The sequence below is a fragment of the Oreochromis aureus genome, linkage group 16, assembly GCF_013358895.1.
Source record: "Oreochromis aureus strain Israel breed Guangdong linkage group 16, ZZ_aureus, whole genome shotgun sequence".
NCBI lineage: Eukaryota > Metazoa > Chordata > Actinopteri > Cichliformes > Cichlidae > Oreochromis > Oreochromis aureus.
In genome coordinates this window covers 718,106-790,194 of record NC_052957.1, presented here as the reverse complement: position 1 = coordinate 790,194, position 72,089 = coordinate 718,106, and the positions used below count along the sequence as shown (strand labels likewise).

At 44.1% G+C, this 72,089-nt stretch overlaps 1 protein-coding gene and 1 long non-coding RNA gene across 2 annotated transcripts; one reads left to right on the top strand and one right to left on the bottom strand.

Annotated features, from left to right (window-relative positions):
- Window positions 1-17,512: 17,512 nt before the first annotated feature.
- mylka (myosin, light chain kinase a) lies at window positions 17,513-70,361 on the bottom strand. The gene is made up of 35 exons (XM_031748972.2): window positions 70,223-70,361; window positions 65,723-65,882; window positions 60,356-60,563; window positions 60,100-60,145; window positions 59,136-59,301; window positions 58,832-58,997; window positions 58,562-58,583; window positions 57,883-58,054; window positions 57,697-57,770; window positions 57,511-57,611; window positions 57,133-57,345; window positions 46,374-46,505; window positions 44,699-44,896; window positions 43,960-44,167; window positions 43,840-43,884; window positions 41,928-42,014; window positions 40,363-41,243; window positions 37,167-37,283; window positions 34,950-35,009; window positions 29,452-29,499; window positions 28,732-28,859; window positions 28,458-28,614; window positions 28,115-28,305; window positions 27,920-28,034; window positions 25,399-25,437; window positions 25,188-25,278; window positions 24,907-25,110; window positions 23,447-23,664; window positions 23,208-23,331; window positions 22,965-23,117; window positions 22,659-22,782; window positions 22,241-22,331; window positions 21,661-21,789; window positions 21,417-21,529; window positions 17,513-20,653 (listed from the first exon to the last, which is right to left on the bottom strand). The coding sequence occupies exons 2-35, from the start codon at window positions 65,876-65,878 to the stop codon at window positions 20,522-20,524; spliced, it is 5,109 nt and encodes a 1,702-aa protein (XP_031604832.1). The 5' UTR covers window positions 65,879-65,882; window positions 70,223-70,361; the 3' UTR covers window positions 17,513-20,521.
- On the top strand, window positions 47,667-51,478 carry LOC120433736. Its single transcript, XR_005608727.1, has 3 exons — window positions 47,667-47,783; window positions 50,293-50,364; window positions 50,811-51,478. It is a non-coding gene; the product is annotated as an uncharacterized LOC120433736 (long non-coding RNA).
- Window positions 70,362-72,089: the final 1,728 nt, after the last annotated feature.

The following is a 72,089-nucleotide window of genomic DNA, read 5'->3' as shown; positions in this document are numbered from 1 at the left end:
AGGGTGAGAAGTTCGGCCATCCGGGAGGGGCTCAGAGTAGAGCCGCTGCTCCTCCACATCGAAAGGAGCCAGTTGAGGTGGTTCGGGCATCTGACAAGGATGCCCCTGGGCGCCTCCTGGGTGAGGTGTTCGGGCATGTCCCACCGGGAGGAGGCCCTGGGCAGACCCAGGACGCGCTGGAGAGATTATATCTCTCGGCTGGCCTGGGAACGCCTTTGGTGTTCCCCGGATGAGCTGGAGGAGGTGGCTGGGGAGAGGGAGGTCTGGGCTTCTCTGCTTAGGCTGCTGCCCCCGCGACCCGACTTCGGATAAAGCGGATGAGGATGGATGCACTTTAAGCATGGATTTGCACAGTAAAACATTTGCACACAAGAAGTTTAATTATTTATTGAATATTTATTGGGGATTTTAAAATCAGTTGGTAGCCTTGATTCAGATCCTGCACAGCTGCTCCTCATCAAGGAGTGTGGTGGTTGTCTGTCAGGAAAGAAGAATGGTGATTGAGATTGTGATTAAGGTTTACCAGTAAGGAAAACTAATGCAAATGTGTGTGTGAAATCTAGGAATAAAAGTGGTGCAAATAAGTGTTTGTAAGATAATGATTACTCACCTTTCTTGCCTGTGTGTCACGGCTGCTGAGGCGAGCCGTGTGGTGTTGGAGGAAGGAGGACCCAAGATGCAAGCAGTGGATGAAAATGCTGGTGAAGTTTATTTACAGGGTGGAGTAGTGGCCAACAAGCAGTGGAGTATGACAAATAACTGATGACACCTAAACTGGGAGAACTAACATAACAGACCTGGGAACATACGAAAAAGGGATGAGAGGCAGAGAGACGCAGGCGACGAACAGGAACCATGGAACACGGAGCAACGCAGACTGACGCAGAGTAACACAGACGAACCGGCAACAGGCAGGAGAACACACAGGGCTTAAATACACACACCAGTAATCAGGGAATGGGCAACAGGAGGGAGACACAGCTGGGAGAAATGAGGCTAACGAGACAGGGAGAGGTAAACTGAACACACTGACATGAGACATGAACTTTCAGAATAAAACAGGAAACACAGACACAGAACCAGACAGGACACTGAACTAGACAGGCAGACTCACGAGCGGACACAGTGACACCATGGACAGACGGAGGGAACACAGAAGTGGGAGCAGACAGGCACAGAACAAAACCTTAACAAATGGCAAACCTCAACCAAAGATAACAGGATAAACAAGCACAGGAAATAATATAAAGAAGCACAAAACACTGAGTAGACAGACTCAGGACCATGACACTGTGTCCTCTTCAAGGTGTTTGGGCAAATGTTTCCCCGGGGGTCCAGACACCATTTAAAGGTTCCGGGAGAGACCATTGGTAAAGAGAGTGTGGTGAATCTTTTTGTGCTTGGGTTTCTGGGTTTTTATAATATTGGGTTTGGTGTAACATTAAAGTGTGAACTATTTATTAATATGAAAATGTGAAATGTATTTATGTATTTATTTATTCTAATTGATATATTGTATACTGTGGTGGAAGGTTGGGATTTGAGAAATTACCTGAGAGTGGAATAATGGTTTGGTCTGTGACAGCTGAACATATTTAAGGCTGCCGGTTGTCATTAGAAGAGGGATTTTGTGCTGTGAAGAAGCTCGACAAGTGAATTGTTGTGAGGAGAGCTGTATAGCAAATAAATACTTTGTTCCACTGCACTTGCCTTCGTCCAACTCACTGTGTTTCCAGCCGCTAAGGGCCGCCCTGTTACAGGTATCTAAGCAGATTCTTACTCTGGATGGCATTACCTTGGCCTCCAGTAATGCTGTGAGGAACCTTGGAGTCATTTTTGACCAGGACATGTCCTTTAACGCACATATTAAACAAATATGTAAGACTGCTTTCTTCCATTTGCGCAACATCTCTAAAATTAGAAATATCCTGTCTCAGAGTGATGCTGAAAAACTAGTTCATGCATTTATTACTTCCAGGCTGGACTACTGTAATTCTTTATTATCAGGATGTCCTAAAAACTCACTGAAAAGCCTTCAGCTGATCCAAAATGCTGCAGCAAGGGTACTGACAGGGACTAGAAAGAGAGAGCATATTTCTCCTGTTTTGGCTTCCCTTCATTGGCTTCCTGTTAAATCCAGAATTGAATTCAAAATCCTGCTCCTCACATACAAGGTCTTAAATAATCAGGCCCCATCTTATCTTAATGACCTTGTAGTACCATATCACCCTATTAGAGCACTTCGCTCTTGCACTGCAGGCCTACTTGTTGTTCCTAGAGTATTTAAAAATAGAATGGGAGGCAGAGCCTTCAGTTTTCAGGCCCCTCTTCTGTGGAACCAACTTCCAGTTTGGATTCGGGAGACAGACACTATCTCTACTTTCAAGATTAGGCTTAAAACTTTCCTTTTTGCTAAAGCGTATAGTTAGGGCTGGACCAGGTGACCCTGAATCCTCCCTTAGTGATGCTGCAATAGACGTAGGCTGCCGGGGATTCCCATGATGCATTGAGTTTTTCCTTTCCAGTCACCTTTCTCACTCACTATGTGTTAATAGACCTCTCTGCATCGAATCATATCTGTTATTAATCTCTGTCTCTCTTCCACAGCATGTCTTTCATCCTGTTTTCCTTCTTTCACCCCAACCGGTCGCAGCAGATGGCCGCCCCTCCCTGAGCCTGGTTCTGCCGGAGGTTTCTTCCTGTTAAAGGGAGTTTTTCCTTCCCACTGTCGCCAAAGTGCTTGCTCATAGGGGTCATATGATTGTTGGGTTTTTCTCTGTATTTATTATTGTGCTATCTACTGTACAATATAAAGCGCCTTGAGGCGACTTTTGTTGTGATTTGGCGCTATATAAATAAAATTGAATTGAAAAATTTAATTGAATGACGGCGAAACAACTAGTAGCTCAGTGTTCCAACATTCGAAAGAAGGGACTGCTCTCACAGCTAGAGATTGACGAGGTACAACATAAATGCTACGGCAAGGAGGAGTCAGGACGCCAGGTCAGGGGGGAGATATCAGCTCGTTCAAACACACATTGAAGTCCGTTTGGCTCGACACCACCGAACAGAGGCAGCAATATAACATAGCTACCATTAACAGTTGTCACGAGTTCAAAATATTGGGGATGGATACAGGAGGAAAACCAAAATAACAACACTGGTCTGGCCGGGTCAAGTCAAACGATGATTTTAATGAACACACGTGTGGGAGATGGGACACTGTACGCAGACAGCATAAGATCTCTCTCCGAAAACCACACAACAATAGTTTTTATGAAAATCAGGGTATTGGAACGCCCCCTCATGCGTAAAGTAGGTACAATACAATCAATGTTGACAACTTTTAACACATTAAAAGAACATCTTCTTCTTCCCGAGGCCAGATCCTTCCCGGTAATCTTCTAACTCTGCTTATCCCCTGGAACAAACAGTCTCTCCTGCAAGCATAATCAAACAGCTACAAGGCTTTGCAGATTGTTATTTAAATATTTGAACTCTCCCCTACACATGAGTTTAACTACTGCTTGTGTGTGTGCGTGTGTGCCTCGACCTCAGCATTCACTCTGTCTATAAGGACAGAGGCCAACTCTGCATGTGTGCAATAACCTGACTGAAACCATACATGTAGTCTGTTGAATAAATGTTCTAATCAAATGCCACTACTCAAAGCTTAATAAAAGAATATAAATGAATAAAGGATAATGATAAATAACATGGTATATGTGTTTTGTAAGCATGTTCTTTCTATAGCTCAAGATCCTTAACACAATGGATTGTTCAGTCCTCGCGCCGAACAAAGTTTCCGACCCTCCACTAGTTGACCGAGCCCCCCTCATTGGCAAGCACAAAAAATACAATGCATGTATATACAAAAGAATTATCACTGCACCTGTAATAGAAAAATGTTAATATGGAATCATGACAATACCTGTAATACAAGTTGTAACATAAGGCTGACAGCCTAAAGAAATTCTCTAATGAAGTAACAATTAATGATGATACATAAATGAACTAATGAGTAATTATTGCCAATACACACTACTTAAAGGTTAACAAAAGATATATCTAAATAAAGGATCATAAAATAACATGATGTAAGTGTCTTGTAAGCATGTGCGGCCTTCTACGCTCTACGTCACTTCCCTCAATAGATCAGCCAGACATCCCGCTGACTGTAGCTTTTAACCCTTACTGACGTGAGCACAACTCCATAATAAGCACCAAGCGGCAATATGTATAAAGATGATCCTGGTTACACCTGCAATGAAAGATTATATGATTATACCAACACCTGTAAATAGAAGATTAACATGAGGTCATAACAATCACTGTAATACAAACGTTAATGTAATGTCAATAGCTTCAATAAATGCTTTAATGCAATGCTTATTATATGATTCTGATGTAATGATAAAATAACAGTAAAATATCTCTTCTCACAGTGCAGTGAATCCTGCTTGTGCCGTCATATTCAGGACTGCAAACCGAGCAGCATCACTGACTTTCAGCTTGTTGTGTTTGTGGATATATGACTGACTTTAATTATCCATAAAATCATCACATTCTCTGTAAGATTAAGGTCGACTATATATATATTTAGAAATAGAGGCTTTAAAACCAAGTTACCGCTGAAAGTACAAACATCACTAATGTCACATAACTTTGCCAACATGTGGCCAACAGTAATGTTTTAATGTTCTTAAACATTCGCACATAAATAAGTGACATCATATTCAGTACTTACTTTTGACAGTTCACTCTTCGGCCGCTCCCTTCTGCCGTATTTTGCGGCAAAATTATCCACACCCACCGCCGCGCTATGGATTGTGGGATATATGGGACCACGAAGCGTGCACCGGACCACGCTTGATATTTGGGGAAATCGACAGCGCATTTGGAGTACACTTTGAATTGGGACAGCTGTCGTCGCGTGGCGGTGACGTAATCGCACTTGAAATGCGTACTTCAAGCGTGCAGACCCTGAATTGGGACACAGCCACACTTTAACCTGTCCACACTACACCTGTAGCACAGTGCTTGTTGCAGGCCTGATTTGAAGTTCGGGTGGGGTGAGGCCTAAAACTGATGGCCGCTTCACTCAAAACTGAGCAATAAACAAAATATGTGCACTTTAGTTCCAGTTAGTACTCATGAGTCCAATGAGTTTGTTAGTGGGGCAATCAGAAACGGGCAGTTAGCAGTTAGTTAAGATAAGTATCGCTGACAGTGTAGATGTATTATATATAAGAGACAAACATTGTCCATTTAATATGTTGGCATTACTAAATTTGGCTCAATGCTTACATATATGTGTAAAAAGAAAATATACGAGCTGTGATAACTGTTTCTGATAGAATGAAGATCAGACTGATATATGAAATATTCCTTTATTGGGTGAGAAAATCAGACCATGTCATAACTGCTTTAAGTCATACAGAATAGATATCAGAGCCTTAAACAGGCCGACTTCTGCTAAATGGGTCAAACTGGGCAGAAAGTCTACAAACACATAACATCCTTATAGAATATGATGTAACACTATAGATCAACTTAGCTCAGAATATATAAAGCATATAAACAATTACAGCAATATGATGCAACAAACACAGCAGTGCTACTAATCCAAAATACTCAAAGCTTCATAGAACTGAAACAAACATTTATTTTTAGCTCCATTCTGCTGCTGATACATACTTTAGGTTTCTGAATATTAAACTTGTTGCTGCCTTTCATAGTGTGTAACTTGAAGGCCCTGAGTACTTTCTCCCACACTGAAAACACTGGGATGATAACATTATTTGAACATTACCTAATAAGACTGATTCAGGACAGACAATTAGTTATGTTAAACTTTCCTAGCAGTCCTTCACAAACAGGGAACAGTCTGTCTATTCTCTCCATCTGTCAGCTGCTGCTGGCTCTTCCTCCTCCTCTTCCTCACACACTGCTGAGTTTGTCCTGGTGGATCATCAGGGTGCAAAGCCTCACAGATGATGTGCAGCAGTGGGTCCCTCAGTCTGTCCTCACTCTGGACACTTGCAGTTGTCACACATGGAAATCAAATGTGTGGTAAGCTGCAGGATTCAAACACAAGTGTAACTTATAAATACATGTTCATACTTTTATTCCACAATCAGAGAGAAAGAAACAGAGAGAGAGTGCAGGACAGACAGACAGGTGACAGTCTCAGGTGTATACACTGCTACAAAACAGCACAAGAGAAGGAGGATTTAGTGTTTGTGTTATTACGAGTGCTAAACAAGAAGAGTTCCCAGATGGTCCAGTGGACACATGTGTGACTCCTGTGATTAAAGCATCTTTCTTTCAGCTTAACGAGTGAACCGTCAGCTCGTTCAAACACACGTTAAAGTCCGTTTGGCTCGACACCACCGAACAGAGGCAGCAATATAACATAGCTAACATTAACAGTGCAGTGAATCCTGCTTGTGCCGTCATATTCAGGACTGCAAACCGAGCAGCATCACTGACTTTCAGCTTGTTGTGTTTGTGGATATATGACTGACTTTAATTATCCATAAAATCATCACATTCTCTGTAAGACTAAGGTCAACTATTGTATTATTATATTTTAAAGGCTTTAAAACCAAGTAAACGCTGAAAGTACAAACATCGCTAATGGCAAATAACTTTGCCGACATGTGGCCAACAGTAATGTTTTAATGTTCCTCATTATTAAACATTTGCACGTAAATAAGTGACATCATATTCAGTACTTACGTTTAACAGTTTACCCTTCAGCCGCTCCGCTTCTGCCGTCTGCGGCAAAATTATCCACGGTGACTGCCGCGCTATGAATTGTGGGATATGTTGGGCCACGAAAGCTGTGTCCCAAAACGTCGGCTGCATCCTCCGGAGGTCGCATTTGAAGGCCGATTACGTCACAGCCAGGCGACGAAGGCTGTCCCAATTCGTCGACTTCTTCAAATGCGGCCGACAAATGCGTCCTTCATTTCCCCGAATTTGAAGGGTGGGTCAGGTGTGTCCTTCGTGGCCCACCACATCCCAGAATTCATAGCGCGGCCCAGCCAAATTTCAGCTTCCAACAATGGCGGCCGCTACTAAGTTTTAAAATTAGTCTTATTAATCTTTCTGGGTCACAAAATAAACTTTTAACATATTTTCAGGCGAGAAAGTAGCTGTGTAAACTTCAAATATCTGCTTGGTTTGTCAAGACATCACATATTTGCAAAAGTGCGCGGACGTTTTCGGAGACGTCTGTTACCCACCAGCTCGATAGCTAGCCGGGGGTTCAATGGTCACTCCAGCCGGCGAGAGCAGCGGTCTCCCGGCCTCATCGTTTTCAGACCCCCGCTCTTTCGCTCCTCAGGTTAAACATGATATATAAGTCACTCGGATAACTTCAAAATGTAATTGTTTGCCTATTTTCGGTGTTTTATTTGTTCTGGAGTAAATCAGTTTTGCTGAGATCAAAGTTATTAGATTATTAGATTAAATAAAACTTTATTAATCCATCGGGTGGGTTCCTCCGGGATTTTCACACAGCTGAATAAACGTTAAACAGAAAACTGATTAAACAGAAGTGTGAGACGGTCGATAATTTACGCCAGTGTCCTGTTATATTTTAGATAGCAAGGAGCAGACGGCCGAGTTTATTAAACTCCACCGACACAGCGGTGACGCAAATCTGAAGGCTAGACCGTCCCACTTCACAGCCTCGCACTTCCAGCCTTCTTGGTCTTTGAAGGACCCGGCCCACGTAGACCGCGAAGGCCGGGTCCTCCGAAGGATGCAGCCGACGTTTTGGGACACAGCTGAAGTCTACATCGCCACAGCCTTAAAATTCAGGGAAATGAAGGCCGCATTTCGAGCAGCCTTTGAATTGGGACAGCCTTCGGCGCGCCGCTGTGACGTAATCGGCCTTAAAATGCAGCCTTTAAGGCTGCAGACCCTGAATTGGGATACAGCCTGTGTCCGCTCCCACAGATTCACATAAACCTTTACACTCGTCCCGCCCCCATAACAGAGAAGAGTGACATTGACTGGCTCGTCAGCACAACAACCAATGACAATACGACATTAAGGTAACTGACATTAGATGGATAAACAAACTTAGGTTACACCCCAACATATTGCTTCTGCACAGTAAATGAACTCTAAAGCATGAAACCCTTTTATTTATTGAACTCTTAACTGTAAATGAAATACATTTGTACCCAAGCGTATGATTTTAAACCCTTTTATCAACTATTTATATTTTAACCATTTTTCATAACCGTAAACTTTTTCTTTATACTGTAAGCCCGAATAATTGCAGTCAGGGCTACATGTGCAATAGACTACTTGCACAATCACTTCCATGTTCTACTTAGTCCTGCTGCCTACAAGAGTTCCAAAAAATTGAACATCACTTATCTTCATTAGATTAACAGAGTGACGACAACCCCCGCCAGCAAATTAGATAAAGCATTTAAATGATGTGCTGCATCACACTGTATATACACAACTATGAAGGTAAGAATATGGAAATTACCTGACAAAGTAACGTTATGTTACTCCTCTATGTACTTATATTACATGTTTTCTTGAACAGTGTTTTATGTTGTCCTGAACTATAGCTGGACTTTTCTTAACAAATGTCACTCTTGTTGTTAGACACCTTTAAAGTAGCATTAGTTAGTTTGCTAACTAGGTAGGTAGTTAAACTACCTAGCGCTACCCTTGCTACCTGTAAAGTGTACGTTTGAGATGGGTTGACATGATAATACAATAATGTATGCGGCTCACTGTGGACTGGTGTATGTTGAATCAATGTGCCAGATCCTGCTCCTGCAAACCAACTGACAGGAAAACCAGGAGAAGAAAGAACTTGTTGATTGGCTGTAGCAGCTGCCTCTGGGAGGTTAAAACAAGAGGGAAAATGTTACTCTTAATCTATGAACTAGTAACATTATGCTACTTTCCCTAAATGTTTTGTAATGGTTATGCATACCATACTGTACCATGGGGTAAACAATGAGCTGCTGTAGTACACAGGTGTATGTATGTAAAGGATGCTGAGTCCTTTAGCATGTACACCTACACAAATATGATAACATTGCACCTCGAGCTCTAACTACCAACAAACCTCATAGCCTACCGCTGATGTGTGTGCAGGTGTCAACACTTCTTCGTTCCTATTGGCAGCTGACTTGGTTCTTGAACCCTGGACCATTTTATAGATGCAAGGCTCAATCAAATGATCATAGCTTGAAAATCAACATACATCATGCCAGTCATTAATTAACATCACACATTGACATCAAAATAATGTCAGCTGTGACAAATGCTAATGGTATACTACCTAACATTAAGATAGTCTGATTAAGAGGATATTTGGTGCTGTATTTTACCTGTAGCATTAGGATATCATTTAAATACTAATGAATCTACATGAAACATACGTTGTTTTCATTAAGACTGGAAACACTTCAAATTTAACCTTGGTATATTTGAAACAGTTTGCTTGAATAGAACTTAGCTGTACCTGGTGTAGAATCGGATGTCAGTGTTACCGCTGTAACCCAAACTTTCGCTGGACACGTTACTCCTGTATTTCCTTCCTCAGAGTCTCCACGTCTTTGGACAGGTCTTCTGCAGCTGATGCAGATATGTCCAATGCAGACAGCTCAGGGACTGAGCAGTAGTCATGATCTCCTGTAAGACTGCTTAGTTCAGGGGGTCGCTTCGTTCTCTCCCCACCACGAAGTCGTGGCGTTTTCAGGTCTCTACAGGGATTTTCAGTTTGGTTCAAATCTGGGCGCATGAAGGTGAAGCTTTGGTCCACACTGAGGTGTAGAAGAGGAAGTTTTCATTGAGAACCTCTCTGTATTTTACCCTGAGCTGTGCACCTCCAAAGCTTCACAGGTAGTGAACAGGTGAGAAGCAGTCCTCGGTTTCCTCCTGCCTTGATACCAGTGTTGGGACTAACGCGTTATTAAGTAACGCGTTACAGTAACTACGTTATTATTGTGGTAACGAGCACGGTAACTAGTTATTACGCCAAAATCAGGAACGCGTTACTCATTACTGGGATTTAGATAGGCTCGTTACTTCGTGTGGTGGATATCGCGGAGCTTCCACAGATTCAGTAACATTAGCAAGTGGTGGAGGCCAGCAGGTGGATGAAGGAAAAGGGAGGCAAGAGGAGAGACCCGAAGCGGCCGCCCGTCCGAGTGTCAGGTGAACTGAACTTCAGGTAAGAAGTTATGACCTGCAGTCTATCTGAGTCAGATATAAACCAAGTTTAGGTGGAGTTTATTTTCGGTATGCTGACTTTTTCGTACTGCGTGCTAGCTAGCATGACGGAGTTTCTATACAGCTGTGTGGGTGCTATGTTACTGATGTTGAACTTTATTTTGTTCATAAGGTTAATTATTAGAGTTTCCAACCGTGCCCTAAAAAACGGAATCGTCTCGTATTCAGAGAAAATATTATGCATTTCGTACTGAGCTGAAAAGGAACACAGTTTGTCCCGGACTTCAGCTACAATGAAAAAGACACAAAGCTGGAGTTATTCTGTGTCTCTGCTGCACAGCTGCCTCTTCTTCTCTCATTCTCCCCCTCCCTCTCCTGTTTCTACTTCAATCATGAAACTGATCAATGATCAGCTGATCGGCTTTTCTCTCTTGTTTGTTTATCGCCCACTTTGCGCCAGAAAGAGGAAACCGGATGTCGCGCTAAATAACAGCAGCACGTTTAAGCTTGATCAGCTGTTGTTAGAATTTATTTAATATTAATTTATAGTATCAGCTGATGTTTGCTGGAGCCACAGCTGTAAAGCTGCTGGTCATGATATCGGTTTGGTTATCTGGTGAGAGGGAAACATGCAGATGAAACCAGGAGATGTCCTTACTGAATCATCAGAGCTGAACAGGTGATGGAGAAACAGGTTTACCTGTTAGGTGATAGGAATGAGTTGAAGTTATGAACTGTTTCTGAGAGACAAATAACACCAGGATCCTTTTCTACGTAGCTGACAGCTGGTAACTGTGCAGGGGCGGGTCTAGCAAAGTGATGCCAGGGGGCCAGGTAGGGCATTAACAGGGAAAGGGGGGCACAAAGAAATACTTTTCATTCTTATTCTCATTTAAAATGTCTCGCTTTTAACAAATAATTATCTGAGTCTTACAACAAACGATTGATAGATTGATACATATATACCATCAGAACAGTGTACATCACTGTCACAACAGTGTTTATTTTCATTCACAGGCTTTATGATTTTTCCTATAATGGTGGGCCGGTCTCTAGTCAAAATGCCCGGGTCGATTGTTTTGTCCCAGTCCAGCCCTGTATGCAGCTCATCTGCAGTCTGCTGTTACCTACATCTTCCTATTCGGAAGGCAGAATTTCTGAGTTCTGAGTACAATCAAAAGCACCACGACTGCAGTTTTTGTGTTGGATGTAAAAAGCGCACATGACGCTGTGACGTAGGCTAGAATCATGGCGGCAGTCGACGATGGTCCAGGCGTGGGATTTCTCTCGTGGAAGTATGCACATTAATTTTTTCCTTTCTATTGGTAGGTGGCACAGTGCACTTGTGGCAAGTAAGCAAGCTAGAAGACTGGCAGTCTGGCTGGGTATCCAGTTACGGAAGCAACACATTAACAAGAGAATTCTGAGTAAAACCAAAGTTACTTTCCCTAGTAACTAGTTACTTTTAAAGTAACGAGTAACTTGAAGTAACTGAGTTACTTTTGATGGAAGTAACTAGTAATGTAACTAAGTTACTAATTTAAAGTAACTTACCCAACACTGCTTGATAGTGAGAAGTGAGGCGAAGCAGTTTAATCTGAGAAGTGCAGGAGGGGCAGGTGAAGAGGCCATACTGCTAGCTAGCTGGCTACGAGCTAAGCTAAGCTAGCGAAACCCTAAAGACACAGTGAGTGAATACTGTGAATATAATTAGCGAGTGACTCAACAGAGAGTGTGCTTTGTATGAAGCATGTGATGATTACACTATGACATAAGAAGTTTTTTATAAGTTATAAATTAAATTGGCTACAAACATGAACTTCACAAAAACACCACTCTGTGTTTGAACAGTGATACTCTACCACACAGTGAGATGTTTAGTTACTCCTCAGCCTCCTTTAGGCTGTGGCACTGGAGGCCAGGATCACTGAATTCGAGACCTGGTTCCACACCCTTGAAAAACCCGTAACTCGTCAGGCCCCTGTGGTCAGTGTGGCCAAAGGTGTCATAGCCAACATTACCTATAGGTGAACAAAAATACGGAGATGGCTTAACAGAGCTCCGACTGTTTGTCAGCCTGGCTACAGTGCTGAAGAGAAACCTGGGGTAGCTGCTCTGCTCTATGTTGGTACAGGGCATTGAAGATGATAACAGTGGGTGGATTATATTCTTAAACTTAGTTACAGCGTTTTCAGAAAGACATCTACTGTGATAAAGTCGACTCTCCACTGCTGTGTAATCAATTATTGTAAATGTAAATGTTATCAGGAAATGATCAGACAGCAGAGGGTTTTCAGGAAACACTGTTAAATGTTCAGTTTCTATGCCATATGTTAAAACAAGATCTAGAGTGTGATTAAAGTGGTGGGTGGGTTCTTTTACATTTTGAGAGAAGCCAATTGAGTCTAATAACAGATTAAATGCGATGTTGAGGCTGTCATTTTTAGCATCTACTGTCTCCCTAGAGTATTTAAAAGTAGAATGGGAGGCAGAGTCTTATCCTAATCCTAATCCTCCCTTAGTTATGCTGTGATAGGTGTAGGCTGCTAATTCCCATGATGCACTGGGTGTTTCTTCTTCACTCACTATGTGTTAATAGACCTCTCTGCATTGAATCATACTTGTTATTAATCTCTGTCTCTCTTCCACAGCATGTCTTTATCCTGTTTTCCTTCTCTCACCCCAACCAATCACAGCACATGGCCCCGCCCCTCCCTGAGCCTGGTTCTGCCGGAGGTTTCTTCCTGTTAAAAGGGAGTAAATCCTTCTCCCTGTCGCCAAAGTGCTTGCTCATAGGGGGTCATATGATTGTTGGGTTTTTCCTCTGTTTTCTTTCTATTTTTGTAGGGTTACAAGACCTTACAATGATTTGGTGCTATATAAAAAAAATTAAATGTAACTGAATGTTTTGAAGGCCCATGGTCCTTCAATCGTGCCTCTAATAATGTCAGGCTCAGGAGAGACTCGGAGGCAGACCGTCACTAGAGTTCACAATTTATTTACACACACACACTCCAGGTGCGAATATATACAGGTGAGGGGAGAACAAGGAGAGGGTCTCCAGGGGACACAGGAACGAGAAGGGAAGGGGCTATGTACACAATCCTACAGAGGCTCAGGTTGGCTCGGGCTCCGGTTATTAGCTCACCCACTGGTGGTCCTCTGGCTGGCGAGAATCTGGCACGGAGGGAAAGAACAGGTAAGCTGCAGCACAAAGAAACTTGAGAAGAAAGCTCAACTAGTAGTGACACTAACGAGTGTTACACAATAATCCAGCGAAGAAGCTCTCTCAGCCGCCGCCTTAAGAAGTGAGCGTGGTGATGAGATGATTATTCGCAGGTGTCCGAGCCAGGGGCTGGATTCAATTCAATTCAATTCAATTTTATTTATATAGCGCCAAATCACAACAAAAGTCGCCTCAAGGTGCTTTATATTGTACAGTAGATCCTACAATAATAAATACAGAGAAAAACCCAACAATCATATGACCCCCTATGAGCAAGCACTTTGGCGACAGTGGGAAGGAAAAACTCCCTTTTAACAGGAAGAAACCTCCGGCAGAACCAGGCTCAGGGAGGGGCGGGGCCATCTGCTGCGACCGGTTGGGGTGAAAGAAGGAAAACAGGATGAAAGACATGCTGTGGAAGAGAGAGAGAGATTAATAACAGATATGATTCGATGCAGAGAGGTCTATTAGCACATAGTGAGTGAGAAGTCGTGGAGTGGAGTCGTCATGACTCCGCCCCGGTAGAGCGCAGTGTGCAGGAGGAGAGAAAGAGAGACGCAACATACTTGTAGCCATACAGAGACAGCCGAGAAGGCACAGGGTCATGACAAATAAATATAAATAATAAAAAATTCTAACTCTGAAACTGACTTGAGCTAAACTGATGGTGAAAATTTTTAAACTAAAACTATGTTGAAATAAGGAATAAAACTGTCACGGTCCTGAGCCTGCCGACTCAGTGTTTTGTGTTTCCTTATGCTTTTGTTCATTCCGAGTATGTATTCTGTTGTGATTTGCCATTTTTTAGGTTTCTGTTCTTTGCCTGCCTGCCCCCGCTTCTCTGTGTTCCCTCTGTCTGTCTATGGTGTCACACTGTCTGTTTGTGAATCTGTCTGTTTAGTTCAGTGTCTTGTCTGGTTCTGTGTCTGAGTTTCCTGTTTTATTGTGAAGGTCTCCATCTGATGTGAGTGTGTTCAGTTTACGTTTCCCCTGTCCCGTCAGCTCTGATTTCTCCCAGCTGTGTTGCCCTCCTGTTTCTCATCCCCTGATTACTGGTGTGTGTATTTAAGCCCTGTGTGTTCTCCTGCCTGTTGCCGGTTCGTCTGTGTTCCACGGTGTCCTGCTCCTCATCTGCGGCTCTCTGCCTCTCACCCCGTTCGTATGTTCTCTGGTTTGTTATTTAGTTTTCCCAGTTTAGGTTGTTCTGTTAACTCTCTTCCCTCACTGCCTGTTTTTTGCCACTCCACCATTTGTAAATAAACGTCACTCGAATCATCAGTCACTGCCTGCATTTTGGGTCCTCCTTTTCCTCCAACACCACACGGCTCGCCTCGGCAGCCGTGACAAAAACACTTTGGGAACTAAGCAAACTCAAAGTTAACCTAAGTTTAACATTAAAAATGTGCCAAATGCAAATGTGTCTGAAAAAGTTCAGATTTATTCTGTGGCTTCATCAGCGTAAGGGAACAGCTGGAGTCATCGTCAGCTCAGAACACTGAGCACAAAACAAATTCAACAAACATCTGCTGAACTTTATCAGTTTGATTTGAAACTACAATAGACGGACTCGACTATCAAGTTTTGTCAACTTAAGAAGTCCAATCGTCTCTCGTGTGTGTGCATGTGTGTGTGCGTTTTGGCTGCTGGTCAGTGTTTGTCACAGTTAATGAGCTCACCTGAGAGCACCTGGTTAATGGCCTCTCATTAGGAGCAGCAGCTTGTTAGTCCGTCTCTCAGGACAAACTGCAACACAAACACTGTTACATCATCACCTCATGTTTATACCTCTTTGACCTCTGACCTTCCCTCTCCTGGGCTCACAGGCACACATAGCAAGTGGATCCATTCAATACAAAAACAAACAGCAGTATTTTTCCATCTAATGCTTTACTGTTTCGTGATCATGTTTGATAGTAATAAATGATAAAAATGGATTTTGTGTCTGACATGTTGTCCACGTGTCCACAGCTCCCCTGTCCCTCAGAATCCTTTCTGCACTCACCGGTCAGACCATTTACTGTTCTGTTATTATTAGAAAAGGAAAAGTGCAAGTATTTACATAATTATTAAAACTCTTTGCTGATATCTGAAGTTGTGCACATGAGATTTCAATTTCATAATCTTTGAAATGTTTCTTCACCTTAAGTGCAGCCCTAAAGACTCCCAGAAGCACTCTGAGCTCCATCAGACAGGACCATGGTGAGATGGTGGCTGGGCACTTTATGGTCATTCTGGAAAGTTTGAAGCCTAATCTTGAAAGTAGAGATAGTGTCTGTCTCCTGAATCCAAACTGGAAGCTGGTTCCACAGAAGAGGGGCCTGAAAACTGAAGGCTCTGCCTCCCATTCTACTTTTAAATACTCTAGGAACAACAAGTAAGTAAGATTTTTAGGGCTGAGTAAAACAATTTTAGTTTTATCAGAAATGAGAAGCAAATAAGCCATTCCTCTGCAGATGATCTGTTAGCTGTTTGACAACTACTCTTTCAAGGATGTTTGATATGAAAGGAAGGTTGGAGATTGGCCTATAATTAGCTAAGACAGCTGGGTCTAGAGATGCTTTTTAAGTAAAGGTTTAACTACAGCCAGCTTGAAGGCCTGTGGTACATAGCCGATTATTAGAGATAGGTTGATCATATTTAAGATTGAAGCATTAATTAATGGCAGGACTTCTTTGAGCAGTTTTGTAGGAATGGGGTCTAAAAGACACGTTGATGGTTTGGAGGAAGTAATTATTGAAGTTAACTCAGAAAGATCAATTGGAGAAAAAGAGTCTAACTTAACATCAATGGTACTAAAAGTAGCTGTAGATAATATTACATCTGTGGGATGATTATTGGTAATTTTTTCTCTAATGATTAAAATTTTATTTGTGAAGAAGTTCATGAAGTCATTACTAGTTAACGTTAAAGGGATGGTTGGCTCAGTAGAGCTCTGACTGTTTGTCAGCCTGGCTACAGTGCTGAAGAGAAACCTGGGGTTGTTCTTATTTTCTTCCATCAGTGACGAATAGTAAGATGTTATGGCTTTGCGGAGGGCTTTCTTATAAAGCAGCAAACTATTTCTCCAGGCTAAATGATGATCCTCTAAATTTGTGACACGCCATTTCCTCTCCAGCTTACGAGTTATCTGCTTTAGGCTACGTGTTTGAGAATTATACCACGGAGTCAGGGACTTTGGATTTGAGGCCTTAGTTTTCACAGGAGCTACAGTATCCAGAGTCGTACGTAGTGAGGAGGTAAAATTATTAACAAGATAATCGACCTCTGTTGGAGTAGCGTTCAGATAGCTGCTCTGCTCTATGTTGGTACAGGGCATTGAAGATGATAACAGTGGGTGGATTATATTCTTAAACTTAGTTACAGTTATAAACTTGGCTGATGGACTCATTTTGTTAGGCCGGTCACTGCAGTGAAGATTCAGCACTGTTGTGGTTAACGGCTCTCGCTGTGGTTCTCTGGAGTCCCACAGCCTCAGAAATGTCTCTGTAACTTTTTCCAGACTGATCGATGTCACTGACTTTGTTCCTCGTCACATGATGTGCTGAGATCTTTGTCAGACACGTCTTGCAGTAATCAGGCTTTGATGTAACACTGATCTCAAGATTTTCCCAAAAAACTTGAGATCATTCATGAGGGGTAGCGATAGCTCAGTAGGTAGAGTGGTTGCTAGAATAGGAAGGTCGGTGGTTCCACCGAACGGCTACCCTGAGGTAACCTTGAGCAAGGTACCGCCTCTACATACTGCCCCCCGGTTGCTGGATTGGTGGCTGCCCACTGCTTCACTGAGTGAATGGGTTAAATGCAGAGGACAAAATATCCCACGTGTGGGACTCTAAGGGGTTTGGAAATAAAAATGAGTTAATTCAGAGTCTCTAAATATCTTTAAACCTTCTATGTAATGTGTTCTGTTAAAAGGTTTAGAAAGTGTTCATGCTTTAAACAGTTTTATTTCTGTCTATATACGCAGATATTTTAAAATGTCTTACAGACTCTTGTCTGTATCCATGGAAAGAAACAGTTTTTATTGCAACAACAAAAGTCTTCAACCCTGAACAAACCACAACAATCTGGTTTTGTGATAAAAATTTATTTGGTATCTGTGAGTAACTACAGTCGTAGTGTTCTCATACATGTCATCTGCAGTTCATCAAACTGATATATATTTATAAAAATTAGAGAAATATAATCTACATACATCTAATACAAAAACAATCAGCCTAAGAGTGAAGTCACTGCTGGTCTGAGGTGAGGAGGGTTTAATAACCGTGAACAACATTAAGTGCAGGCGACACCTTTAAGAAGACAGATGCTCAAAAGATAATAATAATAAATCTGTGCATTAAATAATCTAAAAATAAAACATTCTGGAAACAAACCACCAAACACACAAACAGGTCAAAACATCATCGAGACAAAATCACACACAAACACACCGGTGACTTTTCAAAACACGTCTTTGGTTTCAGACTGAAACTTAACGAGGCCGTAAAGCTTAAAGAAGTGGATTCACCAACAAGCAAACAGCTGGAATGTGCAACAAAAGTCACGACTTTGACGAAGAGGCACGAAAATCAGCCGGAGACGCCGCCGCATGCTCACACGCGTTTATCTGCTGGCTGCTGTCAGGACTGTGCTGCACAATCAAACATGAAGCCTCGGCAGGTCGGAAAGATATTTACATCTTTAAGGCGTCTCTGATGTAGACTCTTTCGTTATGTTATTAATCAGAATACTTTATGATAAGTGTAGAGATCTTTAACTTTTGCAGATGGAAACAACAAATTTGCAGAAATATTTATATAATCTGATTTTGGCTGAGCTCATAATACGTGGAGATGTATCTGGTCAAAAATCCTGCATTCAGGCAAAAATATGAATCATTTACAGGATAAAATGACATAGTGAGATAAGTACGATTATATCTGCAGCTCATGAAAAAAGGTTCAAATCTTAAATTGTAAAAAATCAGATTACTGTTGAATTTATGGTTAGATCTTCTCTTATCTGTGGGACTAAATGTTCCTTTCATTGGTTGACACCGAGGCAAAATCCTCTCAGCTCGTTGTCGGAGCTCGCAGCAGGTTTTGTCCCTCGGTATGACAGACGTCAGCAGATAAAAAAATCACTCGGGCTGCTGTTCAGAGTGACGACGCTTTAAGGCTCACAGCATAAGGCCGAGTGGATTTTAGCCCCCTGATGTCTTTTGTTGAAGCCTGCTGTCAAAGTCACAAATAGAAAGAAAAGAAAGAAAAGTGCTCAAACAGAAGAAAAGAGCCGAGCTGACAGATTCAGCGTTTCTCAGCCGAACGCATCGGCATCCTCAGCCTCTTACTCACAGAGCTGCTCACGTCAGTGTCGAGGCATCTGGTGACACAACTGAAGGACTTCATTACCCAGAAATCCTCTGGGGCAAAGTGTTTACTGAGCTCCGACTAAGAATCAAAAAGTGGACCTTTTCTACTCCTTTCCAGCTCTGTATGATCTGCAAGATTCACAGTTCATAATAATCCTTCTTCAGCTTACACTGGGCCGCGGCGCAGCTCTGTCACCTCCTGTTTCTTTAAGGCCTCCCTCCCTAAAAGCACTTCTGACAGGCTAACTTCTGGAAGCCTGCAGAGGGGCAGCTGTGTATAGAAATGAGTGATGAGATGAGATCAGCTCAGTGTGGCGGCAGTAAAAAAGAACATTGGTTTGTGAACCAGAGCACGCTGATGTGTTTTTACACGCCTGCTGGTCACAAACTTGAAACCCTGATAGCGCGTCAGTGGAAGGAAAAATCGAAGAGGTCCTCTTTAACACGGATGATTGGATGATTGATCAGTATCATTTTGGCTGGCCTAGCTTCAGCACTAACACGATAAATGACTTCTTGCCTTCAGCGGTCGTGCACCAGCAGCTTTTATTCACAGTTCGCCCTCCACTGTGACGCAGCTCTGTGAGTATTCGGCTCATCTCCGCCTTCCTGCTCTCCACCAACTGCCTCATCTTCTCCCTCCCTTGGACTCCCACAGGGAGTGGGTCTCACATGCACGACCTCATGGTTGACTTCAGCTGCAGGAACTAGAGCTGCCACGAGTCTTTAAAATATAAGCGTGTTTATAAGGACTGGGATTAGAACGCACTCTCGGTCGACGTTTGTGTCAAACAGAACTGAAACACAGTCCAGGCTTTCTGCCCGTATTCTCACATATTATTTAGGAATCTGTGAATAATTGTATCAAACATCACTGGCAGAGTGTTGCAGTAACACAGCTGCTGTGTGACAGCGAGCATCATGTTTCTGCCTGTGGAACAGCAAGAAACCATCACTGTGTGTGTGTGTGTGTGTGTGTGTGTGTGTGTGTGTGTGTGTGTGTGTGTGTGCGTCGATCATCAAACATCAAATCATTTCTCAGAAAAGACAGAAAATCACAGGCATGAGTCCATGGACGCTGAGAGGGCGGAGCTTGTGTTCTGCCTGTCTGAAGGAGGTGTGGTTTAGCACAGTATGGTGCGAGGCTGAAGCGGGCAGTTTAAAAAAGTATCAACATTCAGTGAGTGTTTACCACAAAGTTCTTATATTGTTCCCCACACGGATCAATAAGCCACACCCACACAGATTTAACATCCTGAGCCTGAGAAAAATATATAATCTGACATCAGAAACACACGCAGTGTAAGAACCACGCTGATTATTTATCGTTAAATATTTTTAACGCTCAGGACATTAAATCACTTCATCCATTTACTCCAATGATCCTGGGAGGCTAAAACTTTAAGATCACGACTCATTATTAAAAAAACAGAAACACAACAAAGCCTCATTAAAAAAAAAGAATCTAACCTGGCTGCAGCTCTGCACATGCTCAGTACTTCAAACGTAAGTGCTGCCCTGCTCACTAAAAACCAAACGCAGTTTAATCAGAATGGAAACCTTCTGCATGTGAGGACAGGTGTGGCAAATATTCCCCACCTGTCCTCCAATCAGAACCTTATCTGTGGGTAAGTTTCCTGCTCAGGTCCAACAGGTTGAGTAGGAGAGATTGTTGCTCATTGTTGCCTCCTCCTCTCCCTGTGGGAGTCCAGACAGTCGCTCCTTTACTCCTCCTCTTCTTCCTCCTCTTCCTCCTCTCCAGCCATCACCTCCACCAGCAGCTCGGCAGTGCAGGTCGCCTCCCCCAGACTGTTAACGGCCTTCACTGTGTACTTGGCATCATCGTCTCCTGAGACCTGCAGATTTATACAACAGATATGAATCACTTGTTACCTTAATTATAACCTATCACATTAATTCTGCTTCATGTTTCATGTTAGATGATTTCACTTAACAAAGACAAAACAGAAGAAAAGTAAGATTTTCATTATCATCAATATGATGATGCAGATGACACGATTGTTTGAATTCACTGAATTTAATATTGATGTCAGCATGTTTCTGTGTTATGTTGTATTCTAAGAGACACCTAAAGGTTTTAATTGCTTTAAATTACATCAGATTTAAGTGAAATAACATTAAATTTCAATAAGACTGTGCTGATAATTAAAAAATATAAAAGGTTGGGCCAGCAAAACAAAGAGGCACTGCCTGGGGCTGTTAGGCTAGACACTGAATTATTACTGATGTTAATGAATGTCTTTCCATAATGATGTCTTGTTTTCATCACAGCACAGGACAAACTCCACAGTCCTCATCTGCTCGCTGTCCTTCGTTGCAGCCGCCACAAACTCACTCACTCACATGCAAACTTAAACATGAAGGTATGCACACGTGCAGAAAAACACAAACACGCGAACTCTACCTCATCCAGAAGATACAGTACAACAGTTACATGGTGGACGGTATAATCAGCAGAATACTCGATAACTAATCTAATCGATAGTTACAGCCCAACACCAGGCTCAGTCCATACTTAGGCTGAAGTCAGTATATCAGTATATCACCAATCTAATGCATTTCAGTACGAGGCTGCTTAAGATTTAGATGACCTCTGACCTCTGAAATGACTAGACTGCAGTTTCCTTCCTCATCGTAGTCGATCTGGAAGTGTCGGGTCTCTTTGATGGGCTGGTCGTCTTTGTACCACACCACCTCTGGATCAGGATAACCTGCAACAGCAACCGTTTCTTTCTTCATTAAAAACCACGTTTGCTATTCAGTTGTTAGTAGAAGGAAGAATCATTAAGATGAATGCTTAATCAGACCCTTCATCAGGTTTGGGCTGTAAAAATCGTCGTACCTTCTATCTTGCAGTCAAAGCGAGCAGCGCTGCCCTCCACCACCTCCACATCTTTGATGACAGTGCTGAACGTCGGCTTACACTCGGTTTTCTGCTCGTACTCTAAACACTCCAGGAACTGGTTATCCTCTGAAAACACACACATGCTAGTTTTCACATCTTAGTGAGGACATTAAATTGACATAATGCTTTCCCAGCCCCTTACCTTAAAAATGAAAGCCTGACCTTTAGCCTAAACATAAACATAACCTAACTGTAACTTTAAAACAACATTCTGAGTCTCAAAAATGCCTCAAGGTTTGTGGGGACCAGCATTTGGTCCCCAAAAGTGACTGTTGGTCCCCAACCCATGCCAATTTTTGGTACTCACAATCACATTTAAACACACACCCCTTCATCGAGGACATAATTACTGTGTCTGTGGACAGACTGTGACACAGACACGTGAAGAGACTGTAGAGAGGAGCAGGAATCTCAGACCGAAGGTCTTTCCAACAATAGACGTGGGCCTTTGTAACTGTTGGCAGTCTGTCAGAGACTGGCACAGAACTGATGCTGCTTTCTGTTCTGGTCTTTCTACCTTCAGTGGGGGAGCCTTTCTTAGCGCTGACTCCAGCCATCATGGCCATGGATGACAATCTGCCGATGGCTCGAACAGCATGACCCGTTTTCTACAAAGAAGAAGAAAGATTCACAACACAAATACAAAGACAGATGCAGGGACTGAGGCTGGGTGATATCGGTCCAACTACCAGTGAAAAAACATAAAAACATCTATTTGAAAATATTTTGGCTTGAAAACGGGCAACAAATGGGAAAATAAAGGGCTTTCATGAACATCACCCCAAACAAAAATTAGTTGTACATGTGAACGGAGACCTCTGCACTTCCACACTACGACACTTTGACCACACAACGTCAAATCTCATTTATTCACAAATCAGTATATCTTTATTATCCTGTGAGACTCTTGGGTCTCTGTCTGTCCTCATGTTTACCTGCCACTTCCTCCTCAGGATGTACTTCTTCATCCTCTCCTTGGAGAGCTTCTTGGCCTTCATGGTGTTCGTGTCCTGTTTCAGCCAGGGGTGTTCGAAACACTGCGCGCAGGACAGCCGAGCCCTGGAGATGGATCGGGAACACTTTACATGAGCTGGATACACTGACTTCAGGATTATTTATACTGGCACACTTACTCTTACATAAGACTTTCAGCTCCTGATTCTCAGTTTTTCCAGCACAGTTTACCTACTAATATGGTTTCATATAACACACTAAAGACAGGATGATACACTAGGTCTTACTTCATGTCTTTTTTCAGCAGTTTGGTAATGAAGTCTTTGGCATTGTCAGAAATTTCATCGAAGGCTTCGTCCTCAAAGTCCCAGGTGGCTGAGGTCACATTGGACAGAGTCTCGTTGTCATTGTCGCCCATAAAGGGAGACAGACCACTCAGCCTGAGAGGACAAACCCAGGACAACATCAGCCAAACTAAATCAAGCCAAAACAAACCATGCACAGATTGTAGCAGGCAGCTCTGCACTAACAGTATATAACAGATGACTCCTATGCTCCACATGTCGGTGGGATAGCTGATGGGTTCGTAGTTGATGACCTCTGGAGCCACAAACTCTGGAGTCCCGAACAAAACCTTCAGAGTTCCTGCGTTTTCTGTGGGAGGAAGAATCGGCCATGTGATGACAGATGAACTGTTTATCTGCCGGACTGTCATTCCACACCCGTCTAACAGAACTCAATGAAAACCAGAGATTAAGTTTAAGGTTACCTAGCCGTCTGGCGAGGCCGAAGTCAATGAGTTTGATTTTGCTGCCAGTCTTGTTGATGCACATGATGTTCTCTGGTTTGAGGTCGAGGTGCACGATGCCCTGTTTGTGGATGAAGTTGACCCCATCAATGATCTGCAGCATGTATTTGATCACCTCTCTCTCCGTCAGCTCAAAGTCTTCATCAATGATCCGCTCAAACAGCTCCCCGCCTGAGATCCTGTAGAAAAAGCAAGAGAGGAGGTCTTTGCTTAAATTACAACAGAACACATGGTGTTAAGTTATTTATCATTTCAAACCTTGTATTATTTGTCAGTACGTTGCAATACAATCCAAAAAAGTTGCTTGTGTTCATCTGGATGAAGCGTTTATAGTGGGAGAAACGTTTCGTCACTCACTCAAGTGACAGGTGGGTCCTTACCTGGATGACTGAGCATGCATCAAGACATCAAGACAGGCACATAGCCGTAACTGCAGAAACACTGCCCCCACAGGCAAAGATGGGAACAACAGAAGCAATGTTTTAGAGTTTTAATGCTCTGCTCTGTAACTGTAGACAGAAAGGCTCTGATGTCTTATCTTTGCTTCTGGGAGGAACTAAACCAGACTGACGTTAAAATGAACCTAAAGCACCTCCACAACTAAATTTGACTTAATAACTGTAACAGCTTTGACATCATTTTTTTCTCAGATGTTTTACTTTATTTAATCACAGTAAACTGAATATATTTATATTAAAAACAAACAAACAACTAAATCCAGAGATATTAAACATGGTCCAAATCTCTATCATTTTGTCTACAGCCTTTAACAGCGCCACCGTGTGGACATGTACGAAAGATGTTTTTCTTTTCTTGAGGGTTAGAAGATGAAACTATATTTCTGTAACGAGGCTGTCGCAGTAATGAAGCTGCTGAGAAAATGTTATCAGATCTCAGAGGGCGGATAAAAAACAAAACCAGAGTCTGACGGTAAATGTCTCGTTTCCTGCTCTCCATCAGTTTGGATGATGGCAGCAGATAGTCGCTGTTTACTTCATTTAGATTGTTTATCTGAGGAAACATTCTGTAATAAACACTGAACGTTTCCCGTGATTACGACAAATTATGAAGGCCACTACAAATTAGACACTCATGGAAGAGTTCAGCTGAAAATTTCAGCAGCTGAACAGTTTTACGAAAAACAAAAAGAGAGTTTGGTGCCGCTGCTTCATCAGCTCTAAAATCAACAGAGGAAATAGCTGCCCTCAAATCCCTCTCATGTCTGCTCAAAAACTTATTTTCTGACATTTTGTGAAGCCAAAATATCTCAAGTCCGTTTACAGCTCAGAGACCGGTCACGTTTTAAATCTATGTACCGAACAGACATTCACTGCCTTCCATCCATCACTGGCTGAACTCATCTCTGACTCCTCACCGCCAGCTGCAGTGATGTAAGGAGATACATGTGATGGATCACTTACATCTCCAGCACCATGACGATGTCAGACTTGCCCTCGAAGGCGTCGACACACTGGACCAGTTTGGGGTGATGGAGGCTGTTCATGATGCCGATCTCCTGCCGCACGTTCTCCTTCTCCTTTGCAGAGTAGGCTTTGATAAACTTTCCGGCCCAAACCTTCTTCGTAGACTTCTCCACCAGCTTGAAGACCTGACCGAACTTCCCCCTTCCATGCAAACACAACACTGTGAGAATGTCTACAGAGGTTCAGGTGCATGATGGGAAATGTGAGCGCATACTTACGTTCCCAGCCTCTCCTCCACGTCGTACAGGTCCTTCACCTTTATGTCTGTTCTGATGGTCACATCTCTGTACTCTGGCTCTTTCTCTGAGTCTGACACACAGACAACACACAGAGGTCAGAGGTCACAGACACGGGAGGACTGAAGATGTGTGAATACTGTGTGAAGGTTACCGAACATCCATGTGGGTATACAGTTAGTCAGTGTCATACCTTCATCCTCCTCCTCTGCCTCTGGCTCCTCTTGGTTTTCTGTCGGACGAAGCAGAGTTAGTTCAGTTAGTCTGGTTAGTTCATTCCTGATCACTGAGATGCAGTTGAACTGGATGTAGTTTAGTTTGATTGGTTTAGTTGGTTCTGGTTTAGTTACAGGTGAACAGCTGGAGATACTGGTGGACCAGGTCTTTCATTAGGAATCATCATGGAGCGGCAGTCTGGTTTCACATTTAGCTAACTTGTCATGAAATCAGACCAAATGTTAAGTTTTTTTTATCACTTTGGGCTCCATCTGAGGCTCGACCCTCTCGTTCCCCTTCTACCTCAGCAGCTCATGATTATGAAGCTTAGCTCAAGGGCACTACCGAGACTTTAGTGGTCTAAAACCAGCAACCACTTAATTCAGGAACTGGGGTGAGATTATCATGACCACCTAGACCAGGGGTCAGCAACCTTTTACACCCAAAGAGCCATTTGGACCCGGTTTCCACGCAAAAGAAAACACTGGGAGCCGCAAATACTTTCTGACATCTAAAATGAAGATAACACTGTATATATTGTGTTTTATCTTTATGCTTTGTGTGAACAACTAAGGTGTGTTGCTTATGAAATCCATGAAGTGCTACAGAGAAAATTAAATTATATTTACGTAATTAACACATTTTGAACTCTTAAAGAAATATAAGAAAAGGAAAGACACCCAGCTGAACTAAAATGATCCATGTAGCAAACAAAAACTGTTGTCAGCCGCCTCCCTTATATCGCCTTTGGGCTGTTGGAGCCTTGACCTGACTCTTAAAAAATAATTGGAAAAAAGCACTATGCTGCTGAAAAATGAAAAATAGATATTTGCAAAATTCTGCCTAAATATGTATTTTACCTGGTTAATCCGTGCGGCGGGGCGTGGTTTGCAGCGCCGCTGCAGGGGAGGCGGACGCACCTGAGCGACACCCGCAATCACGCCTCGCTGCCTTTACGTCTGCGCTATCTGTGCTGTTGTGTTGTTGGTGGTGTATGTCGGGCTGTGAGCTGAAAAGCTACAGCCGGCTGTATGCGTACAGCAACCGTGTGTGAAAAGTGGTCAATAAAGAGATGCTCAAAAGCATGCTCATGGAAACATCGTCGGGTCTGCCGTGATTTGTTTACAATGGGACTTCTGCTCCTGAACCTCTGCGCACAGAGTCCGCAAATCGGGGCTATACGAAGTCAGTTTACGCAGGACTGTAAGCTGTCATCTGTCAGGCGTGAGCAGTGTTTGTCTTTAACACGGTGGAGAACAGCTGCTGACATAATGTGGATCCGAAGATCCATAATTGGCCTACCTGGGGCTGAAAGTCTCCATAAATGCACGGCGTTTCGGCAGGTATACCGGCTTCTGCGAGTGTGACGCTTATTTTGAGCGATGAAAAAATAATAGAATATAATTTTATTTTTATATTTCAATATCACAATAATCTTCCAATTTAGAACTACGAGTTAAAAAGAACTAACATAAAGAAATTACACTTCAGCTAAATACTTCTGATTTATTTGCCCAAACCACCCGAAGCCGCACTACAAGGACTAAAGAGCCGCATGCGGCTCCAGAGCCGCAGGTAGCCGACCCCTGACTTAGACCAACAGAAACTCCAAATCTATGGTAGCATCTAGTCTGTCTACTTCAAAGAAGAAAACCCAGAGCTTTGGAGTGACCCCATCAATGACCGGAACATGCAGGAACATTTGCCCAGGAAACAGTAGATCAGGATTATTTATGCAAATATATGAACATAACAGGTACCAACTGTCAAACTGGGTGTTTGTTAAACTAGTTACACCAGTGAGGCGGGTCTTGTTATATGAGGAAAGTATCTACCTCAACTTACAAAGCATCCTGCATCACTATTTATGTTTCAGTTATTTAATAGTGAGATTTGACTCCTCCTCCCATTTATCAGATTCCTAACCTTGTGTTTATGGCATTAACATAAACTAAGATTAACTGAGCACAGCACGTCTGTTTCACTGGACATGAATTTGTAGCAGGTTCCCAATCTCCACAAAGCAGCAGTGGTATGGTTCCCAGTACCCACTGGCCTCCCTTCATAAAATCCATTTGGAACCTAATGAAGAGAAAACTCATCTCGGGGTTCTCCATCACTCCAGGTTAAAGACAGCTTTATCCATCCAGATGTTTTGGTGTGAGCTGCCCAGTTCTGTAGCCATGAGCTGTCTTCTCTTCGGTGTAATGATTTGTGGTGCTCAAAGCACCAAACATTTATTTAAAAAACTCAGCAGGAAGCTTTCAGAATTCCTGAACCGCTTCCTTAAAAACATGCAGTGAGCTTGGCTAAGGGAGCCTCTCATCATGGACACGTCCTTGTTCAGACTCATTCGTTTGGCGGACGTAGTTTGGCAGATAGAAAGTAGTTGCTGTGTTGATGTGTGATGAATGATCCTTGTAACCGTCAGGACTTCAAGAAAGTTCTAAATGTATCACCAACAACTCAAGGAAGGGAGTCATCTCGAGTTTTCTCACCATCATCGTCCACCAGTCCGACGGTCACAGGTTCAGATTCGGCGCTTGGCTCTCCGACTCCATAGACGTTCTCTGCCCGGACACGGAACTTGTACTGCCGATCTGGGAGAAGGTTCTAGAGACAAACAGACATTTTACCGACCCTTAAAACAGTCCTTTAACAGTTTCTGAGCCGTGCTGCGAGAGAACACTCACCTGCACGTTGTAGGAGGTGCTATTGCAGGACACCAGGTGTTTCCACTGCTGCTCCACGGAGTCCCAGATCTCCAGTTTATAGGACTGCACAGCACTACCTCCATCGTAGGTCGGCCCATACCACGACAGCGTCAGGCTGGACCGACGGATGTCTGAGGCCGCAGGAACCTTTGCTGGGGGGTCAGGTTTATCTGAGGAGGGGCGGGATAGATGACGACGTGAATATTGGGCTTAACACAAGCTGAAAATATTAAAGCTGCAAAATAAATGAAATTTTTGTTTTGCAGCTGATTCTTTCAGAAATCAGCAAATAGGAAGTGCAGACACTGCAGGTGTTTCTCACCGACGATGGTGAGGTTGAGGGCGGCCTGTCTGAGGCCGTAGCTGTTCTTCAGCTCGATGGTGTAGCAGCCACAGTGTTCCTGCTGCCCGCTGCCGATGGTCAGCCTGCTGCTGCTGTCGTTACTCTCGATGGAGATGTCATCTGAGCCCTCCTGGATCTGAACCCGAGACCGGACAGGCAGGAGCAGGCTTAGAAAAACACTTCGACGTACCATAGCCTCAGCCTTAATGTGTGTGTGTGTGTGTGTGTGTGTGTGTGTGTGTGTGTGTCTCACCGGTTTCCTGAACTTCAGCCAGGTGCAAGTGATGGGCGGAGCTCCAGAGAACTTGCAAAGGATCTCCACTTTCTCCCCCGCCAGTATCTTCATGTCCTCAGGGAACTGCAGGATCTGAGGAGGCAGAGCTACACACACATATCAATAATCTATAATCAATAAAAGGAGTCCTGCATTAGAGACCATAAAAGATGTTCCTTTAATAATAGTGTGTGAACTGACTGTGATCAATACTCAAAGAGGAGGAACAAAGTCGTCACCACCAGACTCCATGTTCTTTCTATTTAATCTGAGAGGAGCTGAATGAAATCAGCAATCAAATCAACTTCTGAATGAAAATTTCAATAACAGCAGCTTTACCATCATTACGTTGCTCCAAGGCACTTAGGCAGAGTTTCAGTCAGAACTGCAGCGCCCCCTGCTGTCAGTCAGGCATTAGACTGACTTTGTTATACTTCGCATGCAAAGAAAGAAGTTTTACATTCATGACTTTGCAGTTTTTGCAAATCTCTTTTTTTATTATTGATTATTGATTGATTGTCTGACAGTCCAGCTCTAAACTGACACTAAAGGGCCAATCAACCTGCTCTTCCCTGCAGTAATAACAGAGACAGATATCGTCACATGTTGTCCAGAAACATGCCCGCCTTTCACATAATGCACCTGTCTCAGCAGGACCTCCCTGCCTGGTAAACATGATTCACTACAGGTGAGTCTCACCTTGTTTGGGCGGAGTCTTTGGAGTTGGCTTCTTTATTCTGGCTTCACCTGAAAGAAGAACACAGCAGGCGGTCAGACACCTGAACCAGACGTTCGGACAAGACGAGCTGTGATCTCAGATGGAGAAACGTGTGGATGTCATTTCACAGCAGAATCAGATCTACTGGAATCTGATTCTGGAAACAAGATGACTTATTCATGATGTCTTCTAAATGTCCAAGCACCTCAGAGCCTTTTCAAAACCTCTGCAACCACCCAAGCAATGAATATTGTTATACTGCACAAACTGAGCCCTGGACCAGATGATGCAAGGACTCATGAGGGTGCAACAAATTCAGTAACCTCCATATGTTACTCTGGAGCTTCCCAAGACCTCTGCAACTTCCACAGCGACCTCTAAAACCTTCTTTAGCCTATTAAGACCGCATGACATGTGGACAGAGAATTTCAAGGTCTAAACATCCTTAAAACAGTTCTTAAAGACCTCTGGCAAGTGTTCAAACAACCTTTCAAGACCCCTGAAACCTCTTTAAGGAACTTTCTTAAAGTTGAACTTTCACAATGAACAGTAAAACCTCTTCCCACAAAACCTCCGCTGAGACCTTTAATAGTCCCCCAAAGACCACTCTGACAGGACTACTGACATGTCAAGTTCACTTAGAATATTTGTACGACCTCTGTGACCTCCGCAGAAACCTAAAATGTGTCGGTAAAAATGTCTTTGATCTACTAAAGACCTCTAAAACAAGGGGATAGCTAACTTCACGGACAGCATTAAACACATTCCTGGTACTTCTGGAAAACTAGTAACCATTCTTTCAAGACCTCTAAAACCTCACTAAGGAACTTTAATGAACTTTAAAATCTCCACTGGGCCCTCTACATGGTCCTCTGGAGCTTCTTTAAGACCTTGGCCACCTCCAACTTTAAACCCTCCATAAACCTATTCAAGAGCTCTGAAACAAGTGGACAGGAAAACTCACTGAAACCTCTAAAGCTTCCAAAGCTTTACCCCAACCACAACAATCTCCTCAGTAAACCTGCAAACGTCCTGTGAAAACTCCAGAGACGCCTCATCTTCCAGTTCTGCTGCAAAGTTTCTACCACGAGACCTCCGAAAACAACTGAGCAGATAACACCTCCATAACAGTAAACCTTCATTAACACTACATTTCCCATCAGCCCTGCTGCTTCTCTCTCACACACACACACACACACACACACACACACACACACACACAGGATTTTTGAATTCCAGTGTCTCACACACACACACACACACACACACACACACACACACACACACACACACACACACACACACACACAGGATTTTTGAATTCCAGTGTCTCACACACACACACACACACACACACACAGGATTTTTGAATTCCAGTGTCTCACACACCGCACACACACACACACACACACACACACACACACACACACACACACACAGGATTTTTGAATTCCAGTGTCTCACACACCGCACACATACAGACACACCTGTTCACACTGAAACACATCACACTCACAACAAAGATGAAATGATGATACGAAGTAAGGACATTGCAGAAATGTTCCACATTTAGAAAAATCACACACAGACTGAATAAAATACGCACAAAATAAAAAAGTGAATGTGCAACAAGCACATTTCAAACTAAGTGAGGAGTGTCATGTAAGCACAGACACGGTTTTCCTGACTGCTTTCACACGTGTGTCTCACATCGTCCTGCTTTGTTGTGATTTTATGAGTTTTATGGAAACAGAAGATTCTGTGCTGTTCACGACAGGAAACACAGAGCTTATACAAGCCTCTCAGAGTTTGTGTTTATGAGGCTGTTTGCTGTTTGTCTTCTTCTCTTTTAAATATTTCTGTCATCAGCTGCTTTTCTTTTTGAGTTTAAGGAACTTTGTCCTCGCAGAACATCTAGTAGAGGCAGGAGGAGGAGAAGAATGTGAGACAGACGAAGAGCGTCTCTGATGACCGTACATGGACAATCTAAAAATAGTTCCGCTGGATGCAGGAAATAGTTCCTGGAGTTTGTTTTTCTTGTGATGGCTGCAGATGAACAGGAGACGATAGAGGAATCTGTTCATGCCGTCTTCTTTCTTTGTTTCCTCCTTCAGATGTTTAACACTTTCCACCTGACCACACTGCAAAGTCTGCTGTTACCATCAGTCTGGAGCTCAGGCTCCGTCCTTCCAGCCTCGCTGCTTCGGCTCTGGGAAGTTTTCCTTTGGAAACACAAACATGAGGATTTTCCAACACAAAGTTATTTCTGCTCTCACAGAAACTCACAAAACAAACTCGCTGCTGCTACAGTCGAAGAAGCAGCTGCTCGCTTCATGCCCCAAATAAAAATGGTGGATGCCATCAACTCGCTCATGGCGCTGTGACGTCCCTAACACTGGCCACTCAGGTCCCAGTGACGTAGTGACATCATCAGACGGTCAGCACAAGTTGCACGCTTGGCTGGTTTTTGTGACTCGTCTGCAAAGAAAACACACACACACACACACACACACACACACACACACACGCACACATAAACACACACGCACACACACACATAAACACACGCACACATAAACACACACACACACGCATATATAAACACATACGCACACACACACACAAACACACGCACATATAAACACACACACACACACACATAAACAAACACATACACACACACACACAAAACACACGCACACATAAACACACACACACACGCACACATAAACACACACGCACACACACACACAAACACACGCACACATAAACACACACACACACGCACACATAAACACATACGCGCGCACACACACACACACACACACATAAACACACACACACACACACACACACACACACGCACACACACACATAAACACACGCACACATAAACACACACACACACGCACACATAAACACATACGCACACACACACACGCACACACACAAGCATACGTTCACACCTGCTTTGGAAGCAGGAGGGTTTGTGTCTCCTGTCAGTAAAGCTTTAAAACGAACCGACTGGTGAGCCGAGCCGCTCTCTGACCGACACTCCGACTTTCACTTCCATGTCTGAAGCTCTGACCTTTGAACCGCGGTGACTGTGTGAGGAGCTGCAGAATCAAACACTGAACCTTAGTAAGAAGCTGATGAATGTGTCGCAGGAAACACATTTAGATTACATTCAGTCTGAACGCTCGACAGACGTTAACGTGACCGCTGTGTGCAGACATCAGTGTGTAACTTAAATTTTAATTTTAATTTAAAACTTTAAAATTCTCCTTCTCTGCCTGTTTTGGTGCGGTTTCCTCCAGCTGTGACTCCAGTAGCACATCTATCAGCAGGTTAGTATGAGAAAACTCATGAATGAGGAAACACAAACAGAAGCTGAGCTCTGAATGTCAAACTGTCCTCACAAAGACAGAGGAGCACAGATCTGCAGCTTTGATATTAATCAGCTGATGGTCAGAGCTGCACTCTGATTGGCTCCTTGCTCTGTCAGTCACAGGAACCACTTCTGTATTTACTTCTGCACTGAAAGTGAAGAACTCAGTGTTCCTGTACATGCTGTCCCAAAATATCAGCTGCATACCTGCTGACACACCGCTGCAATAAGAGCCCCTGAAAACAACCCACCCACCCCCCAGAGCACATGTCGTTTTAACAACTTTGTTTTAAAAATTTTTAACAGCATTTAGCCCCGCCCACTCGTAGCTGCAGACTAAACCGACAGGTGAGAGTGGGCAGCACCTGCAGCGGATGGTTAGGACAGCAAGCAGACTGGGAGTGCAAGGCCCAAACCTCCGTTTGTCTTGTGCTCAGTCTTTACTGTAACTGTGTTTCAGGGTGGAGGCTGACACATGCACACACGCTGCACCGCACAGCCTCCAACCTGCTGCGTGTCTCTAAGCTAATGTGGGCCCAGCAGGCGGACGAACGGCTTCACTCGACACTTCCACGCTTTTAATCAGCACGCAAAGTAAAACAAAGTGTGTCAGAGCACGAGAGTCAGAAACCAGGCCTTAAATGGAAGTGGGAGAGGAGCAGCGCCCCCTCCGCCTCCCCGACATCATCACCCCCGTCCTTCCTCCCTCTGTCTGCTGCTAAAACTCTGCGGACTCCGAGAAGTGACTGAAACCAAAGCAGGAGCCGAGCTCCGGTCTGAGAAACACTCAGCTCATGTTCAGGTAGATTCAGCTCTGATTGTTTCTACTCTGAGTCTGTTTTCATACATGTGTCTGTGGGCAGAGCTGTGAGCCCCACTCCAGAACTGAACCTCGGAGCTGTGATATGAACCTGATCAGAGCAGAACAGGACATCCATCCACAGCAGTGAGCCCACTGAGGCATGCACACACACACACACACACACACACACACACACACACACACACACACACACACACACACACTGAGCAGGAAGGATTTAGAGTCGGATCATAAAGATAAGAGCAGATTTTCCACTGAGGGCTGCAGACCAGACAGAAACATGAAGCTGCTGCATGTCAGAGTGTTTTTGTATGAAGTTACTGTTCAAGCACTCACATATTCAGCCCTGTGCAGATACGGAGAGCATGAAAACATCGAGAAACATCTCATCCAACAGGAAATGTTTAACCCTTTCATTTATTTGTGTCTCTATTGTGATTTGTTCATGAAAGAAACATTTTGGTCACACAACACAATTTACTCAGAGTGAATAATTATTAATCATAGCTTTGATGTTAAACTGTTAGTACATCCAGGAATTTTACTTTTAGTATTTTCTGCAATATGTTCCTGTTTAAAACCCAAAATCTTTCATTAGGATGAAACTTTTAAAAGAGCAACAACACTTTCTTTTATTCTGAAGAGTGATCTTAGGATTTCTACGAAAGCATTATGACCAATCAGAACACAGCTACAAACCAGCTGACCAATCGGGACACAGCTACAAACCAAACAAAGTTACTACTTGTAACCACAAAGTTATTGTTTGTAGCAGACTGTGTTTTAGCCCACAGTGTCTGCACAGTTTGTTTCCAGGTGTGAACTCTGCAAGGAACGTCTCCAGGCTGAACATGTTTATGATCTACAGGGGGAGTGTGTGTGTGTGTGTGCGTGCATGCGTGCGTGCATGTTTGTGTGTGCGTGTGTGTGCGCATGTGTGTGTGCATGTGTGTGTGTGTGTGTGTGGGAAGCAGCAGGGCTGATGGGAAACGTAGTGTTAATGAAGGTTTACTGTTCTGGAGGTAGGAATAATAATGTGACAGTGATGAAGGAACTGATGTTTCCAGTGATACACAGACTCTTTAAAATAGAAACACTCGCCTGAGAGAGTGTGTGTGTGTGTGTGTGTGTGTGTGTGTGTGTGTGTGTGTGTGTGTGTGTGTGTGTGTGTGTGTGTGTGTGTGTGTGTGGGAACCAGTGATCCCAGCCTGCAGCTCCTTATTGGGACAAAAGGAAAGAGGCTGCTGCTGCATATTTTGGAAACTCACTCTCTGAGGTTGGAGTCGCCTTCTTGGACTTCTTGTCGGCCGGAGAGTTTTCAGCCGGGTCTGCAGGACACAGAGAGACAGAGAGGGAGGAGTTAACACGTGCACACACTCAGGTGCTCTCTGAGAGCTCCACAGCTGTGAACCCCAACACAAACATCAGAAACCCTCCGGCAAACACTGAGCGTTCACCTGCAGAAAATTCATATTTTATTCAGTCTGAAAAACAAAATGTGTGTTTACACAGCTCAGACATTTCACATTCTGCTCTCCGACATGAAATACATCAGTGAGCACAATTACTGAATGCTGCGTGGATCCAGAGCAGGTGTTTGGTAACACGCTGCTCAGCGAGACTCGGCGAGACTTGGCGAGACTCAGCGAGACGGCAGAAGTTCAAGTCAAGTCGTGTGAGCGCAGAAAAATGCCACCGGCTTTTTGTGAGGGAAACCAGCGCGGTGCTGCATTCAGGGACAAACTACCAAAAAAGTCACTGCTCAGACTCAGAGAACCCAGGTACGTAAATAACAATCAGGAGGCATACACATGTAAACGTGCACGGGACTCAGTTCAGCCTGAGTTAAGGCCGTTTCACATCGGAAACGGCACAGCGCGGTGCTCTGAAACCCATTCATGTCTGTTGTTTGCGTCGTGCAGTCACGGTTTTCCGCTGCGCCGAGTAAAGTGCAGCACAAGCACAGGTGTGGGAGAGCAGAGTACTCGCGTGTGTCGCACCTTCATGCTACCGATAGAAACTAAGCCTACAGCTGTGTTAAGGTCAACCGCACGACGAAGGAAAGCGTTCTGTGCATGTCCGAGTTCGGTGAACTGTTTGTCACAGGTTTACGTGCACGTACGGGGACCTCCAGAGCTCTGCAGAGGGAAAGCAGCGTTGTGGAAACAACGCACTCTTCACTAGTTGGGACAAAGCTTTCTTCTTTATGGATGAGGGATACGTTTTTATTCAAGGTTTGGACATAATACAACACAAACTGTCGTAGAGGACACAAAGTCAGAGAGATACATGTTTAGAAATGACAACGAGCAGGCGCTTCTCGTACACGTAGAGCGGTAGCAAAAAATGACGTACAAGCAGAGCGCAGCGCAACACAAATTTTGGATTCTTCGCTCTAGTTTGCTGTGAGACATGCTGCGTCTGATGGGCCTTCAGGCTGCAGTCTTTGGGTGCTGTCTGGACTGACCTGGTGCACAGGCCTGAGACGATCCTGGAAGCAGGAGGTCTCAGAACTGAACCACAGTGTTCACACAGCCGGACACTTTCTGTGTTCTCCGGAAGTCACTGCTGTCACTTCCTTGACTTCCTGTCCAAACACTACATCACAGATTCACAGCACATGGTGGAGCACAGTTCATCGTGTTTACATCACGATCTCGGCCTCTGTCCTCGCCGCGTTAGCTCACAGCAAAGAGTGAGCCGAGTGTCCTCGTGCTGCTTCAGTCTCAGGTGTCCATGAGCACCACAAGACTGAGACACACCTGAAACAGCTGCTGTGTCCGTGCTGCAGGCTGGACCACGGCGTCCGTGCTGTTCTGGACACAGCACGCTGAGTTGTGAATCCATCTGTTGTGTTAAAACCAGCTGACTAAACCCTTTACAAACAGCGGATGTCCTGACGACCAGCGCTAACTCGTCTGCAAACAGGAGCCGATCTTTGATAAAGTTCAACTGTGTTTGTGTTCATTGGTTCTAATGACAGGAAACCCAGCTGACCAGAGGACAGCGCTGCAGCTTCTGCTGCATCACTGTTTCAGTCCGAACCACTGCAGCGACCATCAAAGAGAGTGGGCGGGGCTAACATCACCCATGAATGCTGATGTTTGTCTGAGCTCTCCAAAGAAAAAGAGCTGCACTGCTGAACAGAGTCCTGATTTCAGGAGGCTCGACTCATCGGTTGGTGTCTGAGAGTCAGTGCTGATGACGGAGTCAACAAATGTTCATGGACACGGCAGGAAGTGAACAAGCTCTTTGGTTTAGGTGACAGACTAGGACAAACATATCAGATACATTTCAGATCTTCATTCAGACAACAAAAGTACACTTTAAAGTTTCTCTCACAGTTTGAATGCTTTAAACCTACATCAGGATGCGGGAGGAAGAATAACTGTAGAGGAAAGACCAGAAGAACAAAAACTGCAGCAGAAGAAGAACATGCGGCACTGAAGGAAAGATCTGAGAGAGGACCAAAGCTTTGTTCTCACCGTCCACCAGAACCGTGCAGGAACACTCGGCTTTGCCTGCCGAGTTCTCGGCTCTGCATTTATACTGGCCTTCATCCTCCAGCAGGGCTTTGTCTATGGTCAGAGAGCACAGGCCGCCTGCAACACACAGCACAGCACAATATAACACAATCCACACAGGACACAGTCAGATCAGCACGAGGTCAAGTCTCATTTCTTACATTCCACAAAGTTAATCAATAAAAACAAAGAGTGCAGGTATGACCCCTTACACATTTCATTTAACATGAATGAGCTATCACAGCGTCACGTTCTGCACAGTTTTAGACGTCATGTGAGACTAAAGACCATCCTTCGGGGTCGGTGCAGCATCCTTCAGAAAGGCTTCCTTCTTCCTTCAACACGTGTTAGGACATTTCTTTGCTTCAGACAGAAGGACAAGCATCACATTCACTCGCCTCTCACTTTGACTGATCAGTGAAAATAAAAACTTTTCCTGTTAATCTAACTTTGTCACCTGAAAGATGGTTTTAAAAACTTAAATGGAAATCTGTCACTAAGCAACTATTCATGAAGTCCTGTTTGCTCCAATCAGAACCGAGATGTTTAAAACTCGATTGGCCAGCCGAGAGTTTAGGGAACCTGAAGTTCACAGGACGGGACAAAACTGAAGTGTGAAGTCTAAGAAACCCTCGTAGAGGTCGGAGGGTCATGGACAGTTTCACTAACAAGAACACGAGTCTCTAACACTGCCCCCCTGGTGACAAAACAGAGCTATCACAGAAACTCACGGATCTGAAGTGACGTTCATACGACCTGCACACGACCAACACTCAACCTCACCCTGACCCTTTTTATTTGTGCGTCATGATGCTATCGTGGTGCTGAGTTACCATCCATCTTCTTACACTTGTCCTTTTCCGGGTCAGGGGAGCAGCAGCCTAGCCAGAGAAGCCCAGAGCTCCCTCTGTGAGCCACCTCCTCCAGCTCACCCGGGGGAACAGCGAGGCGTTCCCAGGCCAGCCGAGAGATGCAATCTCTCCAGAGTGCCCTGCGTCTGCCGCGGGGCTTCCTCCCACTAGCACAGGAACACCTCACCCAGGAGGCGTCCGAATCGGATGAACCACCTCAGTTGGCTGCTCTACTCTGATTCCCTCCTCACCACATTTGTAATGACAAGGCCAAACACCCTCTGGAGAAAACTCATTTCCACCACTTGTATCTATGATCTTTAAATCTCATCCGCAAGTTTCATAAAAAATGAAAATGTAATTTAAAGAAGTGAGAGGAAGATGAAAACTAAAGTCAGAGAGGTCCTTACGACTGACAGGCTGCAGGACCTGACCGAGGCAACGTCTTAGACTTGAGGGGATCCGCACCAAATCCAACAAAGCATGAAGAGAAGGCAGGAAGCTGCTGCAACTCGCTGAATCAACACTCTGAGCACTTTCTGTAAAAGGATCGCTTTGATCTGACATTTTATCGTCATGATGACCCTTCAGCCAACCATCACGTCGTGTTATAACGACGCCTACAAAACCACAAGAGCAGAAAGTGAAGATCTGAGTTCATCATAAACATGCTCTGCCTTTAAATCTGTACCGACACGTGTGTGTGACCTCTGACCTTTAACATGTGACACACAGACTCCTCACAATGCAGGATAAACACACACAACCAGGGGCTATCCTCCAGACTGAAATAACACACTGAGGGATTATTACACACACAGACACACACAGGTCTTTACAGGACATCACAGTGTGTGTTTCTATGCTTGTGAGGACCTTCAGGCTCTCTCTTAAAGGGTGAGTCTGCCTATTTTTATAAATGTGAGCCATCAGTCTGATTCTGACGGCTGCTGTATTTATTTCACCATCCATGCTGAAAGCTTCCTGTTAATGAAAGCTTCCTGCTGGAGCCGCTGATAACGGCACAGAGAAGAAAAGACTGTGACAGCTGCTCCAGCTGCTGAAAGTGAAAGTAAACTCAAAGTGTCCCTCGACCATCAGGAGGAGGAGAAGCAGTGAGGGTGACCTCTGCAGCAGAGCGGCGAGCCCAACAAAGTCCAAGCACGTGGATCTACACAACATGCTGCATGCTCATTGGCCAATGACTCAATCATCTCCTGCTTCCTGTTCCTTTGTCGCTATAATAAGATCCTCATTTCCAAAGTAAACATGAGGCGAGCAGCAGGCTCATGCACTCAGACTTTTATACAACTGCCAGAGGAGTCGCCCCCTACTGGAGATTAGAAAGAATACAGGTTTAAAGTAGCTGAGCACCGGCTGCGTCCATCTTTGATAACCACGCCCTCTCTCGTTTTTACTTGATCAGGTAATGTTACATTCATGCAGTGCGGCTAACTGTCACTGCCTTCTTAATGTTACTGCTAGAACAATCATGCTAACTCAATTTTAGCAAAGCCATGTCTAAAAGTAAGTAAAACTATCACCATTGCTGCTAAACACAAAAAAGTCCAGACTGAATTTAAAGTAAACTTTGTTTTTTAAATTTTTGTCTTTACAATCAAATCCATGAACGACAGTTCTGCTCCAGCATGTTCAAAGTTACTGAACAAGTTTAAAAAATTAGCTTCAGGAAGACGCTTGTAACTAAACATCATGAAAACAGTTTAAAACAGGCAGAGTGTCCCTTCAACTGATGAATGATCCCTGCGGACCTCACAAGTACAGTAATACGTGTGTGTGTGTGTGTGTGTGTGTGTATGTACAGTGATCTGCTTCCATATGAAATTCCAGTGACGGTCACACATCACATCCTGCTTCTATTGTTTCACATCTGCGTTCTATTATTAGAGTCTGAATCCTCAGACCTCCATCAGCAGCTGCTTCAGCTCCTCCACCGACTCCACCGACTCCACCAACGCTGCTCCCTGCCACACCAGCTCACACAGCTTCACCTCCTCAGCTCCGCCTCCCTGTCACGCTGCTCATTCTGTCGTCTTTAATCTGAGGAGTTGTTTTTCTCCATTTTCTCAGCCTGAATAAATTCAGTCATTCTAATCGATTCTGATCACTCCGATTGATGATCGATCGCTGCAAACAAACACTACTGCTAAATAAAGTTTCTTTGAATTCAAAGTGAGCGTTCGGGGTTGCTGTGAAATGTAAACAAAGCCGCCCTCCTTCCTTTTTAACCAAATCATGTCAGAAAACCTTTCACTTCCTGTTGTGCTGTGTGTGTGACCTCTGACCTTCGTTTGCGAGGACGATGAACTTGGATGCCTTGATGACCTTCCCGTCCAGCGTCCAGGTGACAGTGACATCAGAAGCGGTTGCGAGGCGACACTGCAGCCGGAGCCGCTGACCGTCCAGCACCGTCATGTCGCTCAGCTTCTCTACAAACTCCGGTGCAGCACCACCTCCTCCTCCTCCTTCTCCGGTGCTCTTCTTCTCATTAATCCCTCCATCCACGCAGTTGTTCACCTCCGCCTTCTCCCCATTCTTCTCGGGGGCCGTCGGCTTCTTCTTGTTGGCAAGGACAGAGCGGAAGTCGCCAGCGTTCTTTGTGGGCGTCTCTGCGGCCTTGCTGCTGTTGCTGCTTGCGGCGCCCTTCTTCCCCAGCACGCTGCGGAAGTCGACCTGCGACGGGGAGTTCACCTTCTCCTCACTCTTGGGTTTGATACCCTTGAGGTTGGCCTTAAAATCCATGTGGTGGCGCTGGTTGTGCTCGGCGGTGGCGGTGGCGGGGCCGGCCTCCCTTGGCTCGTCTCCTTCTTGGATGTTTTTGCCTTGAACGGCTCGGCGTCCAAGCAGCGAGCGGAAGTCCAGCTGCTGCGCCTCCCTCTGCCGCAGCTCCTCTTCACCCCGCTCCCTGGTTTCCACACAGCGTTTGAGGAGGCCTCTGGGAGCAGTGGTCTGGTCCTCCTCTTTCTTCTTCTTCTCTTCCCTGTGCAGGTGTGGGAGCTGCCGGTTCTCCTTCTGCTCCTCGTTGGCCTCCTGCCACTGCCGACTGACACCACTGTTGCTGCTGCTGCTTCTCTGCTCCACGCCTCCTCCTCCTTTGCCACCTCCTCTCAGCACCACGCTCTCACCAGCTGCTCCTCCTCCTGCTCCTCCTGCTGCTGCTGCCAGGCTGGATGAACAAGCACAGAGACAGATGGAGGGACACAGAGAGAGAGCAAGAGGACAAGCTCCGCCCCCCAGATCTGAGCTGGTGGGGCGGTGGGAGGTGGGGGGACCTCGACTCAAATTGTTCATGTTACATCACAAGTGACTCAACTGCCCGAATATGGGCATGAGCAGAGGGAACACACACACACACACAGATGTAAACAAAGAAAAAGCAGACTGAGGACACACTCCTCTTCCTCCTCCTCCTCCTCCACGTTCTCCTCAGTTCTGAAGCTGCTGACTCTTTTTCACAGTTTCATCAAACTAAAGCAAACGGGGTTTCTTCCAGCAAACACTCGCAGCAGAGTAAACACAGAGAGGAAATACTGGCTCTGATTGGTCGGGGTGATATGGACGGATTAGAGAAGCTTTAGGGAATTTCTGGATAAATAACAGAAGGATGGAGGGAATGATGGGTGGGTGTGAGGAGGGGGTGGAAACAGGAACAGAGAGCTGGAAATGGCGGGGGGGGGGCACTGACGAAGGCTGACGGAGTCAGACTCTATGCTGATGATGCAGAGGTCTGTTTAGGGAGTTGAGACGTTTTAAAAATTCGTCAGGTTCAACCAATCACGCTCATACTGCACCGAAATCTGACTCCGCCCTTTTCAGCCAGCTGCAGGTGTCCAGGTGAGTGAGGTCTCACCTGCTGCCGTCCCGACCTCTCCTGTCCTTTTCTCGTCCTTCGGTGACCGACAGCGTGGCCACAGCGCTGCACTCGCCCACACTGTTCCTGAAACACAAAGTTTATCTTCTACATGCAGCACACTCTCTCATCTTCTCACAGGCATTAAGACCATCTCCCACTTCTATGCCACTGATTCATCACAGCAGTGTTTTAACTCAGGCACTGCTGCACCGTGCTATTTGCAATGTCAGACTTCATATGAGAAACTGATCCTTTTATCTCTCATAAATGGCACATAACACTTGTTCCTGCTGTTTTCAATGTTTTTTCCCTTTAAGAGAGGAAAAGACACCAGGTAGGCTCCACTGGTCCTGATCAACAATGTTCATGAACATTTGACTGAAATTACCCTGAAAGTTGTTGTCTTTGTTAGCACTAATCGCATTATGTCTTGATGCATGCTCAATCATCCAGGTAAGTAAATCTTCATCTGGACATTTTCAGTGGGAGAAACGTTTCATCCATTATGATGGGGAAATCTGATATTTACTTTTATAGATCAACTTTTGTCTTTTTGAGCCCAAAGCTCTCCTCTATTCACATCTGTGGAAAAACGGCCTCTGTGCCATCAGAGACGTCTTCAGTTCATCTGTTGATTGTAAAAGTAGTTTTTATATAGAATGACGTCTGCATTTGATTTGCTCCGCATCAACCTTTGAACGTCTAAGACTTCACAGACAGTAACCCTACACTCGCCCTACAATCTGAAGAAAAGCACAAGGAACCTTCTGAAAAATGGAATCAGGTTTGATGTTTGTTAGAACGATTATATTCTTTTAGCTATTTCAGCTGAGGACAGATTTTCAGTAGGTTTCCATTCACACAGAACAATCCAGCCTTCTTTTGCACTGTCAGTCAAAGCTGTTAATGTTCACACTGTGATATTTCAAACCATCCAAATACTGACTTGGTTTGTAAAAGATGTTCAGGACATACAGAATTTGCTCCGAGAGTTCCAACAGTTTCCTGTTCTAGTAAACTGAAAATTATCCATTATTATGAAGTGTATATTTTAGTAATAATGTTTGATTGACAATAAATCTTTAGGCTCACCTGGTTGTCACTCATGGCTCAATGACTTTGAGGTTTAAAGCTGTACTTCCACCGTTTCTACAGGTTCGGGACTATTTGGATGAAATTATTGGGTTTCTAAGGTCTGAATTAAGTTCTGGGGATATTCTCTTTACCTCCAAGGGTGTGGTACTTCAGAAAGTACAGGAACTTGGTCCAAAATATCGGAACTTTGGAGTTCATGAAATATCAAAAGATCCTGAACTTTTCAGAGATCTGGAGCTCTGAAATTTCAGGACCTTGGATGGTCCAGATCAAGAACCTGAACATTCAAGGTCCCCAATACACCTGAACCAGATCTGTTCAGGAACTTTACCAACCAACATGACCAAGTTTTTGATTGGTTAAGCACTTGTTTTCAGCATTATTGTCACTTAAAAACACCCAGAGGACCTTGTCTGTGCAGCATTAGGCACCTTTGAATTCCTTGATGTTGGTTTGTGTTTTGGGTAAAGTGCAGCTTTGCCGTCTCTCACAGTTTCTTCATGCTCACATCATATTCACTGGCACCAGTACATCACGCATGATTTCCATGAGCAGAAGGAGATTTCTCTTCTATTCTCATGTTATATAATCATGCTTTGAATATGATGCAGACTGCTGTATGTGCTGGGGTGGATGATGAGGTTATGGATGGATAGATTATGGAGGGGGGAGGGTTGGTGGTTCCTCTGTGAGTGTAATCCTCACTGCAGCTCTGCACTGTAGATCATCTGGGATTATTTTAGCATGTCTGCAGAATCTGTGTCTTTTTATGACATGTGAGTGTTTACAGTATCTGCGCCTGTCGATCTGTTACCTCAGTCTGATCAGGTACTCTCCGGCATGTTCCTTCTTCACTCGTCTGAAGAAGAAAACACAGTTAGCTGCATAAGGTGTGGTTAGCTGCAGAATGTGTGGTTTGTGTGTGACTGTAAACCTTATGAGCAGGGAGACAACGTCCTCTTTCTGTAGAAGTTCATAGTCGCCTCCGGAGGTCACAGGTCGGCTCGTGTCGGCTCTGGTCCAGGTGTACTGGGGAAACGGATCTCCGGCAATGGCACATGACAGGAGAACATGCTGACCAACGGCAGCGCTCACCTCTTTGGGCTTGGTGATGAACCAGGGCTGGACGCCGTCCTGAGGCTCTGCAGAAAACCACAATAATAAATCAGGGTTTATATGGAGGTCGTGTGGTTGAGCCTCACATAGGAAACCCAACATATACACTGTATACTGTATATAGTGTCTGAACACAATGACACCAAAGTTGATCGGTCAGTGATTGAGCTACAGCACAGACATACTCAGTTACAGCTGGAGGGTTGATGTCTTCTCCTTCGCTCTGCTCATGGACACTAATCAGATCATTTGGATGGACAAACATCGTATCCACACAAACTCAGGATCCACAGACCATTCAATCTCTCCATGAACTATAAGTTACCATTCAGGCTCTGATAATAAAGAAGCATGTAATGCATGAACAAAGCTACAATCGCTCTGAAAACCCGACACAGACAACAGCTGACAGACAGGACTGGAGTTTTCTTTGGCTTTTTTAGGCCAAGGTGGATTTGGTGTCAAGATCAGAAAGGCTGTGGGTTTGTAATTGTTGTGTTTGTGTTTGTGAACATTGCAAAAATCCCCACGTTCGTCTCAGTGCAACTACAGCGTACCCTCCACAGTGAGCCGGGCCTGGGTCTGGTCCTCTCCATACTGGTTCCAGGCCTGGCAGCTGTAGGTCCCGGTGTCCTCGGGGAAAACCTCGTGGATCAGCAGAGTGCAGCGGGTTCCCTCTCTGAGGAGCTGGAAGTCCTCTGACTCGGTCACCTCCTGCCCATTGTGGAGCCACACCACCTCTGGAGGAGGGTGACCTGAGGACCACAGACAGCTTCATTCATCAGGACACAGCAGTGAAGATCAGTACGCACCAAAGATCCTTTTACTTAATATCATTATTATTATATGCAGTATTTTTGAGAATTAAAGGAGTGACAATATTTTGTTTATTTAATTTACATTGTAGTGTTGTTGAATCAAAAGTACTTTTAAAAAAAGGCAAAGTGGAAGTGCAGTTCCTCTGCAATCCAGCAGAGGCAGCAGTGACTCAGTCCCCATAGACTCCCATGTTAAAACGTTACAGCAGAAATAAGCACGTTTACAGCCTCATACACAAATTGATTGGTCTTTATGGATAATTATCCACCTTCATAACACCTGTACAGGGGCAGGTGGTCTTTATAACTCACCTGTTTATTTGTTATTAGGGGCGTGGCCTCTTTGACTGACAGGTGGATGGTGACACAGGCGGCTGTAGATGTTAACTGTCTGCTAGTTTCACCTGAACTGGACCTCCGGGCTGTGTTTGCGCTGTTGGAGCATTTTTAATGACATCTTCTGACCAATAACATGGCAGCTGTGAGGTCACTGTACTAACAGACCATCCAAGAAGGCGGAGCTTCAGTTTTGATGCACAGTGAAATTCAAGGATTGTGATTGGACGTTGAGCACTAATCAGCAGGTATCTGTGTCTGCACTCCATCATCTCATCCAGATACATTTGGCTACAGGACGTGGCCTCATAATGTCAAGTACTGTCACAGTCGCCATTTTTTAGATACAGTCTGTCATTTAAATTTAATTGCACTGTTATTTGATTCATTTCATGGTTACTTCAGTAAAGCTGCTTTAACTCTAGCTGTGGATGTAAAATTAGTTTAAATACTTTTCACATTTAGTAAGTACAATTATTTATTAATACGTCAGTTTGACCTTTAGTGGAGTTCAGTTTAATGATTGGTTAAGAAAACCATCCAGAGGTCAGAGGTGTGTGTGTGTGTGTGTGTGTGCGTGCGTGCGTGCGTGTGTGTGTGTGTGTGTGTGTGTGTGTGTGTGTGTGTGTGTGTGTGTGTGTGTGTGTGTGTGTGTGTGTGTGTTGGGGGGGGGCTCCATGAATTTCAGTTTCGTGTGGAAATGAAGCTCGTCCAGAGAAAGAGCAGCACCTCTGATCCTCACACAGCTTATATGGAGAAGAAAACCCAGTGTGGAAAATCATTATGTAACACACACACACACACACACACTCTGCGGGGTTAATAATGTGGGGACTCATAATGAACTCATAATTCAGAAACAATACGTGCTGTCATATCAGAGCAACAACAACACTCAGAGGAAACGAAGAAGACTCGTCCAAAGTAAATCTGCCCTCATCGCATCTCCTCCATCTCCCCAGAGATCAGACAGGAAATACCACAGTTCGCACACGCACACGCACACACACGCACACACACACACACACACACACACACACACACACACACACACACACACACACACACACACGCGTACCGCTCAGCTCCACCGTCATGGCGACTCTGCTGCCGTCCATCACCTTCAGATCGCTCAGGCGACCAATGAAGCGAGGAGCTTCACACGCAGCTCTGACCTCTGTGACCCCTGACCTCCCGCCTCTCTGTCTGCCTGCAGGGCGGAAACACATGAAGAAGAAAAAGGAGCAGTCACTAATGTAATCAAGTACATTTACTCCAGTACATGAGAGTACTGCAGTCTACTGATACTTCAAACGTCAAAGGGAAATAATGCATGTTGACTTCCTGTTTTTATTTACAGTGTAACAGCCAATCACATTAAACTAACATAATCCAAACTCAGAGCTAACGTTAACATAACCTCAGTGTGTTAGCCTGAGGCAGAGAGAGAGCACAGAGAGCACCAGCCCGAGCCTCACTCGTCCTCTTCCTTATAAGGAGCGAGGGTTTCCTCTTCTCTCTCCCTCCATCTCACACACACACACACACACACACACACACACACACACACACTAAAGTCCATTAAACCTGTGTATGTGTGTGCGCTCATGTGAGGAGGAACAAATGTGTGTGTTTTGTTCTGTGTACATATCAGAAATACCAGAGAGGACACACACTGCTTCACTGGCCGTGTGTGTGCGTCACATTAACTGATGAACACACACACACACACACACACACTCTCTCTCTAACAACTGTTAGTGCAATCATATTTCCATGCTGGGGTGTTTCCAGGGTTGATGAGACGAGCGGGGGCAGAGGAGGTGAAGGAACAGAAATGTGAATATCTGAAACGCCGGGTTTGGTTTCATCTTTCCCTCTTACACAAGAGACAAATACATCCCTCCCTCCATCCATCCATCCACCAATCCATCATCCCTCCCTCCATCCATGCATCCATTCCTTCTTCCCTCCATCCATCTGTCCATTATCCCTCCATCCATCCTTCATCACTCTATCCATGTCTCCATCCATCACTTCATCCATCTTTCCATCCATCCATTGCTGGTAAAGTAATTTGGTAAAGTTCTGCACAACAGCTGCTGCAGACCCAACCTCTCTAATTTTGGGAGTTTCAGAATGTCCTCCTCTAATTTTACAAAGAAAATTAAAGTTTGTGAATATTGCTTTCCTTCAGCTGAGGTTATGAACCATGACGCTGTGACCTTCATGTTAAACAGAAGAACATAAAACTGCCGTTTCCAGCGCAGGAATTCAAACTCTGATGGATTGATGCATGCTGTAGTTTGGCAGTACTTTAATTTGAAAGGATGTGAACACTTCCTCCTACACTGTGAGGAGTCATGTGACCTGCAGATACAAACTCACTGAGTGAAACGACTTCAGCAGCAGAGACGGATTCTTCTCAGACTGCAGATGAAACTTTATTGTCCTCACATGGAAATCTGCTGTCTGTGGGAACCCGCTGGTATTTCACTGTGTGTGTGTGTGTGGGTGTGTGTTGAGTGGGGGATTTCCTGCTGCATGTCTGATTGTCCTTATAAAGCTGCGATGAAGGTTCCTCTCCGACACGCTGATCAGTGATTGGCTGACTGATGCTGCTCTCACTCGTCCCTCTAATAAAATTAAATTCTGCACTATTCAGCAAATTACATTCAAAAGTTTGGACACAAAATAAAGTCCAGAAACCATCAGGGCGGTAAATTTTCCTGCAGCAGCTTCTTTGATTTCTGTTTTAAGCTCAGTAAGTTCACATAGCCGGTGTTACGACAGCGGGTTATTATATTTTATCACACAGGTCTTAGATTGATGATTAAATTTATGTGAGTAGTCAAGGTGGGGAGGAAGATGTAAAATACTGTGAGTGATGAAAAATAAACATCACCACTTAGAAATAATTTTCAGATTCGCAGAGCTGCATCTGCAGGACCCCGACTGAGGTCTGTGTGATAAATTCATCCACAGGAGCTGTGATACCAGCAGCATTCTGGTTTCTATTATTTCATCACATCTGATCAGCTAAACAGTCTGAAATCAGAAAGTTTGACATCCTGATAATAAAGAATTACAGTAGTCCAGCCTGGAAGTAATAAATGCATGAACTAGTTTTTCAGCATCACTCTGAGACAGGATATTTCTAATTTTAGAGATGTTGCGCAAATGGAAGAAAGCAGTCTTACATATTTGTTTAATATGTGCGTTGAAGGACATGTCCTGGTCAAAAATGACTCCAAGGCTCCTCACAGTGTTACTGGAGGCCAAGGTAATGCCATCCAGAGTAAGAATCTGCTTAGATACCATATTTCTAAGATTTTCAGGGCCGAGTACAATAACCTCAGTTTTATCTGAATTAAGAAGCAGAAAGTTAGCGGCCATCCAGGTCTTTATGTCTTTAAGACATTCCTGCAGTTTAACTAATTGGTGTGTGTTACCTGGCTTCATGGATAGATAGAGCTGCGTGTCATCTGCATAGCAGTGAAAATTTATGCTATGTCTTCTAATGATGCTGCCTAAGGGAAGCATGTATAATGTAAATAGAATTGGTCCTAGCACTGAACCCTGTGGAACACCATAATTGACCTTAGTGTGTGAAGAGGACTCTCCATTTACATGCACAAATTGGAGTCTATTGAGTCCACTGTCAGAGGCCACAAGAAGATCATTTGTAACCTTCACTAAAGCTGTTTCTGTGCTGTGATGAGCTCTGAAACCTGACTGAAACGCTTCAAATAAGCCATTCCTCTGCAGATGATCTGTTAGCTGTTTGACAACTACTCTTTCAAGGATGTTTGATATGAAAGGAAGGTTGGAGATTGGCCTATAATTAGCTAAGACAGCTGGGTCTAGAGATGCTTTTTAAGTAAAGGTTTAACTACAGCCACCTTGAAGGCCTGTGGTACATAGCCGATTATTAGAGATAGGTTGATCATATTTAAGATTGAAGAATTAATTAATGGCAGGACTTCTTTGAGCAGTTTTGTAGGAATGGGGTCTAAAAGACACGTTGATGGTTTGGAGGAAGTAATTATTGAAGTTAACTCAGAAAGATCAATTGGAGAAAAAGAGTCTAACTTAACATCAATGGTACTAAAAGTAGCTGTAGATAATATTACATCTGTGGGATGATTATTGGTAATTTTTTCTCCAATAGTTAAAATTTTATTTGTGAAGAAGTTCATGAAGTCATTACTAGTTAACGTTAAAGGGATGGTTGGCTCAGTAGAGCTCTGACTGTTTGTCAGCCTGGCTACAGTGCTGAAGAGAAACCTGGGGTTGTTCTTATTTTCTTCAATCAGTGACGAATAGTAAGATGTTCTGGCTTTGCGGAGGGCTTTCTTATAAAGCAGCAAACTATTTCTCCAGGCTAAATGATGATCCTCTAAATTTGTGACACGCCATTTCCTCTCCAGCTTACGAGTTATCTGCTTTAGGCTACGTGTTTGAGAATTATACCACGGAGTCAGGTACTTCTGATTTGAGGCCTTAGTTTTCACAGGAGCTACAGTATCCAGAGTCGTACGTAGTGAGGAGGTAAAATTATTAACAAGATAATCGACCTCTGTTGGAGTAGCGTTCAGATAGTTGAACTTCCAGTTCCTTACTCTGCTTGCCTATCACCCCCACTTTTCGGTTCTTGCACCTCCGCTACTATCAGCTGATTTCAGTTGGTGTGTGTCCCATTCTCCAGCGTGGATATAAACATTACTTTTATTTTTATTGCCCTGAAGCATGAGAGCGCAATGGTAAAGTGGAGAATGCTCCAGGACAGAAACAACTGCATCATACTGTTAACACAACTTCACCTGCACAGACAGCTTGCTAATCTAGTCAGAGAGCATGCTAACGCTAAGCTAGCCAAGAACCCAGAGTGATGTTAAAGCTGAGTGAATGCTGACCTCAGACCAGCACCCAGACTCTAAACTTTAACAGGTAACAGACTGATGAGCCTCTGTTTCTACCTGTTCATGTTTCTACAGTGGAATCACCATGGCAACCACTTTAAAGTCACTATGTGCTGGAAACTGTGAGCCTCACCTGCTCCTGACCAGGTGAGATAATCAGCATCAGTTACCATGGTGACTGAACAAGGTAAGACACTGAAAACTGTGAGTATAAGCTCAGCAGATCTCCCTCTGGTCTGCAAACATTCATCAGAGGCAGGAATTTTATAAGATTTGCTTCCCACGACTGTCTCCACGTTCCTGTTGTTTGCAATAATATCAGTGAAATAAATCAGTTACCGTCACGTGGAACAAAATGTATAAAGAAAAGGAAACGATATGATGAATGAACCAAAAACAGTCTCATCATAAACAAACTGTTGTGATGTGGCTGAGCATTGTATCAGATGGACTGAGGCTTCTGAGCTGAGAGGTTCAGGCTGCAAACATCAGCACACATGAGTCACTTCCTCAAAGGCTGTAATCTGTTTTTGATCATTTTAAATCTGCTGATAGCGGCCGACCTTTCATTTTATCCATCTTCATTTCCACAGAGCGGTTTAAAGAGGGCCGAGTGTGAATGTGAGAGCAGAAGATCAGGAAAAACAGACGAGAGGAAGAGGAGAAAGTGACAGTTGGGATTACAGAGGAGAGAGTGACAGAACCTCAGAGAGGAGCATCAGCGACGCTGAGCCAAATCATGAGGAAATTCTACATTTACCAAAGTGTTTCATATTTTACTGCACAGTGTTTACTCAGCAGCTGCAGTTTCTGATTTATTTATGAACCTATGTTCTTACAAACCTGAGCAGCAAACTAAAGAGCAGCAAATATAACCAGACCAAAGAGTTTCTGAGTCAGCATCGATCTGTAGCTGCTGTGCAGCCTTTCACAGCAGAGGCAGACCTGGGATCAGCTGCAGAGCTGAGAGGAGTCCCCACCGTGTGATGAAGCTGTGGACTCCCTCTGCATGCCCTTCTTGGGTCGGCTTCAGTCTTACTCTGTGTGTGTGTGTGTGTGTGGCTGTGTGTGTGTGTGTTTGCTGCTGCAGCGTGTTTTGTCTTTATATGGTTCTCGGCTCTCTGCTGCCTCTGCTCAGCGGTTCAACGACACGGCGCTGAAAAACCTGAGCTGTGACTCCAGCTGATCCACGTGATTACATCAGCTTCATGATTCTGACCAATCAAAACGACAGGAACAGAGCAGGTAATGAGACGGTGTGAGTAACCTCACCACATACACACACACACGCTCTGATAATCAGTTAATCTGCTTCATGGTGATGAATGAATCACGATGACTGTAGGTGATATGTATGAGTTGATGGAGGAGGTGGAGGTGTTTGCAGTCTGCAGAGACTCTGAGAGTCGTGAAGATAATAAAACTAAAGCTGCTCGTGGGTTTAACAGCTGAACGCTTTTCCCAGCAGCAGCTCTGCAGGTGATTTCATCCCTCCTGAAGATGACCTCTGACCTCTGTGGAGTTTTAGTGCTGTGTGTTTGCAGGATTCCAGTAAGGATGGAGGAGCCCACTACACTCTGGTGTGGATGCTGTGGGTGTGGGTGCTCTGTGACGACTCTTCTAGCTGCTCAGGACAAAAGCATCTTTCTGTTTTAAAGTAAAGACACAAACCCTGACTCTTTTTTCAGACTTTATTTCATTGCTACAGTTATGATGGTCCATAAACTGGTGTTTGCTCACTGCAGGTGGCAGTAATTACAGTGTCCACATGTTTCAGGTGAGCTGATGAAACACTTCCTGTGAGTTCAGAGTGCACTCGTCTTCTTCCTGCTTCACTCAAACGTCTCACATTCTCCCGCAAAAACATTTCTGTCTTGTGTCCTGTTTGTGTGTGTGTTTTTTCTCTCTCTCTTATCAGAAGGTCAGGTCAAAGGTCAGGATGGAGTATGTCCTCAGTTTCCTGTTGGACCATGATTGTGTTTCTGTGTGAGAGTCAGTGCTGCCCTCTGCTGGAGGACTCAGTCCATCACATGCTGAGCCTCAGAGTGAAGCTGTTCCTCTGCCCTGCATTACAACATCTATCCATCCACACAGGGTAAATGGACTCACTCTTATACAGCACTTTTCTACTCGGTGAATGCCACATTCACCCAGTCACACCCACTCATACAAGCATGTCTTCTAAGCTTTTTAGTGCTTCCTAACTAACATTCATACATTCACACTCTGATGGATCTGAGAGCAACTTGGGGTTAGTATCTTGCCCAAGAACACTTGGCATGCAGACTGGAGGAGCCAGGGATCGAACCACCAACCTTCCAATCAGTAGATGGCCACCCACCCATCCATTCATCCACCCACCCACCCATCCATCACAAAGCAGCTCTGAGGAGATCGTTAATAATGATTTAAATAATGATTGGACCAACAGCCACTAGGCCCAGGACCCTCCTGCTGCCACCAGGCCCAGGACCCTCCTGCTGCCACCAGGTCCAGGATCCTCCTGCTGCCACCAGGTCCAGGACCCTCCTGCTGCCACCAGGTCCAGGATCTTCCAGCAGCCACTGGGTCCAGGACCCTCCAGCAAGGCACCAACAAGTAAACCGACAGTGACTTCAACAGGCCATCACAAGGTTACACCAATCTCACCATTTTCAAAATGCTGCCTAAAAAAGCAAACCCAGGAGTTGAAGAGGAGTTGGAGGACATTAGGAAATCACTTAATTTCATGTCTGATGAACTGAGCAAAGTGGCTAAACAACAGGGTATGTTACATGACCTAATGGATGAGATAAAACAACTAAAAAACTTGATAAAGGAGAAGGACAAGAAAATAGACAACTTGGAACGGCGAATCGAGGACCTTGAACTATACAGAAGAATGGATGACTTAGTCATAAGTGGACTGGAGACGCAACACCGAACCTACGCCAGAGTAAGAGCTGGCGGAGGTAAAGACGGTGAAGATGCCCCGGTATCCTGGCCACATAAATGACAAGTTTGGACACAGATTATAGGTTTCCATTCAGAGATATTGAAGAGGAAGACTCTGATTATGAAAAGGACTGTCAAGGTGGTTATTTTGCCACACGCTGAGAAAACGAACTTCAAAACGTTTAACTATGCAGAGCACAACATGCATGACCCTGAAAGTAACACTGACCCAGATAACCACTTCTACAATAACAATAATAGTACTTGTGAGTACTATACAGACGACCAATTCAATATGAATATTAAAATGGCAAATGCATTGTCAGTCATACATTTCAATAGTAGAAGCCTGTATAAAAATCTTTTCTAAAATTACAGAATGTTTAAGTAAGTTAAAAAAGTTTAATATAATTGCAATATCAGAAACATGGCTCGATAATGAGAAAGTTAGTGAAATGGGACTGGAAGGATACAAATTATTTACAATGAACAGGGTGAATAAAAAAGGAGGCGGTGTTGCTTTATATGTAGATAAAGTTTTGAAATGTAGTCTGAATATATGTCAAGCACCATAGATGACGTATTGGAATGTGTTACTATTGAAATCCATGTTGAAAAAGCTAGCAATATAATTATAAGTTGCATCTATAGGACACCAGGATCATGCCTTTAGACATTCAATGAAAAACTTGATGCTATGTTTAGCAACCTAAATGATAAAAAAGTGCAAATAATTTGTGGTGATTTTAATACAGATTTGCTAAACCCAGAAAACAACAGATTTCATCAGTACAATGTATAGTAACTGCCTTTTCCCTGTAATTATAAAACCAAGTAGAATAACAATTGATACAGCTACATTGATAGATAATATATTCACAAATAAAATTGACTATGAAATAGTAGGTGGACTTCTTATAACTGATATAAGCGATCATCTTCCTGTTTTTGCAATTTTTCAAAATTATTTTGGGATCAATCAAACAAAAGAATCAAACATTTGACATGATACGACAGAACAACAAGAGCCATCGCTGCCCTCCAGGTGGACTTAAAGGAACACAATTGGAATGAGGTTTTTGCAAATGAAGATCCAAATAGTGCATATGATGCATTCCTATCAACTGTAATTTCACTATATGAAAAACATTGTCCTTTAATGAAAATCACTAGAAAGCATCACAGATCAAATAAGCCATGGATCACAAAGGGGATAGAAGATGCATGTTAAAAGAAAAATAATCTATATAAGAGATTCATAAAACTGAGGACAAAAGATGCTGAAATAAAGTACAAGTTGTATAAAAATAGATTAGTAAATATTATAAGAACAAGTAAGAAAGAATATTACCACACATTATTGGAGCAAAATAGAAGTAACACACAAGAAACATGGAGGATATTAAATAGTATAATCAAAAAGGGCTCAAAAAATAAGAATTATCCAGACTATTTTAAAAAAGATAAAGATATTGTGCTTGATAAAACTAAAGACATTGCAAATGAATTTAATGATTTCTTTGTAAATGTTGGCTTTAATTTAGCAAAAGAAATTCCAGAGTCAAGAAATAATAATGACCTAAATAAACATATTACTCAGAATGTGTCCTCCATGTTTATTGGTGCTGCAACTCATAGAGAAATAATTAACATTGTGAAGACATTTAAAAATAAAAAGTCCACTGACTGTTTTGGTATTGACATGATATTAGTTAAAGTATTATAGAATATATAGTGAAACCTTTCGCATACATTTGTAATCTGTCCTTTTGAACCGTTTCCCTCAAAAATGAAAATAGCAAAAGTTATTCCAATCCATAAAAACGGAGAGAGATGTCAGTTTACCAATTACAGGCCAATATCACTACTCCCACAGTTCTCAAAAATTTTAGAAAAGTTATTTGTTAATAGACTTGATAAATATACTGAGAAACATAATCTCCTAAGTGATTACCAATATGGCTTTAGAGTGAAAAGGTCCACTTCGATGGCAGTGATGGAACTTGTAGAAGGGATATCTAATGCAATAGATAATAAGGAATATACTGGTGGTGTTTTTATAGACTTAAAAAAGGCGTTTGATACAATTGATCATTCTATATTAATGAATAAACTAGAGAGATATGGTATAAGAGGGATAGCATACAAGTGGATGAAAAGTTACCTGGATGACAAATATCAATATGTCGAAATCAATAATGTAAAATCTAATCAGTTGAAGGTAACTTGTGGTGTTCCTCAGGGCTCTGTGCTGGGCCCTAAATTATTCATATTATATATAAATGACATATGTAGTGTTTCCAAACTGTTAAAATGTGTATTGTTCGCTGATGATACCACTCTGTATTGCTCAGGTAAAAACCTACAACAGCTTCTGACTACAGCGGAAAAGGAGTTAAATATATTAAAAAACTGGTTTGATACAAATAAGTTATCGTTAAATATAAAGAAAACAAAATTGATTATTTTTGGCACTAGACAAATAAAAAATGTATCTAAAATCAAGGTTAATGGAATTGAAATTGAGTGTACGAAAATAAATTTCTTAGGGTGATAATTGATGATGAGCTGAGCTGGAAGTCTCATATAAACCATGTGAAAACAAAAATGTCAAAAACCATTGCTATTCTCTACAAAACACAGCATGTCCTGAACAAGGAATCATTATACACACTTTATTGTTCTCTGTTGCTTCCATATATGACTTATTGTCTGGAGATATGGGCTAATGCATATAAAACAAATACTCTTCCTATTTTCAAGTTACTAAACAGAGCTATAAGAATTATAAATCAATCAAACTATATAGAACCAACTAACATTTTGTTTATTAATCTGAATACCCTGAAATGTTATGATTTAGTTGAATATAAAATGGCACAGATAATGTATAAAGCACAAAATAACTCGCTTTGCCGCAGTATTCAGAAGCTGTTTAAAGTCAGAGAGAGTCAATATGACTTAAGGGGAACAGATGTCTTTAAAACAAACAAGATAAGGACAAACATAAAGCAGAGACGTGTTTCTGTTAGAGGAGTTAACCTGTGGAATAGTTATGACAATGATTTAAAAAGGTGGAGTTTCCTTGTTTAAAAACATGTTTAAAAATAGAGTATTAGAAAAATATAGAAATCAAGAATGAAAAGAGCAAAAATAATAATACTGAAACTCTTGATTGTTTTGCTTTGATTATTTTAATGAAATTTAATTTAATGTAGTTACTTATATAAGGTGGAAAGTTTTTCTTGTTTTGTTTTTTGTTTGTTTGTTTTTTGCTTTGTTTTGTTTTATTCTTTGCTTCGAGCCCTGTGTACAGCAGCTGCATGCTAAAAGATCTTTTGTTAAAAGGGTTGGCGTAATAAGCAAATGCTTCAGCCAATACCTTCTGATTAGCCTTGTCTCGTGCTTTCTTGCTTTATGGTAATCTTTATTCTGTATTCACTGACATATTTGAATGCTGAGCAATAAATCAATAAAGGTTTCATTTCAGGTCTCTTACTGTGTACTTGGAGGGCATCCACCCACCCACTCACCCATCCATTTGACTCCACTAGTTTCCATCACTTATCTTTGTTTGTCTTTAGTGTCAGTTACTGTCTGTGTGGTTTAGTTTGTAGAAGCACTGACTATGCAGCGGCCGGCAGACACTCGGGGCAGGTTTGCCCTCCACAGCGTCTGCAGGCTGACGGTCTGACCCTCTGATACACACACACACGCACCCGCGCACACACACACACACACACACACACACACACACACACACACACACACACACACACACACACACACACACACACACACACACACACCAGCAGGTGCTGGTTCAGGCTCACAGAGCAGCTCATTAATACACTTGTGTATCTGTTGCTTCTCACAGTATTTACACACACTAATGAGCTTTTAAGGTGGAATGGGTTAGGGTGAATTTATTTCGGCCTGACTGTCTGAACTGTCCTTTAGTCTGGGTGAGGAGGAACTCACTGTGCACGAGCAGCGTCCACGCTGCAGAGTCCACCGTCAGCCCGTCAGCGGTGGTCAGCTGACACCTGTACGTCCCCTGGTCCACCCGTCTCACCCTCTCCAGGGTGAGAGTGAGACGGGTGTCGTCTCGTCTCTGCCGCAGACCCAATCCCGTCCTCACGGGCCTCCCGTCCTTCAGCCAGGTGTCCACGGCCCCGGCAGCAGAGGAGGACACTGTGAGGAAGAGGAGAGTCAGGTCACACTCACAGGATCTTAAAGTCAGAGTAAAGCTGTGGATCACCTGACACCTGAAATGAAAACCTTTACTTAAATCATTATGAACGATCAGAGCTGCCTCGTGTCAGTGATTCCACCTTCACAGTCTGAGGAGTTTCTCACCTTGGCAGGTGAACATGACCTGAGCTCCCTCTGTGGCCTCCTGGTCCAGGGGAACGGCCTCAAACCGCAGGTTGGAACCCGCCGTGGACATCCTCACAGGCCTGAAACACACAGGTGATCCTAAACACACCTGAAAGTGGACGTGACTTCACATTTAAATAAAAGTGAACTGATCCAAGTTCTGACCTGCTGTCTGAGCCGGGTCCTGACTGCTGGACCGAGCCGGTCTGAACTGGATCAGGAGCACCGATGGACCGGACCTGAAGGGGAGCAGGAGCTCATTCACTTCATGTCATTCTCTTTCATTTATTCTGCTTTAGATGGCATGACTTTAAGATACATCATTATTACTAATAGTAGTAAATAAATAACCTGAATAGGTGCAGTTCTCCTCTCAGCCAGCAGAGGGAGCTGTGCAGGTGGTTTGCTCCTCCAGGAGGCGTCCTGTCTGGGCTCTTGCTCCTCTGGCTGGGAGCTGGGAGCAGCTCTGTCCTCCTTCAGGCTCCTGGTTCTGGTCTGTGGGTCGTCAGTGGGCCGGCCGGTCCTGCAGGAGGAACCAGAGTGGATGATTCTGAACATGCCATCCTCGTTACCGCGGTGACTGTCTCCGTGTGACAGTATGTTTTCAATTCTCTGCAGTCTGGAAATATTTGATTTACTGGTGGTTTTATTTTTATGACATCTCTTTTCTTTTTTCGGTCAGACAGTAAGAAACCTCAGACGGATTATTTGCAGCAGGTTCTGAAAGGTGAAACCTGCCAGTTAGCGTCCCCACAGGAGTTCGGATTGATGAGGAATCTCCTCTGCTTCCTTCAGCTGCCTCTAACCTGCTGCTGTAAACACTCGAGCAGTTTTCCAGGACAAGTTTCCAGCTCGTGAAGCCAAAAGATCTCAAACTCAGCTGGAAAACTTTAATAGCAGCAAAGGAAAGAGGAGCCACGTCTTCCAGGAGCTGACGAAGCTCTGAGAGGGACGCTGCCGTCCGTCCACCAGAGCTTCAGACAGGAAACAGCTCTGAGGGACTCTTACTGTTAACACCTGCAGCACTCACCTGGAGGAGTCGTCAGGAGCACCTGGAGGAGAGAGGGGAGGACACGTGAGACAGAGAGAACATCCACATCATCAGCATCCACACAGTCACACGCTCAGAGCGCCACGCAACCGCCAGCTGCTCAACATCAGGCTGTAATCATATTTGTTTTAACGTGGGGCTGACTCACTGCTGCCTCTGCTGGACACCAGAGGAACTGCAGTGTTTGGTGCTCCGCTACAGTTTTAAGTAATGACTAATGAGCTGAACGACTCTGATTGGCTGTCTCACCCTGGACGGTGAGCTCAGCGCTGGCGGTCGCCATTCCAGAACCGTTGCTGATCGAACACGTGTAACTTCCTGCATCCTGGACAATCACGTCCTTTATCTCCAGGAAGTGAAGGCCTGAGCGCTCGTACATGCTGACCCGCCCACCAGACTGAAGCTCCGCCTCCCCCTGAGACACAAACAGTAAATACTGAGTTAATCAGTAAATGTGGACAAAGAATCTGTCCTCCAGCCGACGCTGCGTGAGGCTGAGATCACACAGCTTCTCAGTTGTTTCTCTGCAGCTCTGATCTGAAGCTCCTCCTACCTTGTACCATGTGACCCTGGGTTGTGGGCGTCCTGTGGTTTTGGCGGTGAACTTGGCGCTCTGTCCCAGCTCGGCGAACACTCGGCTCGGTTTGTTGATGAACTTTGGAGGACTCTCACTCCAAATACTCGGCCTGTTCTCCACAGCAGGAGCTCCAGAGCGACACCTGGAATCATGGGAGATGGAGTTGTGGCATCAGCACTTAGCAGTTACTTCTTTAAAGGAACAGATTGTAACCCTGTGCAGCAGCGCCCCCTGGTGTTTGGGATACTGGTGTTTACACACTGCTGAAAAAATGAAAGGAGCACTTTTTAATCTGAGTTTATCATCAAGTCAGTGAAACTTTGGGATATTGATCTGATTAGTTCAGTATCAGAGGTGGTGTTAATCAGGTTCAGCTGCTTTGGTGTTAATGAAACTAACAACAAGGACACAGCCCCCAGAGCAGGAATGCTTTCACGGGTGGAGGACACTCACATGTTTCCTTCCTCTTCTCTTCTGTTTTTCACTAGTTTTGCATTCGGATAGTCTCTATGCTGGTAGCATGAGGTGATACCTGGACCCTGCAGAGGCTGCACAGGTAGCTCAACTCTTCCAGGATGGTGCCTGAATGTGTGGGAGGCTTATTCATGCAGGGACACACAGTGAGCACCGTTTTGTCTGATTCCAATGAAATTTTAATTTAAACTCTTTGGGATGTTTGAATTCAGCCTCTGCACGTTTATCATTTTTAATTAAATGAATTGATGTGGTATCCTGTCAGTCCTAACACATGACCTGGTCCACATCAGTGCAGATGTCCAGCACCAGGTTTTACTATCGAGCCTGATGAGTTTTCAAAATGTTCCTTTCATTTTTGTGAGCAGTGTTTTTTGTTTGGGAGGAAACAGTTCAGCCAAACTCAGAGCTGTGTGAAAGGAGTGTCCTCGGAGACATTGCTCTCATAGCTGTCTGCACGGCTCACCCTGCTTTCATGGACGACCGCACAACGTATTTCTTCCCAGAATTCTCTGCAGGTGGAAAAACATCACAGCATCAGATCGAGCTTTCATTAAACCTTTAAAAAACTTTATGAGTGTTTTATTTGAACCAACAGGGCAGCAAACAGAAATAAAATGAGGGCATAAAGAGTGTGGGTGTCACATGACCACAGAGGAAAAACATCTGAACACGTTTTCCTCACAGCGACCGTTTCCTGTCAGAGCTGCTCACGCTCTTACCTTCCAGAAGGATCTCCACGGTAACCTGACGGCTCCCCGCCTGATTGGTTGCCTGACAGGTGTAACTGCCCAGGTCCTCCTTCGTGACCCCTCTCACCAAAAGGCTGAAGTTGCCCCGCCCACTCCGTTCCACGATGTAGTGCTCTCCACCAATCACGGCCCTTCCCTCTCTGTACCATGTGACCTGTGGCTCAGGATGGCCGCGCACCTGAACGATTCAGACAATGGAGAAAAGCAATCAGCTGATTTCACACAGACTCGTCCAGCTGACTCAGCATCATCCGGCATAACGGAGGGCAACAGAGCGGTGGCTGTGTCCATCTTTTATATACAGTGTGTGTTTGGTTTGAGGTCAGCATGACAGACGCAGACCAGTCCAGACTGAATCTGCAGGACTCTATGAATGAAGAGGAAGACTAAAGACCCCACAGAACTAGGAAAGCAAGCGTGTGTGTGTGTGTTTGTGTGTCTGTCTGTCTGTCTCTGTGAGTGTTTGTGTGTGTGCAGCATGTGGTGGACAGATGTGTTTGAGGACTTTTAGCTCCCATCAGGCTTTGCAGATCCATCCATCATGTTTGGGGATTTGTGGTGCATTCAGGTGTCCTGGGATTCTTCACATGCAGTCAGCAGACAGCCAGAGGAGCTGAGGCAGAAATGAAGAGCGCTGCCTTCAGGTGAAACTTGTCCAGTTTGGCTGTGATTGGGTCTCTAAGTGGTTAAACTGGTGTAAAACCACGGGGGAAACCAGAGCAGCGTAAGAGCCGCTGATTAAAGTCGGGCCAAACACAGAAAATTACTTCAGAGAGCAAATAAAGCAGAAACAGAGCAGCGTGTTTGGTGTGCTGGGATTGTTGGGAGGCTTCACATCAGGATGCAGCCGGTCACAAGACTGAAGAAATGTTAATCCCTACGCTCTCACATCCTTCCAGCCTTTCAGACTCTCAGATACAAACACAGTCTCCTGACCTGTGATGAAGGTTCAGCCTGATCCTCCTCACTTTTATTTCTGTGGCTGGCAGCGAACCGCCTTAAACGTGTTCTTTAAAGTTGGGATGTTTGTTCTGTCTCAGTCCTGCTTTTATGATCTGCTGCTGTGAGATTTGTTTTTATGGTCTCTCAGATCGGTGAAGCACTTTATTCTGGAAAAAGATCCAGACACAAATTGTATCATTCCCCCTGCAGCGAGCGTCTGTCCTCACGTCCTGCTTCAGTGTTATGTTTTAAGAATAGAATAGAATAGCCCTTTATTGTTATTGTACATGTGCAACAGAATTGTAGGTGCTCCACACCAACTGTGCAGGAATAAATAATAATGAAGAGGAATATATATACAAAAATAAGAGGAAGGCACACAGGTTGCAAAGTGCTCAGAAAAGAGGAAATAATAAATATTAACACGTATAAATCATCATGAAGTTTTAACAATTAACTTTCTGCATTAAAGTGATTCGTTTAGAAATGAGCCAGTCTGACTTTGATCTTCAGTCTGTTGTGAGTCTGTTGTGAGTCTGTGAGGGCGTCAGCGTCTCCTGAGGCTTTCCTCATACACAGAACCTCATTTCTAGCCTCCATGTTTATATTTGGTCAAACTGTGGTGATTACAGCTTCCTGATGCACGCTGGCACCGCTCACTCAGGTCACAGGAACACAACTATTTATACAAAGCCAGAGTTTGAAGTAGAGATGGCACGATACCACTTTTTTATGTCCGATATCATAAATTTGGATATCTGCCGATACCGATATGAATCCGATATAGTGTGTTTTTTAATCAATAAAACGTTTTTTAATATCTTGCTGCATTTTGTATAAGTTCATACTCAAGTTTAAATAAACAACAACACTAAAGCTATTCTGTTATACCTGTATGTAAAAAAAACACTGCGCCCAAAATATTTCATAGTTCAGCAACACTGATCAATCTAATAAACTTAAACCTGCTCCATCCTCCCTATTCTGGTATTTTAAAGAGTACTTAGCAGAAATATTAAGCAACCTAACTAATAGGGTTGCAAACTCCCAGCAAAAAAAAATAGGGAACCACCCCCCACCCTCCACCTCATGATGCTTAATCGATGTAATCAACTTTAATTTGATGCAGGGTGAAAAAAAAATGCACAGAAATAAATTATTTTTCAAGAATAATTAAATAGATTCAACATCTTTCTTCAACAGAATTGCAGACTGCACAGATGGTACCTTCCCAAAGGAAAAAGTAGTATAGCTTACTAGGGTATATTAGACTTAACAGTTACTATATACAGTAATGGATTTCTATACATTTTACATCAGATTAAAGCTTTGGGTGTAAGATTCAGATAATTATTTATTAAAAGCTAGACATTTTAAATGAGAATAAGAAAGAAAAGTATGTCTTTGTGCCCCTTTTCCTGTTCATGCCCTATCGCCCCCCTGGCTACACTTTGCTAGATCCGCCCCTGCACAGTTACCAGCCGTCAGCTACGTAGAAAAGGATCCTGGTGTAGAAAGTAATATTAAATACATTCTAACAACAGCTTATCAAGCTTAAACGTGCTGCTGTTGTTCAGCCGCTGGTTTCCTCTTTCTGGTGCAAAGTGGGCCAAAAACAAAGAAGAGAGATGGACTCGCGACAAAAAAGCCGATCAGCTGATCATTTATCAGTTTCATGATTGAAGTAGCAGCAGGAGAGGGAGAGAGAGGCAGTCGCTCCATATATCGGTTGTTAAGCTAAACGTGGGAACGCTTTATAAACATTCAGAGATGAACTTACACACTTGCTTTACTTCTCTCTGGGATAACTTCCTCGGAGATGAAATGCCGGTTTGGTAGCGAGGCTACAAATACACACAGCCGCTCTATCACGTGAGCACACTGCTCCGATGTGCTACGGTTATGAACCGAGTTACGCCGTGTCGCAAGTTTTGTGAGGTGTTTTTTTGATATTTAATGGATCGGATTACATTTTTTATTTCTCTCCGATATCCGATCCAGTAATTTAGGTCAGTATCGGACCGATACCGATACGTAATATCGGATCGGTCCATCTCTAGTTTAAAGTGGGCTGAAACCTCCGTCTGATAAGAAAGGCTGCATGTCTGAACAGCTCAGCTGCTGCTGCTGCTGATATTGGCTCTGATGAACCTCCAGAGACTGAAGGTCGGCTTCATCCAGAGTTCAGAGTGCTGGAACGTCTCACTCTCAGTGGCGTGTCTAGAAAATTTTTGTTGGGGGGGCCAGGTAGGGGCACAGATTTGGAGAAGGGTGGCAGATGTAATTGGCAGATAATGTTAAAAAAATTCTACCAACAGTTAACCATCATTCAATAACCCTGTAAACCTAATAACTGAATTTGCTTTTGACTCTTATTAGAATGAGGTTTTAACCACTACGGTGCAAAGTTTTTAGATACTGCGTTGATGAAGTACAAGAGATACAATCAGTGCTTTGTCAGTGTTTACGCAGCATTCAAGGACAGCAATATTTGCGTAGTATTTTTACTGACATATAATGCACATATGTTTTGGGCACAAACATTTTTGAATATTAAAATACGAACATTTTTAACATACAATTGGCAAATTAGCCAATGCAAAACTTAATCTGCCTATTAAAAAAAGAAGATAATCTTCTTACAAACTGGTGTTTGATTTTGAAACAGGAAAAAAGTGGGGAAACAAATGAAAAGACTAACATTTGAATGAAACCTGAAAGCAAGTAAATGCTGCCTTATGATAAACTTTGGTAATATTGATGTATAAAGAACAACACTGGCTGATGATGAAATACAGTCAGCTGGCATGGTGACACTGCCAGTATTAACCTGCAGGGCTGGTTGGTTTATGTATGATTTCTATAAATTTTACGTCAGATAAAAACTTTGTTCGAAAGATTCAGATAATTATTTAATAAAAGCCAGATATTTTAAATGAGAATAAGTAAGAAAAGTATTTCTTTGTGCCCCCCTTTCCCTGTTAATGCCCTACCTGGCCCCCTGGCATAACTTTGCTAGACCCGCCCCTGCACAGTTACCAGCTGTCAGCTACTTAGAAAAGGATCCTGGTGTTATTTGTCTCTCAGAAACAGTTCATAACTTCCCTTCAACTCATTCATGTCACCTAAAAGGTAAACCTGTTTCTCCATCACCTGTTCAGCTCTGATGATTCAGTAAGGACATCTCCTGGTTTCATCTTCATGTTTCCCTCTCACCACATATCCAAACCGACATCATGACCAGCAGCTTTACAGCTGTGGCTCCAGCAAACATCAGCTGATACTAGAAATTAATATTAAATAAATTCTAACAACAGCTGATCAAGCTTAAAGGTGCTGCTGTTGTTTAGCGCGACATCCGCTGGTTTCCTCTTTCTGGCGCAAAGTGGGCGATAAACAAACAAGAGAGAAAAGCCGATCAGCTGATCATTGATCAGTTTCATGATTGAAATAGCAACAGGAGAGGGAGGGGAGAGAATGAGAGAAGAGGAGGCAGCTGTGCAGCAAAGACACAGAATAACTCCAGCTTTGTGTCTTTTTCATTCTAGCTGAAGTCCGGGACAAACTCCGTCTCTTCTCACCATTCCATTTTAAAGGAGCTGTTGACAACTCTACTAACTAACCTTATGAATAAAATAAAGTTCACTATCAGTAACTTCACAGCACCCACCCAGCTGTGTAGAAACTCCGTCATGCTAGCTAGTACGCAGTACGAGTTATTGTAACTGACTGTAAAAAGTCAGCACAACGAAAATAAACTCCACCTAAACTTGGTTTATATCTGACCCAGATAGACTGCAGGTCATAACTTCTTACCTGAAGTTCAGTTCACCTGACACTCGGACTGGCGGCTGCCTCGGGTCTCTCCTCCTCCTGCCTACCCTTTCCTCATCCACCTGCTAGCCGCCGTGGAAGCTCCGCCATGCCCGATGGCCAGTCCAGCTATGTTAAACTGTTAATCTTTCGCCGAAAAACTGTTTTCTGTGATGCTGTCTTTCGTGCTTGGCTCTCCTACCTTTGCTAACATGATGCTCATAGCGCAGAAGCCGATGCTGCATTCACTTACACTCGGATATCTGAGCTTCACTGTGAAAACATAATCGTACATTTGATATTTCATTGGATTTTATTGTTTTGGCTTCGGGGTGGCACCTGGGGTGGCCAGTCTGGTTGGGGGGGTGGCCACCCCGCTGGAGACGCCACAGCTCACTCTCAGACCTGACAAAGCTCGTCCGAACTCAGAGCAGGTGGAAATATCTCACATCTTAGTTATCTTCACTGTCCATGGTCGAGTCCACCTTAAACAACCTCAGAGGTGTAAACGCTGTTCACTGTTTCAGGTTTAGAGGTAAAAAGAACCAATCAGAGTCTTGATGAGAGACTCGGATGTCTCACCTTGCCCTCCAGTTGAGCTTCTCCCCCCAGCGTGACCCGGGCATTACGGGGAGGAAGGACGAAAGCTGGAGGCTCGTTGCCGTGGGAACCGCATCCTTGTGACAGGCTTGTAACCTTTGAGACGGTGGAAACTGAAGCCAACCGCACGTCAGTCATTCTCCTATCAGAGGAAACAGAAACAACCATCAGAGAGTGACATCACAAACATGCTCTGAGCATGTGCACACCTCAGAGGCATCATGTGATCAGCTGATCATGTGACTCTGAGGAAACTGAGGAAAACGTATTTTCATCTGCAGCTAAGTCCTTGTTCTGATGACCTGTAACACCCGACAAGGCCCTGAGTATCAGTAGCATCTGTAGTTGTTCAGTATCAGATGAGTGTGGTGGTTCCTGACACACCTACCTGTGAATCACCTTATCATGGTGGTGGTTACCACACCAGCATGAACCCAGGAGCTACTGGCTCCTGCTGGGGTCTCCCAAGGCAAACTGGTCCTGGGTGACGACAGAGCAGCATACATGCTTGCCCTCCAGTGGGCTCCAGTGGGCCTTCACTTGCAAGAGGGGCTGTCGGATGGTTACTGTTGTGATGTCAGCTTGGTGTTGTTGGCTCAGAGCGTGCTAACTGCTGAGTTCACAGTTGTTGTATGTTGGTGATATTTTCGGCTTTTGGCTGAACGTTGGCTCAGTGTTTGCCGGCTGGTCGCTGTGTGTCTGCTGGATGTTTTGTGTGTTTTCAGAGCAAACAGCAGCAGTCTGCAGCTCTGACCCTCTCTCTGCTGCTGCCTTATAAGGTCTAATAGTTACGAAACACACTCAACTCGGTTTGAAATAACAGTTTTATCAACATGTCAGCTTTTGTTTCCTGTCTCGTCCTGATCATGTGTTTCTCTCTCCAGCTCAGAGCTCAGACACAAACCTCCACCTGACCGAACACGAGCTGCACCTCAGCCTGAATGAAAAACACTGAGAACAGGTTCAAAGTTCATGCTAAGCTCCTGAAAGCACGTCGGTGCTCATTCTCTCAAGGAGTGAACACAGGTTAGATGCTGCAGTTTCTGGAGACACCGATCAGGAACAAGAACATGTGAAGCTGAAAGATCAGTGAGACTGCTGTGGGAAGATATTTGGGTTTGAGTTGATGATAATGAAGGTTAAAGATGTCCAATGAGCCGCCACAGTCCAATGAACAGGATTAAATGTACAGAAACCTGCAGAGGAGAACGTGCTGGAAATGCTGCAGAGCACCAACAAAGATACAGAAGAAGAAGACAGCATTCAAACAGGAAGGTCTGTGAGAGCTCTGAAGGTCACAGAGAGCCTGAGTGAAGCTTTTCTCACAGATGGTGTCACGTCGGTGGAGCGACACAAACAGCAGGAAAACAAAGAGAAGCTGACAGAAGATCAATAACACTGAGATAACAGAGATAACAGAGATAACAGAAATAACAGAGAGCAGCGACACATGAATGTTTGCAGTCAGCAGCTCAGCTCGACCCTCAGTGGCAGAGAGAGAGAAAGACTGAGCGGCGCTCACTCGCCCATCTGCGCTTGTCATTAGCAGAGTTCATTATCAGGAGGAAAAACGGTTTCCTGTTTGTCACGCTGAACCAACGCAGCCAAATAACACAGAAGCCTCCCCTCAGTCGGAGCTGCTAACTCACTTTCTAAAGTTCAAAGTTCAAACTCTGACTTTAAACAGCTGCACTCTGCTGCTGGGTCACATGACCTGATGCAACATCAGCTCTACCATCAGAGCAGAGCTGTGAGGAGGAAGTCCTGAGACCTTGCAGCTGAATACCAGCTCTGTGATTCTGTCAGCAGGTCAGCCCTCACTACCTGTGAGCAGCTTGTTTTACACAAAGCCTGCAAATATTTCACTAAATATGGAGAACATGATCCAAACGGCAGATATTTTCACTGAGTAGAAGTGTTTTCACAGTCTGACCCGCCCACCCCACCATGACCTCATCAATTCAAATCCAAACATTTCCCAGAGTGGTCTGTAAATGAGCTTCAAGTCTTTTCTCACTGTACGTGTGTGTGTGTGTGTGTGTGTGTGTGTGTGTGTGTGTGTGTGTGTGTGTGTGTGTGTGTGTGTGTGTGTGTGTGTGTGTGTTCATGTGAAACTTTGATTTTGCTGTTTCTGTGTAGCAGACGATGAAGCCTCAAAGCGTTTGTGGTGATGAACGTGTGTTTGAACAGACAGGTGAGCTGCAGCGTTTACAGCCAGTGTGCACTCGGAGACAGGAATCAGCTGCTCACTGTGATCATGCAGACTTCTTCTCACAGTGAAAACCTTTATGAACAGTCAGAGAGTTAGCACTCATCCAAAACCTGCTGCAGGAAGACAGCTGCTAACATCTGTCATATTTAAAGTCAATTTGCATTTAATGAGAGGAACGAGATGAGCCAGGCTGAGACAGGAAGCAGCAGAAGATAAGAAGAGATCAGATCAGGCATCAGGCTGTGAAATCAGAGCTGCAGGTGAGTTCACGGTGCTCTGAAACTTCCCAGCATACTCCGGTCGGTCTGAGGTCGGCTCTTTAATCAGAGGAGATTCCTTCACGTCAGTCGACCGTTTCACAAACATCCTCTACAACTAAACAGCAGCAGGCCGAGCTTCTGTTTCCCACATTCACCCTGTAAAATCACACACTGTGCAGCACCAGCCAACAACATCCAAACAACGTCCCGACAATGTCCTGACAACATCCGCGCAACGTCCCAACAACATCTCAACAACATCCAAACAACGTCCTGACAACGTCCCAACTATGTCTCAACAACGTCCCAACAACATCCCAATAACATGCAAACAACATCCGAACAATGTCCTAACAACATCGCAAGAACGTCCCAACAAAATCTAAACAACATCCGAACAACGTCCCAACAACATCCAAACAACTTCCCAACACCATCCCAGCAACGTTCCAACATTGTCCCAACAGCATCCCAAGAACGTCCCAACATCCAAACAACATCCCAACAACATCCCAAACACGTCCCAACAACATCCAAACAACTTCCCAACAATGTCCCGACAACGTCCCAACAACGTCCCGACAACATCCCGACAACGTCCCAACAACGCCCCGACAACATCCCAACAACATCCCAACAACGCCCCGACAACGTCCCGACAACATCCCCACAACGTCCCAAAAACATGCAGACATGGATCCGTGCCTGGGATTCAAATACTCTGCCCTGAAATCCTTCATGGAGCTTTAAAAAGACGTCAGAGTTTGATGGTGAGGATTAACTGATGATTTTAGATGTTGTGTTCAGTCTTGATTGTGTGAAGGAAACCTCCACCAGTGCTGAGGAACATCTACAGGTGGAGGAGCAACACCTGCTGACCCGAGCTGCTGGCAGCTCCCTGCCTGAAGAGGCTTCAACGTCTCTGCTGGATTTTCTCTCAGATTTGATTGTGTTCTTCTTTAAACTCTGCTCGACGTTCAGACAGACGCAGGCTCTACTCTGATATGATTTTATAACCTTTTGTTATTGACACTCTGATGTTCATTAACATTAATAACCTGCAGCACAAGGTCTGAAAGGTTTGAGAGGTCCTTACAGTCGCATCAAGCTGGCTTCATTCTGTAGGACTCAGTGCTGTAGTGACACCACAGCAGTAACACAGCATTGTAAAGTATAAACGTCTGTGAGTATGATGAAGTATTTCTTACATCAGAGGGTAAAATGATTATTACTGCAGGATTAATGTGGAGCTGCTTGTTTTCATCACCAGTCTGTGGCTGAGGGGTTGTTCACCTGCTCATCGTCTTCATAACCAACCACTTTGTATAAACTCAGAGACCATAGCCCACCACACTAACTGCACTTTGATTCATCTTAAAACACTGTGCACAGAGATATCACAGAGGTCAGAGGTCACCACACTGATGATACAGACAGAAGAAAGCAAAGACTCAACAACACAAGGAGTGAAAATAACATGAGATAATAACTGAGGTCAACATTAGTGCCAAACATGAAGAAAAGCTAAAGATGAAAGTGAATGAGGGACGAGGTGATCATTCAGAGGATGGTTTCAAACTCTGACGCAGCTCCTCTGAACTTTAGTTTACAAAGTAAAAACATTAAAATGATTAAAGAGAAAAAAACATTAAAGCGTCACATCTGCACAGAGTTTAACATCTGGCCTGAAACATGTTTGCAAACCTCAAACTAATCGCTCTGATTAATCGACTGATCATTAAACTGTTGTTTGATTCTGTGACGCGTGCAGCAGGAGAGAGAGCAGAGAAGAAGAAGCAGCTCTTCAGCTGCTCTTTATCTCTGAGGGACGTTTCAGTATTAAACACTAATAAACTGATCTGGGCTCAGTGTTTGTTTAACCAGCAGGAGCCTGGTGCAGCGCTGACCCCGCCCACCCCAGAGTCTGGGTGCGTTTGATTAAAACACAGGAAAAAGTCACATTTGAGTCTGAAGAACCGCAGAGAGAAGAAGGAGAATCAGTGAACTCACAGCTCTGATGTTCCTCTGGTGGTTCTCCTCCTCTGTGACTCCTGGAAAACAAACCAGACTGAGGAGCTTGTGTTCCTCTGCAGCAGCTTCACCTGAATAATCCGCTCATTCAGCACTCGGACTCCTCCTCTTCCTCCGGGGCGGTCACTGCTATGAGTTGCTGTGGGTGGGGGTCTCTGTGGGTTCAGGCTGTGGAGCTCAGGCTGCTGATTTGTGTCAGTGTGGCGCCATCTGCAGGTCAAACTCAGTGCTGCACTCTGTACCATGTGTGGGATGAGTCCTGCTCCTCAGCTGCCACTCCCTCTGACATCATCCTGGAGTTCGTCATACAGACGTGTGTCTGAACATGAGGTTCTTTACAAACCTCCAAAGAACTGAAGCAACAGGTTAAACAGAGTGTTTGTATCAGCTGTCTGTGCTTCATCAGAGGAACTTCATCATCCTCAGACTTGTTCACATAATGATGTGATGAGAGCACAGTTTGAATGGTTATCCACAGATTTAGGAATCATCCATCCATCTTCTTCCGCTTACCCAGGGCCGGGTCGCGGGGGCAGCAGCCTCAGCAGAGAAACCCAGACCTCCCTCTCCCCAGCCACCTCCTCCAGCTTGTCCAGGGGACCACCAAGGTGTTCCCAGGCCACACAAGAAATATAATCTTTCCAGTGTGTCCTGGGTCTGCCCCGGGGCCTCCTCCCCTGATTTAGGAATCATTTTAACTCTGTATGAAACAATACACAGAAAGGAGCACTTTTTAATTAGAGTTCAGCATCAAATCAGTTACACTGTTGGGACACTTTTTGTGGATGCGTTTAGTTCCCATCATTCAGCAGTGGGAGCAGGGCTGTAGTAATATTAATAAGGTGGAACCTCCCCCTCACCATGGCTGACTGTATAAAAGAGAATAATGGGCGTTATGTTATTGTCAAAGGAAGCCTACAAAGTTTGTGATAATGAATGTTTACCCACCAGAGCATCCCTCTGATTTTCTGATTCACATGTAAAATCAATTTCTTGTTCCTTTTTCTTTCATCTAAAGAGTGCAGCTGTGTTTTTAACCCAGTGCAGTTTATTATCTTTGTGTACTCCAAGGTTGAAACAGGGGGTCACTGGTTTCCTGGTCCTCCGAAAGTCCACAATCAGTTCTTTGGTCTTTGTGACGTTGAGCTGCAAATAATTCTGCTCCCACCACATGACAAAGGAGTTAACCACAGCCCGCTACTTTGACTCATCACCCTCACCGATCCACCCAACCACCGCAGAGTCATCAGAAAACTTCTGAAGATGACAGGTCTGTAATCCTGGGGCCAATGGGATGTGGCATCTTTGGTACAGGAACGAGGCATGATGTCTTCCACAGCAATGGGACCCTCTGTAGACTCAGACTCAACATGAACAGTTTATGAAAGACTCCACAAAGCTGGGGGGAGCAGGCCTCGAGGTCACGGGACTCACACTGTCTGGTCCAGCAGACTTGCCTGAGTGGAGTCTCCTCATTTGTCTCTGAACCTGGTCATGAGTGAAAGTGACAGGCGGGGGAGGGGTGTCAGGACTTTTACAGGAGGCTATGGTGCAGTGTGGAGACAGTGGGTGGCTGTGGACTGCAGGCTGACTACAGGTAAGGCTGTGGGGGGAGCAACATTCACTGCAGTGTCCAGTCTGTTGTAAAACACATTCAACACGTTAGCCCTGTCCTCACCACTCCCAGCTCCTCTGCTGTTGGATGGTCTTCATGCCACTTCACACCTCTGTTATGTTGTTCTGCTGGAGTTTAAACTCCAACCTTCTGTTACGGTTGCCGATGGCCAACTGTGGGGATGTGAGGAAAATGAGGACCCAGGCGTGGAGCTCTGAATATAAGCAGTCC

What these genes read in the sequence shown, in the direction of transcription:
- mylka (XM_031748972.2), bottom strand. Translation starts at nt 65,878, where the DNA reads ATGACTGACGTGCGGTTGGCTTCAGTTTCCACCGTCTCAAAGGTTACA. An exon ending in GGTCATGTTCACCTGCCAAG is followed by an intron (nt 57,346 to 57,510) that starts GTGAGAAACTCC and finishes TCTTCCTCACAG; the next exon opens with TGTCCTCCTCTGCTGCCGGG. An exon ending in CTGCACGGTTCTGGTGGACG is followed by an intron (nt 35,010 to 37,166) that starts GTGAGAACAAAG and finishes TGTGTCCTGCAG; the next exon opens with ACCCGGCTGAAAACTCTCCG.